This window comes from Nicotiana tabacum, chromosome 10 (assembly GCF_000715075.1).
Source record: "Nicotiana tabacum cultivar K326 chromosome 10, ASM71507v2, whole genome shotgun sequence".
Lineage (NCBI taxonomy): Eukaryota > Viridiplantae > Streptophyta > Magnoliopsida > Solanales > Solanaceae > Nicotiana > Nicotiana tabacum.
In genome coordinates, this window is record NC_134089.1 from 56,064,148 (window position 1) to 56,136,236 (window position 72,089).

Below are 72,089 nucleotides of genomic sequence, written 5' to 3' on the forward strand. Positions count from 1 at the left end.
CACACTTTCCTTATTAGTTCGTTCCACAAAAAAAAAGGACACATTTCTATATTTGAAAACAATTTAACTTTAAAGTTCTTGTTTTACTCACTTTATCCTTAATGAGAAGCTTTTATAGTCACACAAAAGTAACGGCTGCACAAAGCTTTTGCCTTTTAAACTTTTAGGACCACATATTATTTACCCGTAAAATGGTACAATTGAATTTATACGTGGTTTCCAGACAAATGAATTAATTCGATGCTGATATAGTAAAAGAATTGAACAAATACGCAATACTTAGCCTTGAGATGTAGATGAAATAGCAGAAACAGTAGTTCCGGGAGCAGGGCTTCCGGACACAACAACAATGAAATCAAAATACAAGAAGATAAAATTGTATAAAGCTTTGAATAGATTATAACGTAAGTTTGCTAGAAAATTCCTTCCCTTACAATTATAATAGAGCTAATTATTTATAGCTACACCTAGGGAATAAGGTCCTAGGATCAAGCTCCTCTTCAATGCCAATTATGATGGCCATTGAAGAATGTGTAACGGCGGGCATGAATGTCATATTCTTTTGTAACGGGCAATGTACTAAATGCCGTAGATTATTCTTCATTAAATGCTACCGGGTGGCACATGCATTTATTCCATCTTTATGAGCATCATTCTTTCCGATAACAAATAGAACAGTTGTTTTCGGTCTTAGCTATCATCTGCCTCTGGTTCCACGTGTCATCCTCTTATGCAATTACTTAACATAGCATATTTTACCCTATACATATATTTCAAAAGTCCTTTTTTTTCTTAAATTTTATGTCAAATCAAACTAAATCATCTAAATTGAAACGGAAAAAAAATATATTTAAATACATTTCCTATTCATCGAAAAAATCTTCTTATTTGTTAAACTCAATATTCAGTCAAAACACTGGTACGCAATTCGTTGTGGGATTAGCATGCTTTGTTGTTTTGGTAGGATGAAGAGGGTCACAACTCACAACTGCCTTGGAGTTATTAGTTTCAGGGGTCCCATGTGAATTTGAAAGAGAAGCAGAGGCTTTAAAAGCTTACTGACTTGAGACCCTATGAACCACTAGCTTATTCCCTATTTTGGGGATAATTTCCACCTTTTCCTCCATGTTTTTGGTAAAGCTGGATCTTTTCACAACTTTGGAAAGGCCAGCCTCGTGACACCTGACCTAATCCAGAGGCATAGACCATTATATTCACGGAGGCAGCAGATTAGTCCTAAGATTGGGTCGTGACACAAGATTTGTTCGTTGACTATACTACACTTCCTTTACCCGGGAACTCAATAGTTTTTGCTTAAATAATATATGTGTGTTAAAAAATTTATTAAATATATCAAAATACTAAAGTTAGAACCCATAAAGTTATCGTCGGTTTAATATTCAGAACCCATAAAGTTGAAATCTTAGCTCCGCCTCTTCCTTTACCAGATAAAAGAACGATTTATTATTGCATAGGTCCTTTGCAGGCTTACAATTTGATTACTGTATAAGTTTTGCTTCTATAAGTATAAAATAATGAATATGAATTTGTTGATATCTCATTTCATCAAGTATACTTCTTTTATGTTTTACAACCAATTAACTCTTAATAAGTCTTATTTATTGTATAAAGGGTCAAATACATAGACAACTCCACAAGCTTATTCATATTTTCCACTTAGACATTTTGTCAAAGAATTTTACCTATTGAGCACTTAAAGCTAGTTAAAAGTGTACCAATAATACATAAAACTGCTAAAGTGGCACTGTGCATGCTTAACACATCTTCTAGGAGCGATAATTGACTTGTATTACCAACGATTTGGCCCAATAAACGCGTGTCTACGTATCAATAAAAAGAAACAAAGACACTGTAATGGTGCGGTTCATGGAAGGTGTTTATTCATAAAATGGATAACAATTAAATTTGTACGTAATTTTAAGAATATAGGGTAAATTCAACATGAATAATAAAAAATGTTAGATAAATAAATTAAAGACACAATGAATAATCAAATCACTCGTAATGTTATGGAGCAGTTTGGACTTGGATTGGGCAATAGTTTCTGCCTTCGGTAGGGTCCTTGGTTCGAAGCCAATCCGGAACAAAGAACAAAAGTAAAATTAGGACTTTGCAATAACTAGAAAGCATAGAAATAAAATTGTATTGCCTTAGTGTGCGTGTTACAATGTGTCCTATTGAAATAAAAGCTTCCCCTTTATATAGTAGGAGAGTTTTATTTTTAGTACATTTCTAAAAAAGGTAAAAAAAAATCCTCCTTTTTCGTTAATTACTAATCCATTACCGACATCGGGCGAGATCCGCACCGTGATATCCGATTGGGTACGGATATTACGACCATCTGTTAGTCGTGTGCAATCGTTTGCCATGTTTTCCGAAGTCTTGGAGCTCATTCTGGATTCAGGGGGTGTTGCCGTATTAGGTCCGATGGCGAGCATTCCGTTCGGGCCTTGCTACAAAGAGTTCCCGGCTTCGATTTCGATCTCATATTCTCTTACTCCATTTGATACACAGGAAAATCGGGGTGTGCGTTAATCAATTTCACCCGTATACATAAAGTCCCCTCGTTTTTCAAAGAGTAGATTTTGCCGAAATGATGGAAAACAATAGATGAACCCCGAATCCTTCCTTCATACGTTTCGACCGAGATGACGGACAAGCCAAAATGGGCCATCAGTCGCACCGTTCTAACTTCGAACACGTGTTGATCATCGGTTGGTTGTCTTCGAATGCGACACATCGCGAAATGATTGCATTTTTCCCTATAAAAGCTTCAACCCTCTTCACTTTTTTTCACTTTCTAATCCTAGCTCTTACCTTCGAACTTTTTAAAGGCTTCCAAGTTTCTCAAATCTTCATACCTCACTTCTTGAACCTACACATCTTCATCTCTAACCTTCAAACCTTCACATTTTTCTTGGATTTTCACCTAGAACTTCATGTCTTCATTTCTAATCTTCATACGCCTTGTTCAAATCTTCATATATTTCCCAAATTCATGATGGCCAAAACATCCATGTCAGTACCATAGCAAACGGCCCTTTCATCTTCCCACCCGGCTGCAGATATCGAGGTAGATGCTCTCGAGGTGCTTCCTGATCCTTCTATGAAAAGCATCACACCCGGGGGTTGTTCTATCGGGGATGACTTCAAGGTCGAGAAGGCCTCTGTCAAACAAGGCTGAGGCAAAGGACCATGGAGATATATATGCTCCATTACTGAAGATACCCTTCCCATAGTCTGAGAGGATTGTAAATGGGAAGGCAAAGACGTGGTTGTCCTCGGACCTGAGGACAATATTACTACCTACAAGGAGGGATATTTATGTGTTTACACTTATCCTTTCACGCTGGGTCCGGTAGACCCGGTAATCCTGGTCTTTTGCAAGAGGTACAAAGTGAGGCTCGGGAAAATCCACCCATCCTTATGGAGGATCATGATCCTCTTATGTTATTTTGCGAACACCACCGAATCTCCTCGCTGAATCTCATCGGTTCACCTTCGACCACTTACTCTGTCTGTATAGTCCCCGAATTTTCTGAGGGAACTAATCAAGCTTATTTTCAAAGCTGGCAAGATCTCTTTTTCGATCATAGATGAGGATCGAGACCGAGGTTGGCAGGGTCATCTTGTTCGGGTAAAAACTAAAGACTTGATCCCTCCCGAGTTTCTCCCCCGAGAAGTGGAATGTATCTCATAACTGTAGTCTTTCCTTAAGTGTCAATTTCTCTTTTATTTCCTCTCTCATTGCTACTATTTATGGTCGTGCAGCTGTTGCCCGTGTTCCTAACGTGATCCCCTGGCTCAAGAAGTGGATTGAAGGAATCTAATATCAAATGTTGTACTATGAGCGGACATGGCGCAAACTTTCCAAATGAAAATGGGAGGCCCGTTCTTATGGTAAGGCTCTCCCCTAAATAGTATTTACTAAGCCCCAACCTTATATAATGCTGACTTTTTCCTTTCCCTCGTAGGTTTGCCTAAGACCACTGAACTTAGGCCGTGACGGGGATAAGGATACGCCCTTACCCATCAAACCCTCCATTTCAAAACAGCCAGGGGACTCCGCGGATGAGAAGAAGAGAAAAAAAATCGGGTTCCCCGGATCCTAGGGTGAAGATAAAAAAGAGGGCGGGTACCTAGGCTCCTAAGCCCAAGAAGAATACTAAGTCCAGGGTGCCCGAATCTGACTTGCTTCACCGGCTTAGGGATGAGCCCAAAGAGGACGATATCTTTGTCGCCCATAGATCGATCCCTACTGGGGAGCAGGTGACGACCGAGAAAAGGGGCCACGAGGCCGATCCCCTTTTGATTCAAGAGGCCGAAGTGGAGACGGGGGATGTGACCTCCCAAGAAGTCGTTCATATTCTGAAGGAGGCGACTAGTGTGATAGACATCATCGAGACGCCCTCCTATACCGAGTCAATGCTTGAAGAGGCCCAAGTGGGTAAGGAAAAGTTAAGTGAAGGATTTCAGGGTGTAGATGACCCTCTCCACTTCTTCTTCGATGGCATAGAAATATCCACGTTGGAAGTTTTCTGCGGGCTGGGTCACCTGGTGATCCCGAAGAAGGAAGTGCCTTCGGGGGCTGATGGGCCAAGTACGAGCCCAAGATTGGTGAAGCAATTCCCTATGCCGAGCACGGACGCCAAGTGTAAGAGGAAGGTTGTTCTCATAGTCCCGGAGGATACACGGATCCTGTATGCTACGGTAGGTGTAGCCAGCAACCTCTGATGTCTAGTGACCGAGGAGGACCAGACAAAGATGAAGGAGGTGGGCACGTCAAGTCTATTTAACGAAGCGTAGCAAGCGCTGAACTGGGTAAGGTTCTAACACTTTCATACTCCATTCATGAATGTCGCTTAAGTTTTCCCTTGATGTCTCTTACTAGTTCTACTATTTTACAAGCTTTAGTGCTTCATCACAAATTCTTCCTCCGTTATCACTTGGAAATCAGTCAGCTCGAGTTCGAGCTCAAAGAGAAGCTCCAAAAGAAGGACATGTATAGGCATTTTAGTGAGCAACAGGACGAGGCCCTTAAAGACCTCCAGGCCGAGTTGGACAAAGTACAAAAGGAGGCCTCAATCCAGAAACGGGAGCATACCGACCTAGTTGAAAAGGTAAAGGTCTTTGAAGCTAAAAACGAGGAGCTAGTCGTGGTGACTAACAACACAACTTCGTAGGTCTAATAGAAGATCGACTTGATCAACCAGCTCTAAACGGAGATTAATGAAGTCAAATCCATGACCGAAGTGTGGAAGGGCAGGATGGACCTGCTGACCTCGGAGAAGGAAACTGCGAAAGCAGAGCTGGTATAGGTTGAGAACCAACTTCAAGTGGCGAAGGACAAAGCTCATAAATGGTCTCAGCTGAATGATGATCTCCGAGCACAACTGAGATCGACCGTCGTAGAACAGGATGCCCTCGGAAGAGAATATGAGGTATTGAAGCCCAAATTGGGCACAACCTCCATTGATGCCGAAGAAATGGTGTCCCAGCACAAGGTCGATATGGAGGCAGCCAAGATCCGCCTAAAGACAAAGGCTGAATACATGAAGTGGTTGTCCTTAAGAGAGACCCTCGAAGAGATCCACGGCCAAGGCTTCGACATATCGTCTGATATCGGGGGAGCTAAGAAGATCAAGGCCGAGGTAAAGGAGCTTTACAATCCTGAGGGTACCGAAGGCTCAGAGGGATCTGAGAGCTCCGACAGTTCTAGCGACGAGTCGGGCCCCGGTGAAGACCAGGCATAGATGCATCAGTACCTTTTTTTGCTTTCTCTCTCTCTCTCTCTTAATATATATATATATATATATATGTTTGTCCATGTTGGGGCCAGTTTACTGGGCCATTGTAAATATATTTTGGAATATATATGAAATTTTCCCTTTTTGGCAATATCGTGTCTTCACTTTTCCAGCATCTTTTATTTGTGTATAGTTTTTGGTGTCTTAGCATAGAATCGGATGTAGTTCCTAGGTATTAATTTCCCACAAGTTCGATCGAAGCGCGACTTTGATGCAACTTTGTCTGCTCATGGCTTCGAAACCTCGGAGCGGAAACCTTAGAGCGACCAGAGGTTCCTAAGATGCTTAAGTATTTTTAGATGATGCTTTGTCGAGGGAGACCTTTTAGTAGGTTTTGAGTTTTTGGAAAGGCCTTACTTTCTGATTACGAACTTCGTGCATCTCCAAGTTGTTTCTAGTGTAGCCATAGCCTTTTATTTTTGGGCACCGCCTAATAGGTTTGGTGCCTCCGGGATTCATTACCTTAGGTCATCTAAATTTTCTTTATGTGGCAGTCCCCGAATAAGGGTGGCCTTTGGGCTCGATAGTCCCCGAGTAGAGGTAGCCCGTGGACTCTAGGATCCGGAATCGAAGAAGCAAAAAATGCATAATAGCGAGACGAAACTTTCTTTCATTTCTTAGTGTGTAAAGTACATGATTGAAAACACATAAAAACTTGTATCATGGCTAGAGTGGACTATGTGAGCACGGTTCGTACGACCATTTGGCCCTTACAATGAATCCTAACCACCAAGTCTTAGCTTCTAGCATACAATGTTTTCTTTTTTCCTTGCTAAAAACCTTAATCTGAGGGTATTGGCCCCCAGTGTTCGAGATCGAGCTTGAGAGGGCTTGGATATTATTGACATGAAGTGAAAGATCATTGACTCCGACATGAAACCAATCTTCGAATCTAAGTTAGCACGTTTTACTGTTGCCTCATTGAAAATCTTGCCGAAAAACCCATTTTGAGACAAAACTGGTTCAAGGGAAAGCAACGCGTGCTTTCAGACCTAATAGCCAAATCCATCTTTGGTCGTTTACCTGCAAATGTTAGTCTGATTTATAACATGATTAAAGAATAATTGAGTTCGTACCTTAGCAGTAATGCCGCTTTAAGTGCGTCACGTTCTAGTTGTTCGGCAGTTGCATACTGTTTCCTGCTTCGAGTTTGTACGAGCCTTTCTCGGTAATTCTGATAACTCGATATGGTCCATCCCAGTTCGGTCCCAGCTTCCCCTTGTTTGGGTTCCGGGTGTGTAATGTCACTTTCCTCAACACCAAGTCCTTGATCTTAAAGTGTCGGAGGTTGACTCTTCGATTATAGTATCTTTCTATTCGCTATTTCTGGGCGATCAACCGGACCAGGGCGGCCTCCCTCCTTTCATCCAATAATTCCAAACTTGTGATCATGGCCTTGTCGTTTGACTCTTCTATCACATATTGGAACCTGAGGCTCGGTTTTCCCACTTCAACTGGTATTAAGGTTTCGGCCCCGTAGATCAACAAAAATGGGTGCCCCAATACTAGAATTCGCGGTCGTACAGTATGCCCACAGGACTTCGGATAGGATTTCCTTCCCTTTCCCTATGGCATCGGTCAACCTCTTCTTCGAGCTTTGAAGTATGGTTTGTTTGTTTATGCTGTCTGCCCGTTTTCACTTGGGTGATAAGGCGCTGATAGTATCTTTTTGATCTTGTGGCATTCGAAAAATTTATTTACCTTGATGCCGAAGAATTATTTTCCATTATTGCAAACAACCTCTACCGGTATCCCGAATTGGCATATAGTGTGGTCCCAGATGAAGCCAATGACTTCCTTCTGACTTTTTCAAAAGCTTGAGCTTCGACCCATTTTGAATAATAATCGATCATGATCAGTATGAATTGAACCTTACCAGGTGCCCATGGTAGGGTACCGACGACGTCCATTCCCCACTTCATAAATGGCCATGGAGACAAAATCGAGTGGAGTATTTCCCCCGATTGATATATCATTGGGGCATGTCTTTGGTAGTTGTCACACTTTTGTACGAAAGTCCTTTGCATCTTTCTCCATTTTGGTTCAGTAATAGCCGATCCTGATTAATTTCTGAACCAAAGATTCTGCCCCGAATGCCACAAGTGACTTCATGAATTTCTCTCAAGGCATATTCGGTATCTCCTAGGCCCCAAGCATCTGCCTAGAGGGTTGTCGAATGTTCTTCTGAATAATGTCCCTTCGACCAAACTAACTCTAGCAGCCTTGGTATGCAGGGCCCTCTATTCTTTGGGATCCGAGGGCAATTTTCTTATTTTCAAGTAGTCTATGTATTTGTTCCTCCAATCCCAAGTTAAACTCGTCGAATCTACTTCGGCGTGGCCTTCTTCTATCAGTGACTTCATGAGTTCTACAACCATTCCTGAACAAAATTCATCGACATCGATCGATGACCCAAGTTATCCAGAGCATCACCCTCACTTTTCTGATCTCGAGGCACTTTGCTCCAGGGCCCATTCCCTGAATTGATGTAGTGTTACCTGTAATTTGTCAAAGTATTTGTGCATTCGTTCCTTTTTTACTTCGAATGTCCCATTGACTTGACTTACCACGAGGAGGAAGTCACACTTAGCTTCGATCACCTCAGCCCCAAGGCTTTTAGGCAATTTGAGACCTGCAATCATGACCCCATACTTGGCCTCATTGTTAGTCAATTTCACAATTCTAATAGACTGCCTAACTACATTTCCTGTAGGTGGTTTCAATACGATGCCGAGCCCGGACCTCTTTGCGTTCGAGGCACCGTCTATAAAAAGGGCCCGAATTCCCGAAGTAGCCCATGAGGTTAACAATAATTCCCTTTCGACTTCGGGTATTAGGTCCGGCATAAAGTCGGACACGAAGTCTGCCAAAATTTGAGATTTTATGGTGGTTTGGGGTCGATACTCGATATCGTACCCGCTGATTTCGACGGCCCATTTGTCTAACTAGCACGAGAGCTCAGTTTGTGCATGATGATCCTCAGTGGGTAAGAGGTTACGACACATATGGGATGGCATTGAAAGTACGATTTTAGTTTTCTAGAGGCGCTCAATAAAGCGAGCGCCAATTTTTCCAGGTAGGGATACCTTGTTTCGGCCTCGCCTAGAGTTCTATTGACATAGTAAATATGAAATTACGTACCTTCCTCTTCCTGAAATAAGACTCCACTTACCGCTACCTCAGAAACCGCGAAGTAAAGGTACAGTTGTTCGTCTGCCTTCGGACTGTACAGCAGGGGCAGACTCGATAGGCATCGTTTGAGTTTTTCCAAAGCTTGTTGGCATTCTAGGGTCCAGGAAAAGTTATTCTTCTTCTTTAATAGTGCAAAGAACCAATGGCTTTTGTCCGAAGACCTTGATATGAACCGACCTAGGGCGGCTATATGCCCGATTAGCCTTTGAACGGCCTTGATGTTGTCCACTACGGAAATATCTTCTATAGCTTTGATTTTATCGAAATGGATCTGGATCCCTCAATTGGACACCATGAACTCGAGAAATTTTCCCGATCTGACCCCAAATGCGCACTTCTCCGAGCTCAGCTTCATGTTGTATCTTTTCAATATGTCGAAGGTCTCTTGCAAATGTTTCAAATGGTCCTCTGCTCGTAGGGACTCGACTAACATGTCACCAATATAAACTTCCATTGATTTCCCTATCTATTCTTCAAACATCCGGTTTACTAGGCATTAATAGGTGGCACCGACATTTTTTAATCCGAAGGCATTACATTATAACAGTAGATACCGAATTTAGTGATAAAAGAAGTCTTTTCTTGATAGCTCGGGTCCATCCGAATTTGGTTGTACCCGGAATAGGCATAGAGAAAATTGAGTATTTTGTGTCCGGCTGTCGTATCGATCATGCAATCGATGTTAGGCAAAAGAAAGAATCCTTGGGGCATGCCTTGTTTAGATCTTTGTAATCTACACACATTCTTAGGTTATTTCCTTTTTAGGCACTACTACGTTAGCTAATCAATTCTGGTACTTAACCTCCACCATAGATCCTATTTTACGGAGTTTAAATACCTCATCCTTGATGAATGCATGTTTGTTCTCGGGCTATTGTCTCTTTTTTCTGCTTAATCAGATGGAACTTCGGGTCCATACTCAGCTTAGGAGTGGTTACTTCCCGCGGATCCCTGTCATGTCAAGATGGGACCAAGCAAACAATATATGTTAGATTTACGGAATTTGATGAGTTTTTCCTGAGCTCGGGGGTTAACCCCGTGCCCGGGTATATCTTTCGATCTGGTACATGTTTGACCAATGTGACCTGCTCCAACTCTTCGACTGTCGATTTGGTGGCGTCGGTATCATCAAGGGCTATGAACGATCTTGGAACTCCGTAATCATCCTCCTCGTCCACTCCCCGTTCCTCCGCTCTAGCCGGGGATGGCAATGGTGGTTGCTATTTAACTTCGGCTTTTCTGGTCGACTCTGTGATCTTTGAGACGGTGGGCACTGTGAGTACTTCGTCGACTGTGAACATCTCCTTTGCAGTTAGTTGTTCCCTATAGACCATCTTGATTCCTCCCGGTGTAGGAAATTTCTACGCCTAGTGTAAGGTAGAAGGTACTGCCCTCATGTTGTGAACTCATGGTCTTCCGAATAGAGTGCTATATCACATGTCTCCTTCGATCACATAGAACTTTATTTCTTGGATCATACCGGCGATGTTTATCGGTAGGGTTATCTCCCCTTTAGTGGTTTAGCATGCCATGTTAAATCCGTTCGACACCCGTACTGTTGGCACTATTTGATCCTGTAACCCCAAATGGCTCTATGGCCCTCGATCTGATGATATTGGTCGAGCTACCTGGATCAATCAAAACACATATTACTCGAGATTTATTGATAAGTACGGATATTACTAGTGCATCATTATGAGGTTGCACGATTCCCTCGGCATCCTCATTGCTGGATGAAATGGTTCCTTCTGGGACGTAGTCTCGGGTGTACTTTTCCCCCGTGATGAATGCTTTAGTGCATTTTATCATTGGCCCTTGAGGGGCATCAACCCCTCCAATGATTATGTTGATGATGTGCTAAGGTTCCTCTTGCACGGTCTTTTTGTTGGCGTCCCTATTTCTGAAGTGGTTTTTGGCTCGGTCACTCAGAAATTCTCGTAGGTGCCCATTACTAAACAACCGGGTAACTTCTTCTCTTAATTGCCGACAATCCTCGGTCCTGTAGGCATGATTTCCATGATACTTACACACCAAGTTAGGGTCCCTCGTGGTAGGGTCGGATTGCAATGGTCGAGGACACTTGTTGATGCGTCCGATGGCTTGCACGATGCTGGAAGCATCAACGTTGAAGTTATATTCTAAAAATCTTTGGTGCTTCCCTGATCCGGTGCAGCCTGTCAAAACCATTTTTTCACATCAGTCCTCATCTATTGGACCCTTGATCGCTTCCTTTTCATTCCTCGTGAGGTGACGCCCGGACCCATTTCCCTTTCTATCTCTGCTCTATGGTCAACATCGGTCTTGGATCGGTCTCGATTCATGATTGATGACACTCTTAGACCTGTCGTCGACTCTAATGGGATAAATGGACCCAGAAGGGGCTCCGAGTTAGTCATCCTCGACTCTGATTATTGACTGTTATCTATTATAGACGTCGGCCCAAGTTACCGCTGGGTACTCTACCAAATTTTGTTTTAGCTGTTGTGAAGCCAAGAGCTTGGGGGCTTAGGTCCTTGAGTGAACGCCTGATTGGACCAATTATCGAGAACTGGAGGCAGGTCCATCCGTTTCATTTGGAACCTCGACACGAACTCCTTAATCATCTCGTTATCTTTTTGTTTAACCTTGAAAAGGTCCGATTTTCTGGTTTTGACCTTGACGGCCCCGACATGGGCCTTCAAAAAAGCATCTGCAAGTATAGCAAACGAATCAATAAAATTTGGGGGTAAATTGTGATACCATATCATTGCTCCTTTAGATAGAGTTTACCCGAACTTCTTTAGCAACATTGACTCGATTTTGTCATATTCCAAGTCATTCCCCTTGATGACACATGTATAGGAGGTCACATGCTCCTTTAGGTCCGTGGTTCCGTTGTACTTTTGAATATCAGGCATATGAAACCTCTTCAGGATCAGCTTCGGTGCAGTGCTCGAAGGGAAAGACTTTTGGATAAACTTCTTGGAATCCGATCCTTTAAATATGGGGTGCTCCCAGGATTTGATCGACCCTGGAATTGTTTGTCTCTACCTTCTTGTCGTTGGCCTCAATTTTCTTCTCTCCTGATTCCACCTGTTTTTTCAATGCTTCAAGCATTTTCATTATCTAGGGGTTGACCCCAGTCTGAACTTCACCCGAGCTCTCGGTGGTTTGTTCGTCTCTTTGGGTGTTCTCCTGCGACTGGTCGTGCCAGGGGTGTAGCCTTGATTTTGTAGCTATATTATCGTTGTCTGTTGAGCTTGCAGCATTTTGAAGATTAGCCGCAGGCTTATTCCATCACCTTTGCCTTCGGGCGTTTCTCGAATTGTTGGTCGGGGGCCTCCGCGAATGCTATTTTCGAGGTCAGTTGGAAGGTTGACATCGATAGCAACCTGCGGATTGGCGTCGACTGGATCAGAAACTGGGACTCCGTTAAGGTCAGTAGGGGGCAATGGTCACGCCCAACTCTAGTCCTAAAAAGGATAAGCGGTCGCTGTAAATATAATTCGGTCTAAGAGTCCAGAGTCGAATCCCACAAAGAACTAAGGTTTAGCTACAATTGTTCATTATCACTAAGAAGACAAGCTCGAACAATTCCTAAGTTAGAAATATTAAGATTCTTAGTTTAACTAATTAACTAACAAATTAAAGTAATAAATTATTAATTAAAATTACTAAGGGTTGGAGACGAGATTAAGGATGTCTAGAGTTATGATTTCTCGAGTTATCGGAATCCTTCCCACGACGTATTCTATAATATTGCTTAATTATTCTCTACTGATCATGAGCACTCGACTTATCGTAATTCTCTCTCGAACAACTACAATAATGTACTAGTCGTATTATCTCGAATTACGCTAGCTCACACCTTTTCACTGCTTATTATGATCACGTAAAGCTTCGTTATCTCTAATCTCGCTTTTAAACCCACCGCATTGATATCTCATATACGTTAGGAGTGACGTTGTTCAACAACCACCTAAATATGTACTCTTTTTCCAAGCAATACATAATAAATAGGCACTGTTAATTGAGAGCTCTTCAATTAACTAAAATAACCACGTAGTTGAACAAATAGAAAAATTCAAAGACTCACTTATATCAAAACATATCAAGAATTCATCCTACAAAAGGTTTCATCAAAACCCTAGATAACAAATTAGTTATTCATATTAATATGCAAAACTACAATACTACAATTCATAACCAATAATGAAAATAGGAAGAAGAAAGTGAAAAACTCGTAGAAGAATTCTCCGCTTTGCTCCTTAGGCCGATTCCCCTCCTTAGGTCGAATCCTCCCTTCAAAAGTGAGTTTAAAGACTATTTATATGAGATAGAGGTAGCATGGGGCGAAATAATACAAGCCAACTTTGAAAAACACTTTTCAGGTTAGCGTTCACTTTCTCGTGCGCATGCGAGAGTGAACGAGCGAAGTACTTCTCTTTTTCTTTGCCTCCCAAGTCTCCTGTGCACTTCCATTACTTTTTAGCTTAGTTCGGTGCTTTTTTCAAGCTTTTCGTCAGCTAGCTCGTTCACTCTCTTGTGTGCACGCGAGAGTGAACGAACGAAGTACTTCTCTTGTCTTTTGGTCCCAAATCAACGTCTTTTGCTCATCTTTCATCCAACTTGCTCCTATACATAAGAGTGCACGTAATGAGTATAATTCACTACAAAAAATCATATAATCGCTCGTAATCACACAAGTTATGAGATGAAAGTACACAGAAAAATATGCATTTTTAGCCGTTTACCAGGCACTTCGTTGGTAGGCACCAGATTGTTGTTTTCGCCATGATGGCTAGACTCAACCCCAACGCTCAAGTGGGCAGACTGAGAGTTTGAAATTTTTTAGGTGACCTGAAATTGAGACTAAAGAACAAGCGCAAAATAGAGTGTGTTATGGAGATTGTATCAAACCACCACTATTATCTTTTGCCCCACGGTGGGCGCCAAACTGTTTACTCTTAAAACGAATAGTAATTAAATTTGTACGCGATTTTAAGGATATGCAGATAGATTCAACATGGATAATCAAGAATATTAAATAAATGAATTAAAGACACAATGAATCAAGTCAGTCGTAACATAATGGCCTAACTTGGACTTGGATTGGGCAATAGTTTCTGCCATCAGCAGGGCCCTTGGCTCAAATTCAATCAAAAACAAAGAACAAAAGTAAAATAAAGAATTTGCAATAGCTAAAAAGCAGAGAAATAAAATTGTAATGCATTGGTATGCGTGTTACAGTGTCTTATTGAAACTTTCTCTTTATATAATAAGAGAGTTTCATCTCTAGTATATTTCTAAAAAAGGTAAAAATCCTCCTTTCTCGTTAATTACTAATCCACTACCGACATCGGGCGAGATCCGCACCGTGATATCCGGTTGGGTACGGGTATCACGGCCATCTGTTAGTGGTGTGCAATCGTTTGCCATGTTTTCCAAAGTCGTGGAGCTCATTCTGGATTCAGGGGGTGTTGCATTATCAGGTCCGATGGCGAGCATTCCGTTTGGGCCTTGCTACAAAAAGTTCCTGGCTTCGATTTCGATCTCATATACTCTTACTCTGTTTGATACACCGGGAAATAGGGTGCGCCCTTAACTCCGATTTCACCCGTATACAGAAGGTATAGGTTTGTTGTATATTAAACAAATGTCATTTGAAAGTTGCCTAGCAAATTAAACTTAAATCATAAGAAGCTCATTGAAAAAAATTCTCAAAGATACTAAAAAGTTAAAGCTAATGTGGTGCATGGCCTATCATAGGTTTCTCAAATGGTTTTAAGGTTTTTTCTTTTGATCATATTCTTGCAAAAGTGCAATCACCACGGGCTTCTAGGGTAGTTTTTTCATCTTTTTTGGTAGTCGATGAGTATTTCTCAAATGAAAAGAACAGATTTGAGCATGTTTCGGACATGTTAAAATCAAAATTTAGGGACGCAAAATTGATTTTGAGAACTACTGTGAAACTTCTACTTAAAGTTCTAAAATTGTGAACTGGCAAGCCCACTTGTCATAATTCACATACCAAATCATGAAGAGCTTGCAACATATGTAGGCTATAGTTAATTTCTCAAAAATTTCAAGTGCACGTGAATCAATTCCTACTTTCAATTTTCACACTCATAACTATAATTCTTCTTAATGCAAAAATAGCAATAACCCTGTAGAAGGCAGACCCTTTCTCCAAAAGCACATATTAGATTTCTGTATTCTATTTCCAATGTTCCAAAAGAATTGTTAGCTCTTTATAATTCACCATGTGGTAAAGTTTGAAAACTTTGAAAAAAGTGGCTATAGTTTATATAAGATATGCAAAAGCGGATATCTAGTGAAAATTCCACACCTATTCATTGTCTTTAAGCTTTGGCATCAGACGTAAAATGGACAATATCAAAACACACTAGCTAAACGGCAAGTGTTTCAGAAGCCATATCGAAATCATAAAAAAAAAAAAAATGAGGATGTAATTGCGAGAGAGAGAGAGAAAGAAGATGCCTTCCCAAAAGGATGTCCTCTGATGTCATACTCTCGTCATTTTTAAAAGAATTTCTTTGTCATCAACTAGAAAATCGCTTTCTCAAAGCTAGTAGTAATTTTGTGAGATAAAATTACTTTCTCTCTCTAGCGGTTAAGTTTGCTTTGAAGGCGCAGGTTAAGCAGAGGTTTGCTAACGTGCTCTATCAACGATGCCGCGCCGGAAACGGCAGGCAGGCAAAGCTCCAACTGCTATGATGAAGGTAGATGGTGATATGAGGGTCATTACTCCACAGTCAGGGGTCCCTCAAGCTATGGAACCACTGCAACTGAGTAATTGGGTAACGACTGGAGAAGGATCAAGCTGCATGCAACAGGAAACGACGATGCCAGTGATGTTACAGAAGGAGGAATCAACTAATGCTACTGTTCGAAGACTGAATTTCCCTGAGGAACAAGCTGTACCAAGTCCGATCAAAGGAAACTCTGAAGCTAAAGGTCCTACTATGGCGGATGTGGTGAAAAACAATCGAGCTCAACATCTAGGTATGCAATTGAAGTTTTTCCCTCCAATCATAAAAAATGGAGTTAAAGTAGTGCAATTAAATGAGATCGAGATGGAGAAACAGAGTAGACAATGGAGAAATGCTTTGATTGGCTATGTATTAGGAGGTATGCCTAGTTTCAAAGAGATGCTACAATTTGTGTATGGAGTTTGGCAATTTGTGTCAACTCCCAGAGTATTCCTTCATGGATACTTCATATTCAAATTTGAATCGGAGGATGATAAGAACTTATTGCTTCAGAATGGACCATATACTTTCAATAGTAGGCCGATGATCTTAAAGGAATGGATACCAGATTTCAAAATGAACAAGGAGCCTATGCGACTTGTTCCACTATGGGTATCATTCGCTAAGCTACCTCTTCAATGCTGGACTGAGGATAATTTGGGCAGATTGGCTAGCTATCTAGGTCGGCCAATATGTACTAATAAATTGACAGCAACAGGAGATAGGATATCATATGCTAGAGTCCTCATTGATATGGACATAACTCAGCAACTTCCAGAGGTGATAACTATTGAAAAATCTGATGGAACCATATGGGAGCAAGATATAGACTAAGAAAAAGAAGCCTAGATTCTGTCAAAACTGTGCACATTTTGGGCATTTCACTGAAAGTTGTGGAAAAGAGGATCAGCAGGAACAAAATGTCCAGCAGAAAGATCAGAAAAAAGGGAAGCAGAAGCCAGCACAGGAGAAGAAGGAATGGAAGGTTAAGCAGATCAAACCAAATATCAAGCCACAAGATCCTATTGCAGTTGAGGAAGATCATAGTTCCCTACCAAAGTGCAAGTTCAAAGAAGTGGAAAGCAGATAGTAGTGTTTCAAGGACAAAGGCAGGGAAATCAGCATGAGGATCAGTGTCACCAGGAGGAAGATTTGGATAGTGATTCAGAGGAAACCCTAGGGCTAAACCAATACTCAGCCTTGAGATGTTATGAAGAAGCAGTTGAAAAGAGAGTAAGTCAGAGACTTGCTAAGAAACAACCTCCATGATTTTTTGTTCCTAGAATATTAGAGGGCTTAATAAAGCCCACAAGCAAAAAGAATTCAAGGACTTTTGCTTGGGAAAAAGATAGATCTGATTGGTTGCCTTGAGTCTAGAGTTAAACAACATAAAGCTGTAAAAGTTATCGGAAAGTTTGGAAATGATTGGGAGTTCTATACAGACTATACTCATGCCCCTAATGGAAGAATATGGGTTGGATGGAGGAGAGCTTCAGTTGCTGTGAATATTAGATATAGTACTGCACAGTTGATTCACTGTTTTATTGAGGATAGACAATCTCAATTCAATTGTGAATTGACATATGTGTATGGTTACAATACTATTGCTGGGAGAAAATCATTGTGGGATCAACTAAGGAACATTAAAGGTTCTATAAATGGACCTTGGATCCTATTGGGAGACTTTAATACTATACTGTTTAGTGATGATAGAGTTAATGGTGTACCAATTCATCCTGCTGAGACTGTGGACTTCCAGAATTGCATCGCAGATTTGGGAGTGGGACAGGTGACTAAAAAAGGGTGGCAGTTTTCCTGGTGCAACCAAAGAGATGAGAATGAAAGGATATATAGTCATATTGATTGGGTGTTTGGTAATGCTGAATGATTACAAACTTATAGTAGTATTGAAGCCAACTATCTGAATCCTGAGTGTTCAGATCACTCTCCCATTGTGATTAACACTGTGATAGCTAAAAAATACCTTAAGAAGCCATTCAGACTGCTAAATGTCCTATTACAACAGGATTCTTTCAAGGCAATTGTTCAGAATGTGTGGCAGCAGAATATTGAGGGGCATTGTATGTATGAAATGTGGCAGAAGTTGAAGCTGGTGGAAGCATAGACTAAACAGCTGAATAAAGAATACTCATCATTAGAAGGCAGGATAATGAATTTGAAGCACAAATTTGGGAAAATTCAAGACAATTTAGCAGAAGATTTGTTTAACAGTAGCCTGATCAATGAAGAGAAAGAGATACTAATAGAGATGGAGAAATGGGGCACTATTCATGAAAGAGTCCTTCGACAGAAATCCAGAGCTACATGGATTTCCTCAGGGGACTCAAACACCAGATTCTTTCATGCTCATATGAAAGCTAGACAGGCAAGGAACAAGATCTCTACTATACAGAATGAACAAGGAGTTCTAATCACGGATCCAAAACTAATTCAGCAAGAATTTCTTCAGTTCTTTAGGAAGCTATTGGGTACTGCTGCTGAGGAGTTGCCTTGTATTGATACAACTATTGCAAGGAATGGCCCATGCTTAACTATTGACCAACAGAAAGATTTGATTAAGCCTATTACTAGAGAGGAGGTAAGTCAAATTGTTCAAAACCTTCCCAATGATAAAGCTCCAGGAATTGATGGCTTCCCAGCTAAGTTCTTTAAAGCAAACTGGAATATTATTGGGGAAGACATAATAACAACAGTTATGCAATTCTTTGAGAATGGCTAGATTTTGAAAGAAATTAACTGTACTACTATAACCCTGGTTCCTAAAGTTCCAACTCCCACCTTGGTTAAAGATTTTAGACCAATAGCTTGTTGTTCAACTATATACAAGACTATTGCTAAAATATTAACTGAAAGGTTGAAGACAGTGGTGGATATGATAGTAGGTCCATCTCAGTCAGCTTTTATTGAAGGAAGGAGTATACTAGACAATGTCATAGTAGCTCATGAATTGGTGAAAGGATATTCTAGAAAAGGGGTGTCACCTAGATGTATGGTAAAGATTGACATTAGAAAAGCCTATGATTCAGTGGAGTGGAACTTTTTACAGATGGTGTTGCTTGAATTTGGTTTTCCTGTGAAGATGGTAAATTGGATAATGACTTGTGTTTCAATTGTCAGTTATGCCTTGTTGATCAATGGAGGACTGACTACCAGATTCCAAGCAAAAAAAGGGCTCAGACAAGGGGACCCAATGTCACCCTACTTGTTTGTATTGGCAATGGAGAACTTGAACAGAACCTTGAAGTAGTTGAATGCTAATCCTGACTTTAACTATCACCCCAGACGTTCAAAGCTCAACCTAATTCATATATGTTTTGCAGAAGATCTGTTATTATGTTGCAGGGCAGACAAAATTTCAATCCAGTTGATGCTGCATGCTTTTAATCATTTTTCTGAAGTGTCTGGGCTTAAAGCCAATATGGAGAAGAGTTCATTGTATATGGCACGGGTGCCTAATGAATTCAAACACCAGATTATACAAGAGATGGGATTTGCTACTGATGAAATTCCATTCAGGTACCTAGGTGTCCCTTTATCTTCAAGGAAGCTTACAGTTAATCAGTGTCTAGCCCTAGTAGAGAAGATGATTACAAGAGTTAGATGTTGGTCAACCAAACTATTATCATACAGTGGAAGGTTGCAACTAATAAAAAGTATCATGTTCGAGATGCAGACATAGTGGGCTCAGATCTTCTTGCTGCCTAAGAAGATCATCAATATGGTGACCAGTATAAGTAGAATATTTCTTTGGACAGGTACAAATGAGGTGTCTAGAAAAGCTCTAGTTGCTTGGGAGAAACTATGCATGCCTAGAGCAGTTGGAGGCCTGAACATACTTGATTTCTACAGATGGAATAAGTCAGCAATTCGCAAACTGTTGTGGGCTGTCAACCAGAAGAAAGACAGTCTATGGGTGAAATGGATTCACTGTTTTTACATAAAGCAGAAGACTATATCAGATTGTCCTATTCCTAAACAAGCAAGCTGGCTAGTTAGGAAAATATTGGAGGCAAGAAAATGGTTAGAGAATTATGGGAATCCTGCAACAATCCTAAGAAGCTGTGAATCACAAGGGAAGTTCAGCATCAAGAAAGCATACAAATTTTTTACTCCACAGTTTCAGAAAGTAGAATGGAAGAAAGCAGTACTAATACAAAGCATTATTCCCAGGCATCAATTTATCTTATGGCTAGCAATACAAAATAGATTGGCTACTGTGGACAGGCTAGAGAGATGGGGAACCCAAGTTGACAAAAGGTGTGTACTGTGCACAACTGGAAGAGATGAAACATTGGAGCATATGTTATTTAAATGTACTTACTCACAACATATGTGGAGTTCTTAATTGGGCTGACTAGGCATACAGAGAAGGATAGGGAACTGGCAGGAAGAAGTGCAATGGGTGGCAAGCAAAGTTAGCACCAGACCATGGACATACATATTGGGATTCCTCTTTGCAGCTACAGTCTATCATATATGGGGTGAAAGAAATGCTAGACGGTTTCAATTGAAGAAGCAAGAAGTCAGAGAGAGAACAAGAGATATAGCCATACAGTTACATATTAAAGGTCAAAATAATGGTAAATGGAAAAGTGTATTAGATAGGTTGAATTGGTACCCAGTCTAGGCAAGTATAGAAATGGTTGTAAATATTGAGAAACTAACTCAATAGTCCAAATGAGTTAGATGCATGTAAAGTCATTACTTGGTGAAATAAAAATTTTATTTTAACCAAAAAAAAAATGCTAGTAAAGTAACAGCAATAATCTACATCAGCTTGTATCTCTTCTCGTGGACTCCAGTAACTCCCATTTGTATCTCTATGATCGTGTGAAGTGGCATCTGGAATTTTAGTAGAGCATTAAAAGTCTGATGCAATACGAGACCAGGAAAGCAAATAGCTTAGCGATATATTAATAATGATGAGCCGTTGCTAGAAAACTCGGTTTCACCGAGCAAAATGGACCAGGGAAATGAATAACCACAAAATATAATCAAGAGACGATTCCAGTTCAAAAGCTTAGGATACTTTCCACATTGGTATCAATGATGAGAATGGTACAATTATCAGCTAGCCCTTAGGGGGCGTTGGATAGGATGTATTAAGGAAAATAATACATGTATTAGCTTTGATATTATTATTTCCTTCTTTGGTAGTGTTTTTCAAACCATGTATAATTAAAACAAGTATTCAATACTATTCTTATACGTATCAAACCGGATTTTTAATACATGGATAAGCATGTGAAACACCCTATGCAATGCATGGTATTTCTAATATACCAAACCGAACAATCAATAAACAATGATCCCAACATAATTAATCACAGAATTACTAGTCCCAACATTAGTAATACATCCTATTCAGTATTATTATTATACACCCTACCAAATGACTCCTTAGTATTAAACATTTCACGATCTTGGAAAGGGAAAAAAAAGCTAAGGGTAGATTTATGTTCAAGATTTCTGTTAAAATCCTATCAGTTCCTTAGCTACCATTCACTTAAAAACAGAGGCGTATCTAAGAGTTTGAGAAAATAGGTGCACCATTACGAAGAGGTGAGTCCATGATCTACATTTAATGGGTTTAATATTTAGGTTCTTACCATGAATTCATTAGTCATTACACTTTTGAAATTCTAGGTTTTTTTTTTAATTGTAATTTTAATAGTTCCTTCACATATGTATCCATCTCCGTATCAATAATATCGGGATCGGTTGAACCTATTCATGGTATGCTACATCCTCCACCATAGCAGCTAACTTTTTTATAGACCTTCGATTTATTTTTACAAAATATAACGGTGATGACAAAAGAAAAATACAGATTTCAATGTGTCAGAGAAAAGAGTAAACCAAACAAAGAAAGAAAAAGAAAAAAAGTACTTTAAAAACTCACGAGGGGATATAAGATATGTTCATCCCCACAGGTGGATCCAATTCTAAAAAAAGAAAGGAAAAACTAATAAGATAGACTTGAGAATTTGAACCTCCAAATTCAATTCTAGAAAAAGAAAGGAAAAAATATAAGATAGACGTGGAATTTGGAACCCCGACTTTCACTTGTAAAAGTGCACCCAATACTCATTGTACCATAGAACTCTTTAAGCTTGGGTGCACACATATATATTTAACTAATTTTGAAAAAATATAACATTGTTATACATGATTTAAGGAGAAGAGCATGGGATTCAGGTGAACCCATACCCCTCCCCTTGGGTACACCCCTGCTTAAAAAACACTAAGGTGTAGTTTTTCTATATGGGAAGGGTTAACTAACCATATTCAGCATCTTTCATTTATGTTTCTGAAAACAATTATATATGACATTAACACTACACTTTTAACTACCAAAAAGAGCAAGGATGTAAACAGATATACATCCATGTTCTTTTTGGTAACAAATTAACAATCATATTCATTAATTGCTTCACATGGAAATGCAACATAGAAGTAGTTACTGTATTATTAAAGGAATTACCTCTATATGTGGAATTTCGTTCAAAGGCCTATCAGCAAAATAAGCATACAAAGCCCTCAATACCGCCTACAAGAAAACTTAGAATGAAACATGTTACTGGTTCCAGCAAATGCGGTACCCGCACACTGCAGAGGAAAACATTTCATGTTATTGAAACTTTTGCCACCTGATGTGATATCACTACCACGGGTGCTCTCTGCCTTTCAAGCTCTATAATCACTGGCTCCAACCTGCAGCATGTTGAATCTCAATAGAATGCAATTGTGAGTTCTAAAGTTTGTTTAACTGAAAGCATTCTGACAATAAACCTCTGTATGACATCAAGGTAAGACTCGCCTCGGGGGTATCTATACCTCAGCTTGTCATTTTTACGTGACCTGTAAATTGTAATAAGTAAAAAGGAAGAAAATGACATAAATAGTATCACTACAAGAGAATGGACTCGACTCATCCCCCAACATTTCCACTCAAAATATAGAAACAGACAACTTCAACAGTGAATATGAAGAGGAAGAGCGGACCACAAAAATGAGTACCCTATAAGAGCAAAGGAAACTTGCTCTCACAAGACCAATCGACAGAGGATTAACTTTTAACTAAGAAAATGAGATTACACCACAGTCAGATCAATAATGGCGACCATCTTCTCCTGCTAGTACAAAACCTGCTTCATTATTTACTGTTTTCAGCAGAGAAGTGATAAAGATGCTCATAGGTAACACCCGGCCCTCATTCTCTCCACTGTTTTTGGTTCTTCTCTTTATGGAGTATTCTAAAGATGTGAGACAGACTCGGTAGCACAAAACTGACTCTATAGAGAGTTATTCTTGAACCAAAACTTGAACATAAGCCACAGTTGCAAAATAATGGCAACTATTTCCGTCTTGCTGGTACGAATCTGCGTCACAGTTTAATTGCCTTGCAGCAGAGAAGAGATACAGATGACTCATAGGTGATATTTCCCAGTATAATCTACCTTCTTCGTTCTGTTTCTTCCACTTTTCCACTTAAATTCCTTTAAACTGGTAGTTGAGGTTTTTAAGTATTATCCCATATTAACCATTGGCTTAAGTAGTGTTCACTCACTCTCACTAGACCACAAGTAACATGAGAAATCAGAAAAGTTTATATTTACTCGAGCAATGGCCTGTCAGAGGTGTGTAATTTTTGTCAATAAGTGAGTGACAAGATACTACAACCTCCCAAGCCAATCACAATATTAATATCTTTGATTTGCAAGTCAAACACGAAGGCCTTCAAATTAAACAGCTCCGCTAAAATGCTTGATCTTTGTACAAGATCTTAGGTGGTTAGAACTTCAGTGTCATCTTTGGAATAAACTGGTAGCAGTACTATTTCCTTCTCAGTATGTGTTTCGAGTTTGTTGACTGTCTCAACAAAATCATGAACATTCGAACTGCTGATTACCTTCGTTTTTCATAGAGAATGGGGAAGAATGCATCATACAAGGTTAAGAATAGTTGTGGCATACTCGTATTCTTCAGGCATATTTTTCTTTATTTCCTCATAAGTCATTCCATCACATACACCAGCATTGATTTCATCAAGGGCTCGCCATTGTATCTGCAAAGGAGTGCGGGGACATAATAAAACAGAATCATCTGAGGTTAATGTTGGGATGGAAAGACTCAAATGATAGCTAACCTTGGGGAATCCAGCAATTGGACTAGCTGTCAAAACTGTTCTTTGCAGTGTGCTGGTCCATATCTAGGCCAATGAAAAAATAAAGGAGAGCATATTATACAAATTCTCTAGCAATAGAATTAAATTTAAGCTATCTAGCAATTTTTTTGCAGAGTAGCACTACCAGGTACCCTCAGGAACGTGATATTTTGTGCTGAGAGAGAACCACCCACCATATATATATATATCAAGGTGAAATGAAACTGATCGTCACTCCTATGCTTTATCAATTGTTTTAATGTTTAGAATGACAAACATTCTCCCAGCCTCGCCTCTTATTGCAAGATGCCCCATAGTAAAAAAGTAGGGCAATCTCAACTTTATACATTTCGACAAATGCATAGATCAAAATCAAAAAGAAAAAGAAAAAATTTATGCAATTAACCATCAATTGGTACAACTTACAGAAGCAGCCTTTTCATTTTTCAGTCGTTTTTCAACAAATTTGGCAAGCTTCTTCGCATAGACCTCCCCAGCTTCACTGTTAGAGTAGTTTGTCAGTGATATAAGCAAACATATGATAAAAGAGTCTAAAGTTCATGACTTGACAAGAAAGAATCAAACTGAGATTCGGAAGAAGATCGAATGCATTAGTAAAAAACTTGCACCAAATTGCTAGAAACAGCAGCAAATGATCTCCAACAACTACCTAAACCTTCGAGGCCTGGAGGAAGTTGGGACTCTACACTTAATACACACGTAACTCCTTAGTACCAATATAAATGAAAATTGAAAACACCAATAAGAGTCTCCTATCCTATCTTAAACCTTAGTGTCAACAAATGACTGATATCTTCAGCCGATGAAATGCTTCGAAGTTTTACAATACCATGTATGAACTTAAAAGGTCACACAGGAAGATGGTAAATTGAATTTTCTATGTCCAAAGCCATGGAGTGCATTTTTTTATGCCTAGAATCCAAATTACTCATACCAGAGGAATTATCATGTGTCATATAGATGAATTCTCGTTTCAGATGACAAATCCAGCACAAAAGGAGGTATAAATGAGAAAGTCACGTTTCAAGACTCTGCCGGAGATTCTGAACCAGTAATGGTTTTTGAAACATTGTGGTTATATGGAAGGATTTAGTTTAGAGTACCCGACTTCTATTATTCTTCGTAATTCTGTTTTCTAAACCTTGAAGTTTATTATGCCACCAATGGTTTTTGCTTTTACTCTCCCTCTGCCGCCACCCCCACCCCCCTCAAGTAAACAGAGCAAATAAGATAATATACAAAAACATTTCGGGGTTTGGGGCAGGGGTGGGGTTTTGTGGGGATGGGGTGGGGGGGGAATATTCTCAAGTACATTAAGAAAGCAAAACAGAAGTTAATGGGTGAAGTCACAGTGGCAGCAGGTCATTTATCGAATGAAATACAACAACAAACCCAGTCTAATCCCACAAGTAGAGTCCGGGAAAGGTAGTATGTACGCAAACCTTACTCCTATCCCTCCAAGAAGGCAGAGAGACTGTTTTCAGAAGACTCTCGGCTTAGGATAGGTAAAATGAAGGGCAACAACAACAAGCATACCAATTAGAAAACCGAAGCAAAAATACAAAATTAAATACACTAGGTACTGCAATCAGAAAGCCGACACGAAAGCAATAACAACTAATCACAGAAGTCAAGGGATACGAGAATACACAAATAACACTAAATCACGTACTAAAGCTACTGTTACCGACAAGGACAACGCTCGACTACCTGTCCTAACCCTCTATCATAATTTCCAACCTCTACACCTTCCTATCCATGGTCATGTCCTTAGTAAGCTGAAGCAACGTCATATCTTGCCTATCACCTCTCCCAATACTTCTCCGGCCTGCCTTTACCTCTCCTTAGGCCCTTCAGGGCCAACCTCTCACACTTCCTCACCGGTGCATTCGTGCCTCTCCTCTTCACATGCTCGAACGAATCTTGTTCTCCAGAGGGCCACGCCCACCTTGTCCTGAATAACTTCATTTCTCATTCTATCTACTCTGGTATGCACGCACATGCATCTCAACAACCTCATTTCAGTCATCTTCATCTTTTGGACATGGAAGTTCTTGACTGGCCAACACTCTGCCTCATACAACATAGTCGGTCTGACCACTGCTCTGTAGAACTTACCTTTAAGTTTTGGTCGCACATTCTTATCACACAAAACACCGGGAGCGAGCCTCCATTTCATCCATGCAACCCCAATACAATGTGTAACATCCTCATCGATTTCTCCATTCCCTTGTATAACTGACCTAAGGTATTTAAAACTCTCTCCTTGGTATGACTTGTGAATCAAGCCTCACGTCTTTGTCCACTACCTGGGTTGCACCACTGAACTTACACTCCAAGTATTCTGTCTTGGTCCTACTCAAGTTGAAACCTTTAGACTCCAGAGTGTTCCTCCAAACCTCTAACCTCTCATTAACACCGCCTCGTGTCTCATCAATCAGAACAACGTCATCTGCAAATAACATGCACCACGGCACTTCCCCTTGTATGTGACACGTCAATGCGTCGATCGTCGAGGCAAAAAGAAATGGACTGAGGGCTGACTCCTGGTGTAACCCCATCATAACTGGGAAGTGTTCCGAGTCCCCTCCCACGGTCCTCACTCGATATTGAATGAAATAGGTAAGTCAAATTAAAGGTCAACAATTTGCTTTCGTACCATTGCAGATTGTAAAATGGTACATATTTACCATCTGATATCTCAAATAAAAAGTAAATAGGATTATGCAAGGTAAGGGAAAAAAACTAGCATCTTTGGTGTTTCTAGAGAGACCTTAATACAGTGTCACCACCAATTCTGCCTCTAACATTGTCTAGGCTCTCTCCATGCCTTGTAAGCAAAATTGGACGAGGCGTAAGATGTGTATTGACCTGCATATCAGATAAGTCTATAATGGGATTCAACAAAATTCTAAAACAAAGCGAATTATTTAGCGAAAAAAAGAATCTCTAGATCAGGCAAACCACCATACGCAAAATTGCAACTTTAATGCTGAACTTTAGAAAACTATCTTTTCTTCCTTGCCTTCTCAGGATAACAAGAGGCCGCATTACATACAGAAAAAATAAGTATACGTTCCTCACCTGATATAAAGATTTCATACCATGTAACTGGCAGTAATAAGGAAGCTAAGTTTCATTGACAAGTCTGTACTGAACATTAATCACTTACATCAAAAGTCGCAAGGATATTTGGAGTCATACTGAACGCTTTACTTTAAAAAGTGTCTCTTACAAAGATGTCAACTACAAGAACAGATCTTGAATATTTAAGACCTAAATGATAGATCCATTTGGTTTAATTATCTATTGATGCACATTTATCTGCAGCCTCTGCAAGTTCCTTTTTGTATTCTGTCCACCGAGGAGGTCCACAATGGAGATCCATAGCAATGTTAAATAGAAATATTTCATGGCCAACAAAACTTAATCAACAAAATCAAAAGATGCCTGAAGAGAGAACAGAAGGTTGGAAGAGAACAGAATACACTTTGTAGAAGAAGCAGCAACTTACCAAGAAGAAGACAATCCGCCCAGGTAGATAGCCACTGATATTATTCACCTGTGAAACGAGAAGAGATCCTTCAAAATCATGTCACTTTATAAAAAGTTCCTACAGAAGTTTCTACAGGCCACTTATCCTGAAAAAAGGGATTTCCTAGAGAATTCATTTATTCCCTCACAGTCGCTTAAGCTAAGCCTCACACACACAGATGCATTTACTGAAGTAATCAAGTCAACATGAAGAAATCAAATAGTTTGAATTGTGTGTAATCAAATTCGGAATTCCTTAGACATAGAATGCAGCATTTGGGACCACATTTCTTCAACCTTTTGAAGCGTTCTTTGCTTAACGATACAGATGAACCACAAAGTCTATGATTATGAGAAAAGGTCACTTACTTGTATTTGTCCCCCATGGCCACTAACCATATCAATCATTTTGATATAAGATCCTTCCTCTACAGGCTCATAAACCTTGAAAAACAAAGAAACAACGTAATATTATTCTAAAGTGAATATTGCAAATAGAACGAAAACAACCATACTAATTATGATCAAGAATATCACTTTTTCATAATTATCAAGGCGACTCTTGAAGTCTCTGTAACCAGCTTCAAAATCAGGCCTGTTGAAAAAATGCCACTAGTGTATGAGTATTTTTCACTAACATACGAAAAACAAAGTGATAAGAATTGTACACTTCGGCATAGTCCGGGCTCTGTTGAACTTTTAGACGTATATTTCTTTCTATTATATTAGGATCATTGCAAATTGTTTCCAAGAAAATAATCTGCAAGTAGAAAAACAACAGGCATCAGGAGAGGATATTACAATCAGATAGAAGTCTAAAACTTCCATATATAAAGATTCATTAAAACCAACAAACAAATATCAACATACAAAGCAAATCAACCAATAAATATCACCATACAAAGTAAAATTTTCCTGTGGCTTGTCTCCAGCCAGTAGTAGAATAAAGTTAACATATCGAAGAAAAGAGAAACACATAAGATAATTCACGGCAATGTTAAAAGAACAGCTTTTGCAGCGCAGCAACAACAGCAACATAACCAGTGTAATCCCACAAGAGGGGCCTGGGGAGGGTAGTGCATACGCAGACCTTACCCCTATCTTGTGATGGTATGATAATAATGTTAAAAGAAAAGCTTTTGCAGCGCATAAGCATTAAATTACTGAGATCATAAGAATTCTAGCAATTCCTTGGGATGGCTACAATGCAGAGCTTTATTGGCAAGGAATTAAAAAGACACCCATGAAGCTTGAGAGAGACTTCATATTTCTCTAGAAATCCTGCTGACTAAACAAAAGAAGGCAACTAACTCCTCTCAAATGAGCAGTAAGAACACATTGATTTCATAGCTATGAGGACTCGGATATTATCCCACCAACCCAACTTGCAACCCCATATATAAAATAGGACCTTGTATTTACTGAGGAAGATACTGCAAATAACAAAAGTTATGATTTATCCATCACGGGAACTTAACAATTTCTGCCTTCGCACTCAGTACTACTACATATTAAATACAGTATAATCTTCTACAAAGGTAACTTTGAGAAAGTTACTAAAATCTACCTTGCATTTTCCCTCAGCCATTTCCGTAAGCATATTCCTTCTTCCCCTTGTGCTATTTGTGGCATCAAATATTCCTACCTGCATGATGTACATACAAGCTCAAATTGTGATGCTAGAGAAGTACAAGTGGAGGTCATGTTTTCTACAACAATGGAGGCTTATTGACCTCACAAAGGTGCCAATGGATTTGGAGAATTGGACCACGGATTTAAAATGCATACACTAATTAGACTTAGTCCAATTGAGGCCCAAGAATCTCAAGAAATTGAAGAAGTCCAAGAATCCATTCAAGATTGGGATTTCTTTTCCTTAAAGATTAGGATTTCTTAATTCTTGTTTTAGTAGGATTATATTTATAGTTCTAGTCAAACTAGGATTGTTAGTTGGTATTCAATTCCTACTAGAATTCTTTTTCTTATTTTAGTTAGGATAGGTTTTTCTTAACCTTATTCTTATTCTAGTTTAATTAGGACTAGTTTTCCTTAGCCTTATCAATTTTACTCATTGTAAGACCTATTTAAAGGGCTCAATATGCTGAAAATAAATATTGGTGATTAGTAATTCTATAAAGTAAGGCCTATTTCCTTAGCCTTATCAATAAAGTAATTCTAAGCTCTTGCTTCAAAAACATGATTTCTCGTTTGTTTATTTCTTCTTCCTTTATTCAACGCTTCTTGCAATCTTGCGGGATTGAAAAACGAGTGGGTAAGGTTGTTTTCATCTTACATTCTTCTCACGTGAGCTTGAAGAACGCTGTCGCTAGTTTTGTGTAAAACTTTAGCGGCTTTTGTTTTCTCTCTTCTTTGTGCTTGAGAGATGCAAAACCTTGAACGTACATCAATTTGGTATTAGAGCACAGGTTACAGGTCCGAATTGTTGAATTGCTATCTTGTTCATCATGTCGCCAGACAAGAAAATAACAAGCTGGGGATCCTTTTCAATTGATGAACAACTTCAGATTGAAAGATTAAGAACTACCGCTCTCGAACGAAACAATGAAGAAATTAAAGTGCAGCTAGATAGCTTTAAAGTGCAACTAGATGACTTGAGGAAATCAATGCAGAATCTGACTGAATTGGTTGAAGGTTTGGTGATTCAATACCAGCCACCAAATCCGCCACAACGCCTACAACCTCCACCACCACCAAGACACAATATACCAGTGCTGCCGCCACGTCTTCCACTTCGAGATCCACCAATTCAATCGCGTAGAGGGGGACACATTGAGCAAGCGGAAGAAGCTATAGCTGACCACGGCATAAGAGTACAGAGGCACCATGTTCACAATGATAAAACTCATAATCGGAATACTCTGATAATCAAGGTAGTGAAGAGTATGACTCTGACGAAGTTCAGTATCAACATGATAGAAGGAGACATCAGAGAAGACCACACAATAATAATCGAGAGAGGAATCAATGTGATGATATGAAGCTTGACATTCTGGAGTATGATGGCAAATCTCAAGGTGATGAATTCATTGATTGGCTTATAACTATTGAGTGTGTTTTTGATTATAAAGAATATTCTGATGAGAAAAAGGTCAAGCTTGTTGCATCGCTATGGTAGGAAAACCTCAAAAGGGAGCGAGAGCTTGAAGGAAAACACGAATTTACACTTGGGAGCGAATGAAATGAGAATTGTGCAAATAGTTCTTGCAAGAGACATATGAAGAAGATTCTTACTTGAAGTTTCATTCTTTTAGACAAGGAACTTTATCCGTGGATGAATACACAAGAGAATTTGAAATCTTAGGCTCAAGAGTGACATTAAGGAAAAACCAGCTCGCCTAATTCTCGTTATTTGACTGGATTAAATAAGCCTATTGCGAATGTGATATGATTGCAGCCCCATTGGAATTTTAGAGATGTTGTCAAACTAGCCAAGGTCGTAGAGACACAACATAGGGAAGCCAAAGCCACATTTTCATCAATTACCATCAAAAGCCGAACACTTCCAACCATGGGAGTACTAGTTTGAGCTCTACAAAGCCACAATCATCTACAATAAAACCAAGTATCCAGAAATTGAAGGAAGCCCATGACTTCTGAAACTATTTTTAAAAAGAAATGCCATAAATGCGGAGGACTTGGGCATATACAAGTTGATTGTCCTCACGGTTAGTTAGTTAGTTAGTCGTAAAGTAAATAAGCATAGTCCTACATGAAATAGGAGTAGTGTAGGTATTGTTTATTGTTACACTTATTATAGTTAATACACATGAATAATATATTTTCTTATGCTTTCTCATATGGTATCAGAGCAACTAGTGAGATCCCCATTGTGGGGTAACCAGCGAGTCCGGGACAGTTACCGTGCCTTTTTTCCAATGAATTTCAGGCTGTTTTTGTTTTTTATGAAAAATAACACCACCAACAGGAACAGAATTCTCAGGCGAGCAAACCCCAGAAAATCACACCGGCAGAACAACAGCAACATGCTCTCACGCGCTTGTAGAACTTCTGAGCCGGCGGCGCGTCAGACCCACGCACCGGTGCGTGACCATTGTTCCGGCCACTTTTTGGAAAAGTTTCTTCATGACAGTCTCATCGTCTAGTAATTCCGACCAGGCCCATACTGTTTTCTTTTAATTCCGAGCAGTTTGAGATTTCTTCGGTGACTACATTGATTTTCCAGCAGCTACAGTAATTTTTCCGGCATATACAATGTCTCTTTCATCTGTTTCGAGTTTCAATTGATTTATGTTATTTGGTGATAATTTTATAGACCTCTCTTCAATCCAATGTTGTCTTTGGGAGTTGGTCTAAAAACACGGGCTCTAGCAGTTCTTGTGTTATGATTACCTCAAAACCTTTAATGGGAAGTTCAACCTACCTAGCTTGGGCTTCTTCTGTCGAGTTGAGTCGTAAAGGTCAAGGTGTTCAAGATCATTTAATCAAAAAGTCTAGCGAAATAGATGAAATGGCCAAAGCACTTTGGGAAAGATCGATGCTCAGTTATGTAGTATTCTGTATTGATTCCAAGTCGATGCCCTTGTTTCGTCCAATCCAGAAATGTTATTTGGTTTGGGAAAAAGCTCGCACTTTATACACTAATGACATATCTCGTTTCTATGATGTGATATCGCGGATGACAAACTTAGAGAAACAAGAATTAGGTATGTCTACTTACTTGGGACAAGTACAGGCAGTTATGGAGAAATTTGAGAAGCTGATACCAGTTTTTGCTAGTGTTGAAAAGCAACAAGAGCAGCGACAGAAGATGTTTCTAGTTCTTACCCTCGCTGGACTTCCTAATGATCTTGATTCAGTACATGACCAGATTTTGGCTAGTCCGACTGTCCACATAGTTGATGAATTATTCTCTCGATTACTTTGCCTCGTTACAGCACCAAGTCATCCAGTGATATCATCACAGACACTTGACTCTTCTGTTTTCGCATCCGAGATAGTGGACAATCGGGCATCTCAAACTATGAAGAATAGCCGAGGAGGAAGTCGTTTTGGAAGATCTAGACTCAAGTGTTCTTATTGTCACAAACTTGGACACACTCGTGAAGTATGCTATTCTTTACATGGTCGACCATCCCAAAATGCATGCTTATATTGCTCAAACCGAGACTACAGGTAACTAAGGATTTTCTTTATCTGAAGGAGAATATAATGAGTTCCTTCAATATCGAGCAAGTAAGCAGACATCTCCACGAGTAGCCTCAGTTGCTCAGACTGATACTTCTGTTACTGGTCATTCTTTTGCTTGTGTTTCCCAGTCTAGTACTCTTGCACCATAGATCACGGACACAAGCGCTTCTGATCATATCTCGGGTAATAAATCACTTTTGTCGAATAATGTATATTCATAGTCTCTTCCCACTGTTACTTTAGCCAATGGGTGTCAAACTAAGGCAAAAGAAGTTGGACAAGCTAATCCCCTATCTTCTGTCACTCTAGATTCCGTTATTTATCCTGGTTGTCCTTTTAGTCTTGCATCTATTAGTCATTTGACTCGTGCCCTCCATTGTGGTATATATTTTATTGATGATTCTTTTATTATGCAGGACTGCAATACGGGACAGACGATTGGCACAGGGCATGAATCAGAAGGCCTTTACTACCTTAACTCACTCAATCCCTCCACAGCATGTCTAGTTACAGATCCTCCAGATCTAATTCACAGACGTTTAGGACAATCGAGTTTATCCAAGCTTCAAAAGATGGTGTCTAGTTTGTCTACATTAGATTGTGAGTCGTGTCAGCTTGGAAAATATACCCGAGCCTCCTTTCCACGTAGTGTTGAGAGTCATGCAGAGTCTGTTTTCTCTTTAGTTCATTCTGATATATAGGGTCCTAGCAGAGTCAGTTCAACCTTGGGATTTCGTTATTTTGTTAGGTTTATTGATGATTATTCAAGATGTACTTGGCTTTTCTTAATGAAAGATCGTTCTGAGTTGTTTTCTATATTCCAGAATTTTTGTGCTAAAATCAAAAATCAATTTGGTGTTTCTATTCGCACTTTTCACAATGATAATGCCTTAGAATATTTATCTTCTAAGTTTCATCAGTTTATGACTTCTCAAGGTAACCAATCTGGGTCTTGGCCACCTACTTTGGAAGATGATCAAGTGCTCCTCCTTCTTCTGAAAATATGAGTTAGCTACAACCAAATCGAAGGCTTTAGTGAAATCCAATAGTGAGGTTCCTCCTTCATTTCTAACTCCCAAACTGAAACCGCCATGCACTTTGTCGTAACTCCTAGAAGGTGTTGTAAAAGATTGGTGATAATGCTTATCGCTTGGAGCTTCCCGATGACTTTGAGATATCACCTATCTTCAATGTAGTAGATCTTGCTCCCTACTATTCCTATAACTCGAAGGCGGCTCCTTTTCAACTAAGGGAGAATGATGAACATACAAGCTCAAATCGTGGTGCTAGAGAAGCACAAATAGAGGCCATGTTTTCTACAACAATGGAGACTTATTAGGCTCACGAAGATGCCAATTGATTTGGAAAATTGAGCCACGAATTTAAAATAGTTACACTAATTAGACCTAGTCCAATTAAGGCTCAAGAATCTTAAGAAATTGCAGAAGTCCAAGAATCCATTCAAGATTAGGATTTCTTTTCCTTCAAGTTTAGGATTTCGTTTCCTTAAAAATTAGGAGTTCTTAATTCTTGTTTTAGTAGGATTATATTTATAGTTCTAGTCAAACTAGGATTGTTCATTGGTATTCCATTCATACTAGAGTTCTTTTTCCTATTTAGTTAGGATAGGTTTTTCTTAGCCTTATTCTTATTCCTATTTAATTAGGATTAGTTTTCCTTAACCTTATCTGTTTTACTCATTGTAAAGCCTATTTAAAGGGCTCAATATGCTGAAAATAAACATTGGTGATTAGTTTTTCTAAGCTCTTGCATCAAAAATGTGTGCTCGTTTATTTATTTCTTCTTCCTTTATTCAACACTTCTTGCAATCTTACGGGATTGAAGAATGAGTGGGTAAGGTTCTTTTCATCTTACATTCTTCTCGCGTGAGTTTGAAGAACGCTTTCACTAGTTTTATGAAAAACTTTAGGGGGCACTTCCGTTTTCTCTCTTCTTTATGCTTGAGAGGTGTAAAACCTTGAAAGTACATCATTGCATTTCAACCGATATAAACATTGACAAATTAGAAGAAAATGGTGTTCCACAAAAATCATATAAGACTTACCTGACCTCCTTCTTGCATCCATACTATCATGTCTTCCATTGCAAGGGCTGCTACCTAGTAGCATGTGATTGATTAAAACTATTTGCAACAGAAAAAGTTAATTCAATGAATAAACTGAGTATAACGTAACCATAATAAATGTTGGTAATAAGCTAAAATATACTTTCCAAATATCAGCCTTGGAAGGTTGGTCGGATTACAAACTCTTAACATGGCTACAAGCACAAGAACAGAAATTGAAGGTACCGAGTGAAACCGATATTTCTCCAGGTATTAACAGAAGCTATAAATCTAAAGGCCTATGGCTATTCATATCAAATGTAACTCTAGAAAAATAACTCCGATGAGTTTAAATGAAATATATTCCTTTTTAAAAACCTTACAACATAAATATAACACCAACCCAAATATCCCAAAAGCAAGACAATTGGACAAATGGTACAAAATAATAGTAGGACTGCTTATCGTCGGTTTAGTTTTGAATGTTATCGGTTCGGTTTATGGGTTATCGGTTTATAAACATACTAAATCAATAACCAAACCAATAAGATATCGGTTGTCGGTAGTGGTCGTTAATGGTTCGGTTATTGGGTTAACCCAAATGGGCTGGAAGCTTATATTTTTTAAACGCCTGCAATAGAATATATTACACCCCTATTTGAAGTGCCGCATGTTATATTGGTATCATCAAGACCTGCACTGTAGGACAATATCTAAAAGTAACTTTTATACGGACCACGAAAAGAAACAAAGACAAATATTGTTAAGAATGTATCCGCGTTATCTACACCCCAAAAGGAGAAACGGCATTAAGAGAGCAACATGCCATGAGTTGGAAAGTTAGATCATAACGAAACAAGAACAGCAGCATCCAGTGACAGTGCAATACACACAGGGAACAACAGTACACGCTGAAGAACAATTAAGTAAAGCTAGTCAAAGGTCCAAAACACCATGTTCAGAAGATTCAAGATACTAATTCATTATCCTTCTAATACGGAGAAAAGCATACTTCCAACTAAATAATGAAAAGGATTACAAGTTCAACACAGCTCCATTTAGCAGTCACTAGTTTTGCCAAAGTCTACGAAATTCTACACAAAACATATCCATAATCTCACCTTTTCCGCCAAAGCTTTTGCAAAATGCCCTAAGTGGATAACCAGGGTAAAAGGGTAAATTTAACATACCTTATTGAGTTACCGGTTAAACCATTAAGGAAATTTAAAAAAAAAAACGTTAACTGAACTGATAAGCCAATAGCATAAAATACAAAACCATTTTCAAACCATTAAACCAATAACGCGATACCGATAAACCAGCAACACTTTTTCTATCCAATTAATGGAAGCTGATTAATGATGGAGAAGAAAAGGGCAATTCTTCTGCATACTATATGCCAGAAGATGATTCCATCAACTATTCCAGTTCACTGGCAAGCTAGAGTGGCAACCCTTTAAGATGATTTCAGGCTTCTAGTAGATGAAAATAAATACATAATTAAGCATGAATCTTTTTTGTGGGAGAAAACTAAAAAGATTGTATCTTAGAGACATTACCTCATTACGCGCCTCCATGCCTTCTGGATTGTCACCCCGGAAGAAATCAGCAGACTGCGTCAAAAGGATGTACAAAAAAAAACAAATGTTCACAAGGTTAGTTTTGATTAATACATATACAAACTTCCGAGGGGAAGAAGTTTCAATACGTGATCTCCACAACTTATGGACTCACTTCATGTTAGATAGTTACGTAAAAAAGTGCAGTCCCACAATGTTGCGCGGACTCTCACAAAATATTGCCACACCTGTGTCAGATCCTTTAAAAACACACTACTTTTAGAGGATCCGACAACGTAGGTCCCACATGGAATAAGAGTAGAGAGTAGCTATTGTGTATTGTTATAAATAGGGGTTCTTGTTTTTTTTTTTGATAGGTAATAATAGGGGTTCTTGTTATAGTTAATATAACATCAATAATATAATTTTCCGTGTACTACTTCTCTTAGAGCGTGAGTGAGACAATCCGAGAAAGTCAAACAGCTGGCGTGCGTCAAATTTTGGCGACTTTCTAGGTTTAATTGGCACATGACGTGAATCACAAGGCCTTTACTACATTGACTCACTCAATCCTTCCCCAGCATGTCCAGTTACAGATCCTCCAGACCAAATTCACAAACGTTTAGGACATCCGAGTTTATCGGAGCTTCAAAAGATGGTGCCTAGTTTATCTAGTTTGTCTATATTAAGTAGTTAGTCGTGTATAAGTGTCCCACATCGGGAAGTAGATAAATATTATTATGTACTCACTGTATATAAATAGGGTTGTACGACACTTTAATTAATTAATAAATAATATTATTTTCTCCCGTTCTTTCTCACATGGTATCAGAGCAATCGTGACAGATTTATCGCTGTGCATAAATTCCAACGACTCCGGGAAGAAAAATCAGTTAACCGGAGGTCTTTTTCCGGCAAACACAGGAAATATACCCGAGCCACCTTTTCGCGTATTGTTGAGAGTCGTGCAGAGTCTGTTTTTTCTTTAGTTTATTCTGCATATGGGGTCCTACCAAATGACGAACTGTAACTTTTAACACCATAAATTAGGAGAAAAAGTTCAATTCAGATAATAAAACTACCTGATTAGTTCCGTGCTTTAGTCTCCGATACTGTCACACAAAAGGAAGAGATTGTTACTTTTTTTACAAATTCGCGAGAGATTGCAGAATATCTTAAATCATGACTTACCTTCCCAACATTAAAGTGCTTGGTGTCATGACCTAACCATCGAAGATACCTAGTAAGTTTAGCAGCAGTAAAAGTTTTGCCACGAGCCGGCAAGCCTACCTGCATGAATACAAGTCTTAAGATACTGCTTACTCCTCTACTAGAGTTGCACAGGACAGCTATTATATACGGTATAGTTCCACAAAGAAAATGTAAAATAAAAGCACAAGCATTGGGAACCAAAGCTGACAAAATGGATACCAGGACGATTGCAAGATGTCTGTCTTCCTTTGGTCCAAGCATTTGATCGGATATAGCTGCAGCTGCAACAGCTCCTGCAGCTGCCGGCATCATATTCTAAGAATTAACAGTGAATAATAGATCAGATGTGTAAAAGTAACATATCTAGAATGACATTTTATGACACTATTCATTGCTGTTCTTTATTAGATAGCTACAGACCTTGGTATCTGAGTCAGGCTTCGTATCAAGAGTGAAGGTGCTTGTACTGGGTGATTTAACTAGTCTAGGAGACCCCACACCCCTATCTACAAGGAGTCCCCTGTGGCTATCTTGCTTTTGCAATGATGAAGAATTTACCATAGACTTGGATTCAACCACGCCAGAACTTGAAGGAACTCTAGCTGGATCTGGGATTATTACTTCCATATCCTGAATGATACCAAGACAGCAGAATTCAAAACTAACATGACTTCTCAAACAACAAGCTATAATGTTGAAGTCAAATGATAACATAGACGGAACAAAGAAGACCAAAAGGTAAGCAAACTAAGTTGCCTAGACATTGAGCACGCAGATGGATGTCAGGCAGCCAATGCAGTCCCTTTAATTCAAAACAATGGCAAAAAACTAAAATGTGCATGTATAATTGGTCATGAAATTGTACACGCATAAATGGTTTAACTTTTCTTCATACAAGAATTTTGGTGGGATAAGATGATTAGCTAGACTGCCATTGAATATCTTCTGGGAGACAATGATGATCACTATCCCATACAAACTAAATCCTAGACCAAACTCACAGTAATAGTAATGACTGCTAATTATAGAATGCCAGAAAGAGAATTCAGGACTATTAGTAAACCTCTTAATATCAATATGTAACTATGTTATGGAGTATATTCCGTGTAATAAGCATGGAGTGCAAAGAACAGAATCTCAAGTCTTACAATCAAATGAAATCACAAATAAGAAACAAAGGCAACAAGAAAACCTTTACTGCAGCAGGTCGATCATTTGGAGCATGACCATCTTTTGAGGGACTGGACATGCTGGTAGATCCATCAGTCCCTGAAAATACCTTGGTGCGATTTAGTGACCTAGGAGTTGCTGTCAAGTTAGCCGCATAAACCAAAGCAGAGGTTGCTGGAGCAGGGACAACATAGTGTTCTAGATCGAGCTCTAGACTCGCTGATGAGCCATTCTGCCCAGAAAGAATGTTTAAAATGTGATGGAATGTCATGAAGTTACGTGGAACTCATATCACCCTGTTAACGATTAACAGATAACAAGCCTCCTAAGCAATATTCATGATTTACCATTTTTGAAGCAAGAAAGGTGAACAACTCCATGACAGTCAAGAACAGAAAATGATAGCACTTATGAGCACTGATGGTTATAACAGTTTTAATCCCAAGACCAAACACTATATTTGACTAGTTATAGCTAAAATCATTCTATTTACATGCCTTCAAATATGTGCATAAAGCGTAGTCGAGTTGCTTTTTTTGTCGTGATAAGTAGCATAATTGACTTGGTTAGTCATCAACTACCTTTAGTTTTTGCAATACTGCAGTTTACCAACCTCAAATCAAAGCATGGTAGTATGATAAAGCAAAAAACACCTAAATTCCAACGAGACTATTTAAATATTCATTGATGGAGAGACTATCCAAAGGCTTCTAGCTTAAAAGGTTAAGAAAGAAGCATGGGTAATGCACCTCAACTTACCTCGGGGCCCGTATCGGCTGTAGAGTTCATACTAACATCTGGTATACCTCGAACAGTAGAAGGCTTACGGTATTCCTGAAAGGCTCTCCAGCTTGCTGCAAGATCAAATGGTGAAACTCTATCTGCTTTAATGAACACTCTATATTCAATAATCTCCTCGTCATCCAACCTAAAAATTGCTGAACGCACATCTCCTTGCAATGTTCCACCAGTTAGATGACGAGTGGGACCTTCCTCCACTGTACAGGGGGCGTTATTGTATTTTGGCTTCAAGAGGAAATTGAAGTCTAATGTCTCTACATAATTCTCAAACCAAAAAATATAAATTGATTTGATTCCACGAATTCAACAACTTAGAGGAAATGCGAAACAATAAAATGCAAAGAGGAGCGAACCGTGATTAGGAGGAACCACGAAACTCAATTCCCACATAGAAGTTGATTCCCGTTCCAAAGGAAGCTGATGATTAAATTTTGAATTGCATAATTAGCTATAAGAAAGAAGATAGAAACATAGAAATGAGGTAGGAGATGAATTACAGCTTTGGAAGAATCCCAAGAGCCAATGAGAGGGACAGAGCCATAGATGTGAGGGACGAGTTCGCCTTTGAGCTTGAAATTTTCCATTTTGAGAGAGACGTAGAGTTGTCCTCCGCCTTGGTCATCCTTGCTGCCATGGGAGCTGGTATCCGGGTTCTTGGATGAACCAGTCCCCATTTAATTTATCTGAAGAGATAGATGCAGTGATCTGTCGAGAATAGTTATAAGAGATACGGAAAAAGTGTCTTGGTTTTTCCTGTCTCGATAAGAATGAAGTTATGGAGAGGGAGATGAATAAAGAGGACTGCGTTTGCTTTTACCATATTGCGTACATGTCCATTCTAATGCGGGGTGCTACGACTTCACACATATGACCTATTAAATAATCTTTTTATTTCCACTATACATAGACACCTCAAATTTTCGTTTTAGCATTTCAACTAGGATCAGTATGACATTTCAGTTTCATTTCTTATGTGCCTATTAAACACAATAAAGTTATAAGGGCAAAAAAAGGTGCCTTTCACTACTGTTAAGTCATAAGTGTGTGAATGGGTCTAAAATCATAGTATTATTTTTTAATTAAAAACCCCACTTTTTTAAAGGACACTGCACCAGCATCGTGTCTCTATCGCCGCCGCTCATCCGCCACCAGAAAGTAGAAAATCAAGAATTTCTACACCCACCTACCAATCTTGTTCCTAAGCTACGTTTTCTTACTGGAGATATTGAAGTCTTCTATAAGAAAAATTAGTTAATAATAATACCCAGCAAGTTCAGTAGAAGTTGTACCCACATAGAAAATTCTCAAAATTATCTCCACTTGGTGAGATAGTCCATCACTGATACCAAAATCTAGGAACCAAGCCAACGTAACAGTGCAATCGAGCAAAATAAGAGGAGAAAGAAATAAGAAGAAGAGAAAGGCAGAATTGAGAGAGAGAAGAGGGAAAAGAGGACTCACATCCAATATAATATTGGAAATAGTCTACATTTTGAATGTTGCTATTTATAAGACTAAAGCATGCTAAAGAAAATACAAAAGGTAAATGATGAAATGTAGAGAGTGTGACTCAGGTGATAACTACTTTTCCCGCCAAGACATTTAACTAACTTTCAAAATTCTAATTGTCAATTTGTGTATCAATACCCTTGGTTGAAGAACACCCTTGTCCTCAAGGATGAAGGAAGGAAAGTGAGCCTTAAGTGCAGACGCAAGCTCCCAAGTGGTATAGGATGCATCCAAACCTGTCCATTTCACAAGGCACTGGCAATAGCCTTATTGCCTTTCTTGATCAACTCCCTCTCAAGGACTTGCTCAGGAGTGAGGCAAAAACAAACTGGCCAAATTAACCACAGGAGGATGCACTATCTCAGCAGATATTTCATGACAGAATTTGAGTTGGGAGATGTGAAAAGTAGGATAGATCAGAACTTCAGGAGGCAAGAACAACTTGTAGGCAACGACACTAATCTTTTCAACAATAGGATATGGTCCAAAGTAGCGAGATGTAAGTTTATTGTAAGGGAAGGTGGACAAGGAAGATTGTCGATAGGGTCGAAACTTCACATAGACCCAGTCACCTACTTGGAAATGTCTATCAGACCTATGAGCATTGGCCTGAGACTGTATTCTCTGTTGAGCTCGAGTGAGGTGAAACTTTGCCAGTTGAAGTTTGAATTCACGCAAAAAGGAGATGTCTTTAATAGAAGCAACATCTGAGTCACCTGGTAAATAAGACAAATGCAAAGGATGAGGATAACCATAGAGGAGTTGAAAAGGAGAAGTTTGTATAGCAGAATGTGGACTAGTATAATGAAGGCGTCGGCAAACTCACTCTACCTTGCCGGAGGGCTCCCATCCTCATGGGACTCCTCCCACAGCTCAAACCAAGAATATGCCACCTCCTTCAGGCGGTAGGAGGCCAACTCAACTGCCTGCGTCTTAGTAGCACGCATAACTCGAAAAGTCTTGTGCATCTCATCAATAAAGTCCTTGGGATCCTCCTCGGGATCAGTGCCCGCTAATACTGGAGGATCTAACTGTAGAAACCTATTCACCCTGGAGCTAATAGAATCTCCTAGCTGGTTGGAAGAAGTAGGTATCTGGACTTGAGAATCCACTATCTGAGCCAACATCTATATGGCTCCTCTAGGGTCCCCATCAGAAATGTTGGAACTGGTGGTGGAATCAGAGTATCTGTTGGAGGTGGAATAGATGCACCCTCGATGGAAGTAGGGATTGGTGTTGTCTAAGCAAGAATAGTAGAATCATGTGGTGTAGTAGTCGGGGGAATACCCTCACCCCTTGGATGCTCGCCCGCATCATCAGGTATGGAATCAACACCCACTCCTGGGGTGGTTTTGCCTTTTTGGCCAGTTCTTGCCTTCTTCCTAGGCGCCATGTACTAAAAATCAGAGCAATGCATGAGTTAAAAGAGGAACAATCTTACAATCAGTGCTATCGCATGATCTAGAACATCAAAGAAAGGTGGCATTCCTAAATTTCCAAGTAGCCTCCTAAATGTAGATGTGGTCGACAACACACCGGTAAGAAGGACTCTACTAGACACGGCTCCGAGACATCCTAGGATACTTTAAAACCTTAGGCTTTAGTACCAAGCTTATCACACCCCAACCTCGGGGAGCGCGACCGACGCTCAACCGAGATACCCCGGTCAAGCAAGCCTATTTTATGTTATCTACCTGATCTTACCCAAGAATAAAGTTAAGATATATTCCATTAATTAGACAATGAGAATATTATATGGACAACAACAATTTCATTACCATTAGAACTTCAATCAAGAGTTCCCAAAATATTACATTACATTAATAGTTTAGAAGAGGAAATGAGTGATGCAAATATAACACCTTTAGTTTAACTTTTCCAAAACCAAGAAACAAACCACACTACGTCTATGGAGCCTCTAATGGATACAAAAGAGTAGTATGATGTTGCCGGCAACAAAGCTCCGGCTATACCTCAAAACACTATACATAGAGGACAAAAGATACAATACATCAAAAAGAAGTGGGGCTCACCAAGTCATCTGAGAAGAGGGTGTACTGCTACCACTGATAGATACCGCCTGTTGTAGACCACTTGCACCATTAAAGATGAAGCGGCCCCGGCAAAAGGGATATTAGTATATAGGGAATAGTACTAGTATGTAAGACTAAATACCCTCTCAATAGAACGAGTAATAGTGCAATGAGAAAGAAATATGGAATTAATGAGAGCCTCAAACAATATTAAAGTGTCAAGTTAAGAGAAAGATAAATTTCAATATTTTAAAGTTGGGAGGTCTTTAGTACTAATATACTACCATGTTATTAGAACGGAGTCCGATCATAGCCCATTCGACTAAGCCGTCTCACTCAAGACATCAAATCACAATACCACCATGAGCGCAACATAGCATCCGAACTTAGCCGAATCGGCTAAGCCGTCTCACCACAATGTCGTGTGGGTCGACATCATATCACATTTCGCTAGCAATCATCTCATCCAAATTAAGAGAGAATAATCTCAACACATCAATCTCATCCCATTTAAGGGGAACAATCTCAACACATCAATGGGGGAATTTACCCTTTAATCACTCCTACACCGGCATGTGGAGTTTCGGGGTTATGTTATTTAAACCTACCCTTCCTCGGTGACTAAACGATACTACTAAAACATTTACTATAAAAAGGAGTTTCAACATATTTCATAATTTCCACACTTCTTTCCATTCCATTGGCACTATTGGCCACAAATGTAGTTTCCATTCTTGGCACGATGGTTGTATGTCATATCTCATATTTACTTCCTTCACTTTCAAGCATCATCATAGATTATTGACAACAAGAGCATCTGGAACCAAGACCTTAAATATGCTTATGAGCAATCATGAGTCTTAAGCACATTGAGTTTTCTTCCATAATTTAGCATAATAACTTTCGTTTGAAACACGAATTAAAGTCAAAACAGTTTAATACACAAACCATACTTGAACACATTTCTGAAGGAGAGCATAATGTGATATGAGCAATTGAAACACATTTTAAACATATATTTTCTGATACCATGCTTTTTTGAATAATCGAATTTATTAGGAATAACTCATGAGGCGAGGAATAAAAATCATGGGCCAATCACACTTGAGACTTGCGAGAACATCATGGGAGTCAATTCTAAAAGAGAAGTTTAGCCAACATACTTCGCTTGAGCTTTCCTTAATTTACTATTACATTTCAGAAATCCTAGCGACTTCAATCTATTAGAGACATGACAAAGTTGAACCATAATAAGGAAAAGATTCATGGGTTAAGCTCATTTAAGCATTCTATCAAGCACTAGGTGTGCAATATGATTTCAAGGTTCTTTTATGGTGGTTTTTCCTTCATCTCACATCCCAATGTTCACCCATTTGAGTTCAACAACCTCCCCACAACTCTTGTTGTTACATGCATGCAAAAGGGACAACTCATACACCTAAGAACCACTCTTTCTCATTACCTACTTTTAGTCCAATCCCAAAATTGAGGGCTAGGGAGTAGAATCTTACCTCCTAGAAGAAGGCCTTGTGAGCTTTCCTTGTTGGATTTTAAGGCTTGAGCAAGGATTTGATATATGGAGATGTTGGGTGCCCTTCCTCATCTCTCTTGCTCCCTTCCTTTCTCTCTAAACACTAGATTTTTGCCTTCTATACGAGCCTCAATGGCTTTCAATCAAAATGGGGTCGGGATGTAAAATCAAAAAATGGACCCTCCGAACTCAACTCTACGGTTGCAGAGTGCACCGCAGATCAGGTCTGTAGCTTGCAAAATGGACGTAAAAACGGTCCCAAAAACTGGGTTGGCCTGCCCAAGTCTGTGGCCGTTTTGCGACATGCAGAATAGTTATGCAGTCTCATAACGCACCACAGAAACTCCCATCGAAATTCCTCATGCTGGATCTGTGACAAATTGTGCGGCCCGCGAAATAATTATGCGGTCGCATAATTGACTGCAAAATGTCCTTCAATATTTGTCCCTTTTTCTGCACCACTACACGACAGATCTGCGGTCTGCGGAGTAATTCTGTGGTCACATACTAGATCGCAGAAACACAATGTTCTACAATAATTTTTCCTCCAACTCCCCTACGCATTGTACAACCCAAAAACTTTGTATTACAATCCTCAAAATCACATTAGCTTGCCTCGGCACCACGAAACCCCGGGTTCTAGGTAAAATTTTATGGGGCCTTACATCCTCTCCCGCTTAGGATCATTCATCCTCGAATGAGGATCAAAATCTGCCATTAGCATCTAATGTGACTTAACTATTACTTCACACACCAGTAGTTCCAAATTTTGACTAACTCCCTAAATTTCCAAAAATTTGCCAGAGTCTCCCCTATAATAGGCATATCTACCTGTTTGAGAATCCTAGGAACCAGTCCTAACAACATAACCACAACACAATGATGTAACTCAAAAAAGGAGTATCCTTAACATAGGCAGCACAAGGGAAACATAATTTGTAGAAAGTTAGCTCTTAACATTTTCATTGAACACAACTACATAATTATTCAAACAAATGAGGATACTTCTTCTTCATCTCTTCCTCAGCTTCCTAAGTGGCCTCTTCAACTTATTAGTTTCACCATAGAACTTTCATGGAGGCAATCTCTTTATTTCTCTACTTTCGGACCTGCCTATCAAGAATGGCAATCGGAATCTCCTCACAAGTAAATTGTTCGTTAACCTCAGTAGTCTCTACCGGGACAATGAGTGTCGGATCTCCAACTACCTTCTTCAACATAGACACATGTTGTAAGCACGTGATTTTTACCCTATATGAGAATTACTCCCAAAAAATTCAAAAATAAAATGATTTTCCTTGGTGTGCAATTTTGTGATATTTTTGAATAATTATTTGTATTTGTCTGTGCATGTTTATTTGTTAAATTAATAAAAATATAAAAATATGTCGCATTTTTGCATGTAGGATTTAATTCTACAATTGTTAGTAATTAAGTTTGTTTTACAAAAAATAAAAATTACAAAAATAGGCATCTTTTGCATTTTTAGCATTTAATGTCCAAATATACAATTTTATGCTTAATTATTACTTAATTGTGCGTTAATTATTATTTGGAGTTAATTTGCGCTTTTAGTTCTTAATAATAATTTAAGGATTTTTAGAATTTAGTTTTAGAAAAATAAAAGAAGAAAAGAGAGCAAAAATACAAAGAAAAATCGGATTGGGCCACTTCTTCAAATTTCAACCCCAGGCCCAAACAATTGTCCAACCTTCCCCACGACCCGGTCCATTTCAAACCGGGTCGACCCAATCCATAACCCAACACCCCCTATCTTGCATTTCAAAAACAAAACAAAACAAAAAAAAACCCTAAAAAACCCTAAACTCACCCCCCCTTCTCTTTCTCTCTTCTCCTTCACCATCTTCAAGCTCCACCATCACCTCCCATGGCAGCTGCCCTTCCCCCTCATCCTCACAACCACCCCCTCACCACGTCAATATACACACACACACAGTGGAAATGGACACACACAACAGTCATTCATGGCTGTTGCTTCTTCATCTTCGTCCCAAACGACATCTGCGTTTTCTTCTTCGTTCAAGCATCCATGGCCGCTTCTTCATCTCCTCGTCGTCAACCTCCCATTCCCGTCGACTACAGTCGACAACCAGTAACGACCCAAGCAGCCTCCAGCTGAACCCACCACCATCTCCGTCCACCCGCTGCTCCCCACGGTTGCCCTTCACGTCCTTTGCTGCTGCTGCGTCCACTGCTGCTTCTGCTTTTTGCTGTTGTCGCTGCTCAACCAGCTGCTTCTTGCTGCCTCTGTCATCGTCTTCTACAACCTCGACTCCAAGCTATGTTACGTCCAAACGTACCTCGCTTCTACTGCGTTGTCACTGCTCGACAAGCAGCTAGCTTGTTTCAGTTGTGCCGCTGCCACCATTTCGTTTATTCGAAGTTTTGTCGAGGTCGTCGATCGTCGTTTTAAGTTCGCCAAGGTTAAAAGGAAGGTGAGTTCGTCGTTGAATTCAAGATCCGTTAGGTCGTTGGCAGTCTTGGCGCGATAATCGTGTCCGGACAGATTTGTTCTCATTCAAGTTTATCGTCGTTCCGTTCCGGTTAGTTGTTTAACCAATTCGTATTTATCGTTTTCTTATTTTTCTTCAGTTTGTTTCATGTTTGTTTTATTGTTCTTGTTTATTTTTTTAGGGTAGAAATTGTTAGTTTAATGTTTGTTAGATTCAAATTGAAATTTAATTAATTATTTCTTCAATTTATTTCATGTGTTTTATGTATTTTTCAGAAATTGTTAATGTTGTTAGATTCAAGTTTAAATTCATAATTGTTTCTTCTTCGATCTTGTTATTTGTCTAAAAGAATTTAGTTGTAATAGGGAAATAAATTGGTTTAATCATGTGAATCCGTCATATTTTGTTGTTTAAAATGGATTTAATTCATGTTCATCTTGGTTTGAAGTTCATTTTAATCCAGTGATTTAATATGAGTTTATGTTTTGGTTTTTGATTCGTTGATGAATCATGTATTGTGTTGTTAATATTGTTGTTTTATTGCTCATCCATTTTTGGTCTAAGTTAACCAGGATTGGTTCCCAATATGGTTGATTTATTCACATTAATTTGATGTTGTTCATCTGTGTTCATATGAGTTATTGTTGAATTTGTTTAGAAATTAGTCATATTGGCTATATTTTGGTTAAGTTTGATTAATAAGTGGTTATAGCTGATGTGGTAGTTTGGTAAATCGCAGTACGTTCAGGGGTAAAATGGTAATTGCAATAAGGTCGGAGGGGTAGTTTGGTAATTGAACATTTTGTAATTCTTTATGTTAAGCATGGGGGACAAAATGTAATGGGGTGTGGGTGATATAATTGTTTAATATAAATGGGGGACAAGACATAATGTAGTGAAGGGGAATATGGTAATTGTTTATGTTAGGCATGAGGGACAAGATGTAATGGGGTGGAGTTGATATATTTGTTTAATGTAGTGGGGGATGAGTGGGAAGATAGTGGGTTTGGTAGGAGAAAGTGGTTGTTATTAATTGATTAAAGAGTTTGGGATGGGATATAAATAAGAGGTTTTGAATCAGATTTTAAGGAGAGACTAGGAGGATAGACAGAAAAAATAGAGGAGGGACAGAATACATAAGAGAATACAGACTTTTACAAGAGAGACTTTTTTATACTTGAGAGCTGAACTGAAAAAAAAACGGGGAGTTTAAAAAAGAAAGAGAGTTTTAGGACTTGAACTGAGAAAAGACTTTTACACTTGAAAAGACTAAGACTTAGAGGAGAGAGACTCGAACTTGAAAGAATCTTGAGAAATCAGAATTTGAGAGTAAAAGAGAGAGACAATTTGAACTTTCACTCGAATAATTTCCGTTTGTCTTTCCTCGAGTGTTATTCAAAGTCAGTAAACTACTGCATCTTGTATCCGTCTCTCTTCTGCTTTGACTGCGATTGCACTTTGGTATTGCTGAGTTTTCAATCTGTTACCGGGTTATTCTACTGGTTTTGCGGTGTTGCTGAATCTGCTGTTGCTGTGTTATTACTGTTGCTGACTCCTCCTTCTTTTGTTCTTGTACTACCATTTCCAGGTACACTTTGTACACTCTCGGTTTGAAGCGAAATGAAATATTAATCAGGCTTTGTTCCTGTTGAATTCCTCCTGTTTAGATTTGTGTTTGAATATAATTTTCCTTCCTTTCTATAAAAATGTAGTTGACTGATTAATGAGTAATGAGGTTGCACAACTTCTTCATCTAATAATGTTAGTTTAAATTAATCAAAGAACAGGTAATCTGTTTTGATATTATTGTGCGTAAATCTCATGTTCCAGTGTTATTAAATAATAGAATATAGAACGGAAGCAATCTCTCTTTGTACAAACTCGATTGCAATTTTCCATTTGCATTAGCCGTAAACTAATAACTAATAAGTTCGACTTTTTCAGCATGTAATTAATTGAGGGATTTCCTTTTATTTTTAGAGACGAACTTAATAGAAGAAATGTAGTCACTATAGGTTTATCCTTTTAAATAAAATGAGACGAGCCTCGCCAAATAAAACACACAGATTGCGGGGCCCTCACAAAAATATATGTGTTAATTACTTAGAATTCGGGAGGGCCGTTTAGCGAATTTCACGGCCTTCCCAAAATAATAACGCGATAGTCTATTTAGGCGCGTGTTTAATAGTTTACTTTCTTAAGCTTGGGTGTGCATTTCATGCGACCCAATTCCAAATCCCAAAACATCAAATAAAAAGTGTTCCGGATTGTGGGTGCATTTCATGTGACGCAGTCCAAAGACGTGTTTTAAGCGATATTCACATCCTTTTAAAAATAATAATAATAAAGTGGTAAAAAGTTAAAATTGGCACATCGGTTCATAATTGTATTAAAATCAGATAAATAAGCCGAATATGACAGTTGAGCGGCCGTGCTAGAACCACGGAACTCGGGAATGCCTAACACCTTCTCCCGGGTTAACAGAATTCCTTATCCGGATTTCTGGTACGCAGACTGTAATATGGAGTCATTCTTTTCCTCGATTCGGGATTAAAATTGGTGATTTGGGACACCCTAAATCTCCCAAGTGGCGACTCTGAAATAAACAAACAAATCCCGTTTCGATTGTCCTTTAATTGGAAAAAACTCCTTCACCCCTCACGGGGGCGGAAAAAGGAGGTGTGACAGCTCTGGCGACTCTGCTGGGGAAGGTATAAGCCCAGAACCACTGGTTCAGGGTTAGAATTCGAGCTTAGAATAATTGTTATAATTGGCTTTATTTATTATCTGATTTTGTTGCATGTTTGAGCCTAATGTGCTAAATGCTGCTTTTACCGCTTTGATATTATCTGAACTGTATATAAATTGTGTCGAAACCTTTCTCTTCTTACCTCCGGGGAGAAGCTCGCTGGTCGAGACTCCCTATTCTGTTAGTGTCAATACATGAAATAAGAAAGAGGCCGGACAAGTTACAAAGCCGGACGATCCCGCGGGTCCCCGGTACGTAGCCCCCTCCTCGACTTGAGTTGTCCGCTCGGGTACACAGTCTAGAACAAATACCCAGGTTATGAACCTAGAATAACTCAGCTTCATGCCGGATCCCTAGTAGGAACGTTTGTTTGCATCACGTGTATTTGACTTTGGAGGCTCAACACAGGGGTTGGGTCTGTCTAGGACAGGTGTACCAAAAAATGAAAATGACTATCCTGATGCATCTTACTTGCTGCTATTTGTGCATTTATTTGATTCGGACTTGTGTGTTGACCGGCTTTCGAATATCAGGAATATTGTGAAATTTTTAAAAAAAAATGAAATAGCGGCTAGGGAATTAATTATTTATTTTTGAAAAAAAAAACAATGCCCAAATACTGTCAAAACTCTGCCGAAATTTTGAGAAAATGAAAAAAAAATGTCTTTTTAGTTTGTTTTATTAAAAGCAAAAGAAAAATAGAAAAAGGAAAATAGTTTATCTTGCCATGAAAATAAAAATGAAAAAGAGTCTTGTTTTTAAAATGGTTTTTTTATTTTATTTATTTGTTTATGAAAATGCCAAATTTAAAAATAAAAAGAGTCGTTCATTGAACGTGGTTTTATTATTTGTTGCAAAATATAAAAATCCAAAAAGTTTTTCTTTATTTCCAAAATATATATATATATATATATATATATATATATATATATATATATATATATATATATATATATATATATATATCTTTATTTGTTGCAAAAAGTATTTGTCTTGCCAAAAAGTCTAGAAAAGTTTTTAGACCCCAATTTTCAAAAAAAAAATCCAAAAATATTTTTCCATTATTGATTTCTTTAGAAAGTCTTTTTTATTTGTTTTAAAAAAAAAGATAAAATAAGATAAAATAAAAATAAAAATATTTTCTTTTAATTTCTTCCAAAAAATCGGAAAATATTTTTATTCTTCTTTCAAAATTGAAAAGAAAAGAGAAAATTCCAAAAAATATTTTCTTTCTTCTTTGGAATAAGAGAAAACAAATGATTCAAACAAAAAATATCTTCCTTTTACTTTTGAAATTCTCAAAGTTCTAATCAAAAGAAAAAGAATTCTTAGAAGTCTTTCTTTAAAAAAAAAAAATCAATCAAAAATCCAAAAAAAAATACTTCCTTTCTTCTTTTAAAGCAGTTCTTTCACAAATTCCAAAAAATAATAATTTAAAATTAGTTTATTTACTCCATTCTCGTTCGCCCGAACTACGCAGGTTTGATTCTCACTGGATGTGAGATACGTAGGCAACCCTCATCGGGTCCAACCCCACCTTTTGCTAAAATAGCCAAAAACAAATAAATAAAAAAAACATGTCAAAATTTTAATTCTGTCATAAAGAAGTCGGGTGACGCTGTTTTGTCAAAACATAGTCGAATGTTCCCGAAAGGGACGCCGGAAGGCTGACTTTGCATAAACAGCCACCTTTTGGGTCATGTTTAGGATTTTTGGTCCAGTTGACCCACACAGCCTTAAAAATCTTCGCCCCCGAGGCGCTGAAGGGCTGTGTTTGCAAAAGTAGGTCTTTTATTTTAATTTTTTTTTAAAAAAAAAAACAACAAAGAGTCAGCGGTCAGGTGAATACCGTTTGGTTTTTCAGTCAAAATAAGCCGAGCCAGCTTCGGCAGTGTCTTAAACCGTTCTTGCCGAAATAACCTTAGAGTATCTTTCAGTTGTCGAAGCTATTTTCGTAAGAGAACGGACAAGTTTGTAAAGTGTCATAAAATAATCCTCCCCGGCCTCAAAATTCGTGTGAAATTTGGAAGGGGCCACATTTGCAAAAATAACCGTTTGGTTGCATTTGTCAAATAGAGAAAGGGAGCTGACCGTTTGTTTTTGAGTTTGTAAAACTTTTGATTAGAATATGTGGGTCGTTTGATTTTCAAGTTTGTAGGTCATCTTCAAACCTTTGAAACCCAGTTTGTTTTAATATATGAAAATTGAAAAAAATAATATTTAGTATTGTTTATCTTTTATTGGTCCGAACTACGCAAGGTCTGATTCATGCGGGGTCATGATACGTAGGCAATCTCCATAAGATTCGACCACAACAAAAAAATGAAAAAAATGAAAAACAAAAACAAAAAAAAAAGAATGAAAAAATCGAAAAAAAGAAGAAAATGAAAAAAAAAAGAAAAAAAGGAAATTATGTTGTTAATAATGAGGACCGACTGAGTCCATTCTAACCTGTTTTGTTGAATCATAAAGAAAGAAGGTGGTTGGTTTGTGGTAATCCAAGACAATGACACCTAGAACATCGCACAGAATCCCTTACCTGCACATAATGATGCACACTTTGCGGGGGTCGGGCCTGATAGCAGAAACACTCAAATCCTATTGGGGACTTGTTGACTAAGGTCGATGATATTGAAGTTGGCAATGGTCTGGGCGATACTGATGCGAAGCTCAGTGGCTAAGATGCCAGTTTTGATGAAGCGGGAGGACGCTCCGTTCCTTGGTTAGTAAGAGAGAAGCTTGTGGTGGCTTATTTTGTTGTCATTTCTGTTGTCCGGATTATTAGAGTTGTAATTCGGATATTGTCTTGTGTCAAACTGTCTTATCTTTCCGTTTTGTCATAGCGGTTTATTTAAGTTTGTCCAGGTTGTTTTAGGATTTTATTCTGGTTTGTTTTTATTTGTTTTGTTATTCAAACCATTTCACCGGTAGTCTAATGCAAGATCCGGTCTTTTATTATTTCCAGTCATTTTTGTTTAGTCCTTTTATCATTTTTGTTCAGCGCCGATTCTAGTGACATGACATGCGCACACAGTTTGGGCTTAATCTTAAAAGTTAAATCATAAAATCCCGGAAAGGTGATCAGACCATTTAAAGGAAATAAGGACGGTTGAGATTATTCGGAGCTCGAGTCATATGGAACTAGGGCAAGTAAAACACAAAGAAAACCGTTTAAAAGCAAGATTCGCCAAATTGGCATGAAGGTCGTTCATGATAATGAGAGTGAGAGTGTCGCCCAACGGTGCTTTAGAAATGACAAATGAAAAGCAAATGTTGAATATAATTGTCAAGTCCAGCACCATCAGAAGAGACTATAAATCTATGTTCAATTATGTTGTTTGCACTTGGCATGTTTTGAAGACTGGAATGACAAAGGCATTTTGTTCTGCTACCTAAACACTTTATCCCTAGTTAACCCCTTTCGAGCCTTATTGTTTTTCTTTCGTACCCCTCATTCGGAATCAGTAGAAACGACTAGAAAACGCAAGCATGGCAGGTAAAGAAAAAAAAGAGAGAAAAAGAGAAGAAAATAACAAAATGAAAAAAAAAGAAAAAGAGAAAAGAAAAGAAAAATGATAACAAAAAAAAAACAAAGGACTCAAATGAAAAAAAAGAGGAATTGGGAACTACGTTTGACCTGATTCCTCAAAGAGGATACGTAGGCGCTTCACGGCTCGGTCATAGGGTGCATAACGGCCATAATGGTCATAGTATGCATAATGTAATAAAAATTATAACAAAAATGAAAAAAAATCCCCAAGCAAGAAACTGGGGCAAGGGTTGCGCTTGTGGTGAGCAAATATGGTTCCGAAGGTTGTAATTTTGAACCCCAAGTTTATTTTGTTTTTGAGCCTTTAATACCCTTTCTTTCTAGACTATCCAAAACCCACATTACGGTCCGAAGAAAGACCTTCTGGTCGGTCTTCAAAGGATGCCAAGTCAGACAAATGAGAGTCTTACCGGTGAACATAACACTCTGTTCCACAATAGAAAGGACTCTAATCTCCAGCAGAGAGAGTCATACCGGCAACACTCCAAATCCCCAGCTGGAAAGTGATACAAATGAGAGAGTCTTATCGGTGAAAATCTTCACGGACACCATAAGACGATGAAAGCTGAGAGAAAAACCAAAATGAGAGAGGCTTGATAGTGAAAACCCTTCGGGCACTACAAGTCGAATAAGATTGAGAATCAGATGGGGAATTGCCAATTGAGGGTCTTGAAAGACGATTAACGGCAGAGGATAAGCCACATGTGCATGTCACGACCATTAGAGTCGATGTCGGCGTTTGATAGTTTTTTTTATTTATAGTTTCTTTTGTTAAAGAGTCGTTTTTTTCCTTTGTCTTTTATTCGGTTCCCCTTTTGTTTATCTTTTCCTTTTATTGAAAAATTCCCCAGTAGAGTCTATTTGGTCAGAACCAGTGGGAAATGATTTCAAAATAGGCCATCAGCTTTCCAATCATGCAAGATGAGATCTGACTAGTACATCCAAATGGTATAGTCAGCAAGGAACAAGCGCGAGGCCAGTGTCAAAAAAAGATATCCCCAGCAAAAGGGAATTGACAAAAGGATTGACGAGTGTCAAGAGGGATACCCTTGTCGAAATCAAAGGTTATAAACCTCAAGGCCAAGGCCCGTGGACAAATCAAGGAGAGCAATGAGCATGATTTGGGAAATTCATGCGAGACTAAAAGGTCGGGGAAATGCCAGTTTCCGAGCTATGCCACAAAAGAAGAGGGATATCCCCAGCAGAAAGGGATTATCCCCAGCAAATAATATCATCCCCAACAAGTTGTGGAACGCAGAGCAAGGAAGGAGAAAGGGAAAACCATCCCAGTAGGAGTATCACAACCAACCACCACGTTTTAAACTAACAAATTTTTTTTGATTTGAAACAGGTAAAGGAAATGGCATTGATGACGGAAATGCATGCCATAAGGGAGATTATCAAACTGGGGCAGAAAATTTTCCTTTCATTTAGAAAATTTTCTGGAAGTCAGGTACCCATTTAGGGAAGAATAAAGATAACACCAGTCTCAAGGGAAGTGGTCTTTGAACCAGTGTTGCCCCCAACATAATAAGTTTCAATGGAGGAAGTTGTTCCCCAGCGGACAGAACAAAGGGATGACACTTGTGCTCAGAAAAGCAAAAGGCCAGTATCATTCCCAACAGCCTTCCGAAGAGTGAAGCACTAGTTCTGAAGGAGTCAGAATCCCCCAGCAGTGTTATCCTCGACAGTGTTATCCCCAGTTGATAATATTCTATCCCCAACAGGTAAGTAAATAATTCCCCAACAGGGTTATCCCCAGCAGTTTCGAGGAGTCCAACACAAGTTTGGTGAAAATCGGTATCCTCAGCTTTTCCTTTCGGGGAAAGGCAAAACGAGTCTTAAGGGAGGTAGTCTTCGAAGGAAGAAGCTATGAAAAAAATAAAAAAAAAATAAAGGGGGGAAGTAGTTTGCAGAGGAATGAAACATCCTACTTAAAATGAAGTAGTTTTGGAAGGAATATGATAATATATTTACTCAGCAGAGTTATCCTCAGCAGTGTTATCCCCAGCAGGGTTACTCAGCAGTTCGCAGTGTTATCCCCAGCGGACCATCGAGATGTAGAAGCATCCTCGACAGAGTTTCGATCAAGTTTCAAGAGGGTCGGACAACCCAGAGTGGGTAAGGAAGAAAAGGAAAATTCATCCCCAGCAAAATAATCCCCAACAGTTTCGAGGGAAGACAACACAGGTAAGTAAATAATTCAGGAAGAAGGAAATGGTTCACCCATAGGAGATGTATTTCCTCCTAAGTAAGTTTTTTTTTTACCCATAGGAGATGCATTTCCTCCTAAGTTTATTTTTATCCATAGGAGACGCATTTCCTCCTAAGTTTATTTTTACCCATAAGAGAGGCATTTCCTCCTAAGTTTAGTTTTACCCATAGGAGAGGCATTTCCTCCTAAGTTTAGTTTCACCCATAGGAGAGGCATTTCCTCCTAAGTTTATTTTTACCCATAGGAGAGGCATTTCCTCCTAAGTTTAGTTTTACCCACAGGAGAGGCATTTCCTCCTAAGTTTGAAATCAGGAGCCCGCCTGAAGAGAGGAATGACATTTATTTTTAAAGTTGTTGTTGAAATCAGGAGCCCGCCTGAAGAGAGGAAAGACATTTTATTTTTAAAAGTTGTTGAAATTTCGCCAGCCTAAAGAAAGGAATGACATTTTTATTTTAAAAATTGTTTTTGAAATCAGGAGCCCGCCTGAAGAGAGGAAAGACGTTTTATTTTTAAAGTTGTTTGTTGAAGTCAAGAGCCCGCCTGAAGAGAGGAATGTCGTTTATTTTAAAAGTTGTTTGTTTGAAGTCAGGAGCCCGCCTGAAGAGAGGAATGTCGTTTATTTTAAAAGTTGTTTGTTTGAAGTCAGGAGCCCGCCTGAAGAGAGGAATGGCGTTTATTTTCAAAGTTGTTGTTGAAATCAGGAGCCCGCCTGAAGAGAGGAAAGGCGTTTTATTTTTAAAAGTTGTCGAAATTTCGCCAGCCTAAAGAAAGGAATGACATTTTTATTTTAAAGTTGTTTTTGAAATCAGGAGCCCGCCTGAAGAGAGGAATGGCGTTTATTTTTAAAGTTGTTGTTGAAGTCAAGAGCCCGCCTGAAGAGAGGAATGGCGTTTTATTTTTAAAAGTTGTTGAAATTTCGCCAGCCTAAAGAAAGGAATGGCATTTTTATTTTGAAATTGTTTTTGAAATCAGGAGCCCGCCTGAAGAGAGGAAAGACGTTTTATTTTCAAAGTTGTTTGTTGAAGTTAGGAGCCCGCCTGAAGAGAGGAATGACGTTTATTTTAAAAGTTGTTTGTTTGAAGTCAGGAGCCCGCCTGAAGAGAGGAATGGCGTTTATTTTAAAAGTTGTTTGTTTGGAGTCAGGAGCCCGCCTGAAGAGAGGAAAGACGTTTTATTTTCAAAGTTGTTTGTTGAAGTCAGGAGCCCGCCTGAAGAGAGGAATGGAGTTTATTTTTAAAGTTGTTGTTGAAATCAGGAGCCCGCCTGAAGAGAGGAAAGGCGTTTTATTTTTAAAGTTGTTGAAATCTCGCCAACCTAAAGAAAGGAATGACATTTTATTTTAAAGTTGTTTTTGAAATCAGGAGCCCGCCTGAAGAGAGGAATGGCGTTTTATTTTAAAAGTTTGTTAAAGCCAGGAGCCCGCCTGAAGAGAGGAATGACGTTTATTTTTAAAAGTTATTTTTGAAATCAGGAGCCCGCCTGAAGAGAGGAATGACGTTTTATTTTCAAAGTTGTTTGTTGAAGTCAGGCGCCCACCTGTATAACAAGAGGAATACTTTTTAGTCTTATACTGCAGATTTTGAAATCAGTAACCCCATCGGAAAGCAGAAGGTTACAACAGGATTCCCCAGCAGGAAACAATAAAAATCCCAGCACCGGAAAGCAGAAGGTTGCAACAAGAGGTCCCAGCACAAATTCAAGCGCCTGAGTCAAAAGGAAGAAAAGACGCGTCTTGAAAGAAGCGGCTTGTGAACATTAAATTATGCCCAGCATAACAAATCTAATGAAGAGAGCCGTATCCCCAGAGGAACCGCCGAAAAGCTTAATGAAGAAAGCCATGTCCCCAGCGAACCGAACAAAATGATGAAAAATTGGCATTCAGAAAAGCAAAAGGCCAGTGTCATCCCCAAATTCACGGAAGAAAAGCACCGGAGGAAACACAAGCCGACAAGAAAGCAAGGCAACAAGAACAAGTTGCAGTCTAGCCTAGCTTCATGTTTTCTTTTTAGCACGGTGTAACAAGGAGATTGGTAAGCAGTGGTAATAACATGCAACAGCAGTAACCTCGCAGTCCCACGGTAGTCCCAGCTACCAAAACTTCCCGAACTACATTGACCTGATTCCTGTTTAGCCCAGGATATGTAGGAAACCTTTGAAGCAAAGGTTCAGTTAAATCTTTTTCAAAAAATGCTTTACACGGAGTACTCGGATGGGCAAAAATCGCTCGCTTTATCTTTGCACGAAAACCCTTCGTGTCTTCGGGCAAATAAACACATGTTGTAAGCACGTGATTTTTGCCCTATATGAGAATTACTCCCAAAAAATTCAAAAATAAAATAATTTTCCTTGGTGTGCAATTTTGTGATATTTTTGAATAATTATTTGTATTTGTCTGTGCATGTTTATTTGTTAAATTAATAAAAATACAAAAATATGTCGCGTTTTTGCATGTAGGATTTAATTCTACAATTGTTAGTAATTAAGTTTTTTTTACAAAAAATGAAAATTACAAAAATAGGCATCTTTTGCATTTTTAGCATTTAATGTCCAAATATACAATTTTATGCTTAATTATTACTTAATTGTGCGTTAATTGTTATTGGGAGTTAATTTGCGCTTTTAGTTCTTAATAATAATTTAAGGATTTTTAGAATTTAGTTTTAGAAAAATAAAAGAAGAAAAGAGAGCAAAAATACAAAGAACAATCGGATTGGGCCACTTCTTCAAATTTCAACCCCAGACCCAAACAATTGTCCAACCTTCCCCAAGACCCGGTCCATTTCAAACCGGGTCGACCCAATCCATAACCCAACACCCCCTATCTTGCATTTCAAAAATAAAACAAAACAAAACAAAAAAAAAGAAAACCCTAAAAAACCCTAAACTCATCCCCCCCCCCCCCTTCTCTTTCTCTCTTCTCCTTCACCATCTTCAAGCTCCACCATCACCTCCCATGGCAGCTGCCCTTCCCCCTCATCCTCACAACCACCCCCTCACCACATCAATATACACACACACACACAGTGGAAATGGACACACGCAACAGTCATTCATGGCTGCTGCTTCTTCATCTTCGTCCCAAACGACCTCTGCGTTTCTTTTTCGTTCAAGTATCCATGGTCGCTGATTCATCTCCTCGTCGTCAACCTCCCATTCCCGTCGACTACAGTCGACAACCAGTAACGACCCAAGCAGCCTCCAGCTGAACCCACCACCATCTCCATCCACCCGCTGCTCCCCACTGTTGCCCTTCACGTCTGCTGCTGCTGCGTCCACTGCTGCTTCTGCTTTTTGCTGTTGTCGCTGCTCAACCAGCTGCTTCTTGCTGCCTCTGTCATCGTCTTCTACAACCTCGACTCCATGCTCTGTTACGTCCAAACGCACCTCGCTTCTGCTGCGTTGTCACTGCTCGACAAGCAGCTAGCTTGTTTCAGCTGTGCCGCTGCCACCATTTCGTTTATTCGAAGTTTTGTCGAGGTCGTCGATCGTCGTTTTAAGTTCGTCAAGGTTAAAAGGAAGGTGAGTTCGTCGTTGAATTCAAGATCCGTTAGGTCGTTGGCAGTCTTGGCGCGATAATCGTGTCCGGACAGATTTGTTCTCATTCAAGTTTATCGTTGTTCCGTTCCGGTTAGTTGTTTAACCAATTCGTATTTATCGTTTTCTTATTTTTATTCAGTTTGTTTCATGTTTGTTTTATTGTTTTTGTTTATTTTTTTAGGGTAGAAATTGTTAGTTTAATGTTTGTTAGATTCAAACTGAAATTTAATTAATTATTTCTTGAATTTATTTCATGTGTTTTATGTATTTTTCAGAAATTGTTAATGTTGTTAGATTCAAGTTTAAATTCATAATTGTTTCTTCTTCGATCTTGTTATTTGTCTAAAAGAATTTAGTTGTAATAGGGAAATATGTTGGTTTAATCATGTGAATCCGTCATATTTTGTTGTTTAAAATGGATTTAATTCATGTTCATCTTGGTTTGAAGTTCATTTTAATCCAGTGATTTAATGTGAGTTTATGTTTTGGTTTTTGATTCGTTGATGAATCATGTATTATGTTGTTAATATTGTTGTTTCATTGCTCATCCATTTTTGGTCTAAGTTAACCAAGATTGGTTCCCAAAATGGTTGATTTATTCACATTAATTTGATGTTGTTCATCTATGTTCATATGAGTTGTTGTTGAATTTGTTTAGAAATTAGTCATATTGGCTATATTTTGGTTAAGTTTGATTAATTGATTGGTTATAGCTGATGGGGTAGTTTGGTAAATCGCAGTACGTTCAGGGGTAAAATGGTAATTGCAATAAGGTCGTAGGGGTAGTTTGGTAATTGAATATTTTGTAATTCTTTATGTTAAGCATGGGGGACAAAATGTAATGGGGTGTGGGTGATATAATTGTTTAATATAAATGGGGGACAAGACATAATGTAGTGGAGATTAATATGGTAATTGTTTATGTTAGGCATGAGGGACAAGATGTAATGGGGTGGAGTTGATATATTTGTTTAATGTAGTGAGGGATGAGTGGGAAGATAGTGGGTTTGGTAGGAGAAAGTGGTTGTTATTAATTGATTAACGGGTTTGGGATGTGATTTAAATAAGAGGTTTTGAATCAGATTTTAAGGAGAGACTAGGAGGATAGACAGAAAAAATAGAGGAGGGACAGAATACAGAAGAGAATACAGACTTTTACAAGAGAGACTTTTTTATACTTGAGAGCTGAACTGAAAAAAACGGGGAGTTTAAAAAAGAAAGAGAGTTTTAGGACTTGAACTGAGAAAAGACTTTTACACTTGAAAAGACTAAGACTTAGAGGAGAGAGACTCGAACTTGAAAGAATCTTGAGAAATCAGAATTTGAGAGTAAAAGAGAGAGACAATTTGAACTTTCACTCGAATAATTTCCGTTTGCCTTTCCTCGAGTGTTATTCAAAGTCAGTAAACTACTGCATCTTGTATCCGTCTCTCTTCTGCTTTGACTGCGATTGCACTTTGGTATTGCTGAGTTTTCAATCTGTTACTGGGTTATTCTACTGGTTGTTACTGGTTTTGCGGTGTTGCTGAATCTGCTGTTGCTGTGTTATTACTGCTGCTGACTCCTCCTTCTTTTGTTCCTGTACTGCCATTTCCAGGTACACATTTGTACACTCTCGGCTTGAAGCGAAATGAAATATTAATCAGGCTTTGTTCCTGTTGAATTCCTCCTGTTTAGATTTGTGTTTGAATATAATTTTCCTTCCTTTCTATAAAAATGTAGTTGACTGATTAATGAGTAATGAGGTTGCACAACTTCTTCATCTAATAATGTTAGTTTAAATTAATCAAAGAACATGTAATCTATTTTGATATTATTGTGCGTAAATCTCATGTTCCAGTGTTATTAAATAATAGAATATAGAATGGAAGCAATCTCTCTTTGTACAAACTCGATTGCAATTTTCCATTTGCATTAGCCGTAAACTAATAACTAATAAGTTCGACTTTTTCAGCATGTAATTAATTGAGGGATTTCCTTTTATTTTTAGAGACGAACTTAATAGAAGAAATGCAGTCACTATAGGTTTATCCTTTTAAATAAAATGAGACGATCCTCGCCAAATAAAACACACAGATTGCGGGGCCCTCACAAAAATATATGTGTTAATTAATTAGAATTCGGGAGGGCCGTTTAGCGAATTTCACGGCCTTCCCAAAATAATAACGCGATAGTCTCTTTAGGCGCGTGTTTAATAGTTTACTTTCTTAAGCTTGGGTGTGCATTTCATGCGACCCAAATCCAAATCCCAAAACATCAAATAAAATGTGTTCCGGATTGTAGGTGCATTTCATGTGACGCAGTCCAAAGACGTGTTTTAAGCGATGTTCACATCCTTTTAAAAATAATAATAATAAAGTGGTAAAAAGTTAAAATTGGCACATCGGTTCATAATTGTATTAAAATCAGATAAATAAGCCGAATATGACAGTTGAGCGACCGTGCTAGAACCACGGAACTCGGGAATGCCTAACACCTTCTCCCAGGTTAACAGAATTCCTTATCCGGATTTCTGGTACGCAGACTGTAATATGGAGTCATTCTTTTCCTCGATTCGGGATTAAAATTGGTGACTTGGGACACCCTAAATCTCCCAAGTGGCGACTCTGAAATAAACAAACAAATCCCGTTTCGATTGTCCTTTAATTGGAAAAAACTCTTTCACCCCTCGCGGGGGCGGAAAAAGGAGGTGTGACACATGTAACACCGGGTGCACCAACGACATCTCTGGTTGTAGCTCAAGCTTGTAAGCCACCTGACCAATCCTTTGAATGATTCTGTATGGTCCAACACACCTCATACTCAATTTTCATTTCTTCCCAAACTGCATTATATCCTTCAAGGGATAAACCTTCAGAATACCCAATCATCCCCTTTGAACTCCAAATCCCTATTATGCACATTCGAATAGTATTTTTGGCGACTTTGAGCACTTTTCAACCGTTTTTTGAATTTCTACAATCCTCAAACAATTAGCCTACCTCAGCATCATGAAACCCCGGGTTCTAGGTAAATATTTTGTGGGACCTTACAGAGAGTAACCTGGAGTTGGGTAGCAGGCCTCAATAATAATAAAACCAGAGTAAGAGTTATAGTATAGTATGACCTACCTAGATGCAGTAAAGCCATAAAGAGAGATAACCGAGTCTATGAAACAAAATATGGCAATAGTCGTAAGTTCGACAAAGTATCGAGCGAACAACTTTAGCACACTTACAAATGCCCAGAGGGACAACTTGTCATATTACTACATATGTTCATAAGTGAGGCCTAGAAATTGGCTAAAAGATAGAGGAAAAAAGGAGAGAAGATAACGTTGGCATAGATACAAGGACAGAGTCGTACATGCTGTATGACATAAGGTAGCAACAGTTACGAGATTGGAAGAATTCCGACCATAGGTCGTGGTGTGAGAAAGAGGCCTAATGGGGGGAATGCCCTGGCTTTTGGATTTATTCATAGAACAGTTGCCTAGATGGTAATGACGGTACCAAAGTAGATGGCAATGATGATTATGAGACCAATAAACGCATCAGTAAATATTCGAGGACGAATGTTCCAAAGGCGGGAATAATGTTACACCTCATACTTTCATACGTAAAAGTACATCGTAAGTTAATTGATGTACGCTCAGAAATGAGATCATCTTTGAAAGTACATAAAGTAAGTTAATAATGTTACTTTGGGAGAAATGAGATCATCTTTGAAAGTACAAACAGTAAGTTAATGATGTTACTTTGGAGGTTACAAATATTAAAGATCATGGATAACAAGTATCAAGAGGGTTGGAAGGCTTAGAAGCTAAACGAATTGAAGAAAATAAGTTTCGTTGAAAGTCGACAAGTTGGAAATGTTATAACGTGTACTTTTGGGGTGAGACTAAGTTTCTTAACATGATAAGGAGGATATGTTATGAGTTAGTTTACTCGTATGATAGTCATATGTTATTTTTTGAAGTCAAGCGAGTTGTGGAACAAGAGTTGGCAAAGGTCATCACAAGTTACATTTATAAATGTGCTGAAAATTAGGTCACAAGTTCACTAGACTGAGCAAGCATGTCCCTTGGGACCCACAAAGTCGGTGTAAAACTTCAACTTGTATATAAGTCAATTCTAAGTTGTTTTAACTAATTTTCTTGATCAAAACAGTTCCTAAATGCTCCTAGATGCTCTCCAAGGGTTCCCCCATGATCCTAGAGTGAATCCAAAGATAAACCACGCAAGTTTGACGTAAAGAATATCATGGTTACCATTGACTCCCTTTACTTCTCGTTTTGACGACTGAGGAAGTTACTTCATGTTGAAGTGAGTTAAATAATAGGGGGTTCTTGGTATATTTGAGGTAAGTTTCATCTTCCATAACCTAATCTTAGTTTGTACAAGTGTTGATTTGAATTTTGTTGGAGGATTCTTGAAGAAACTAGTAACGTGGGCTACCTAAAGAGCTTACTTAATTGGCCTAGGAGGATGGCCTCTACCAAAAGAACCCCTGCCTCTAGATGAGGCACCACTAAAGCCACCGAAATGACAAGGCCTCTTCTCATATGTCGACCCTCTATCCTGACCATGAACTATCTTGATTCGTCTATCAATCTCTACGACCCCCTAGAAAGAAATATCATCCCCTGTCTCTTTGTCCATTTGAAGTCTGATGCCGAAGGTAAGGCCATCAATAAGCCTCCTCACCCCCTCTTTATCTATTTGTAGGAATCAAGATAGTTGCATGACGGGCCAGGTCCACAAATCTGGTCTCGTACTGGATGACGGTCATGCCACCTTGCTGAAGGCGCTCAAACTGCCTACGTTACTTCTCTCCCAGAGTGAAAGGAATAAACTTCTCCAAAAATAGGTGTGAAAACTGATCCCAGGTAAGTGAAGGTGAATCAGCTGGTCTACTCCACTCAAAATCATACCACCACCCTTGGCAGAACTGTTCATCTGGAACACTACAAAGTCAACCCCATTGGTCTCAACAATACCCATGTTGTGCAACACCTCGTGGCAACAGTCTAAATAATCTTGTGGGTCCTTAAGAGGGTTCTCTTACTGCTCGTGATCTAGGCTGAGCTTTGCCTCGGCCCCTACCTCTGGTAGTGGCTGCAATAGGTGGCGCTGGTTTCTGCCCGGCTATAGATGTTGTGCGAGTTCTCACTATCTGCGAGAGAACAAGAGTATAATGGTTCAAACTTCAATAATGGAAATAAATCGAATGATAGAGAAAGAAAGAAGTGAAATTTTCCTAAAGCCTTATAGCCTTTGAAAGAAAGTACAGACGTTTCCGTCCCGATCCTCCAGACTCTACCATGCTCATGACTCATGAGACCCAGGCAACCTAGTTCTCTGATACTAACTTTTCACCACCCAAAATTCCCACTCGCGGGACCATAATGAGGCCTAACATTTCACTTGCTAGGAAAGCCAACGTTAGCTATAATTATTAACCATTTTTAACAATTCAAACCAAATGACAACAATAAAATTGAATAGTCTGAAATAGAATGATAAACTAATAAACGGAATAATCCAAGTACAATCCATAACTAGTGTCACGAATACATGAGCGTTTAGAGTACTAAAGATAATAGTTTGAATAAAACATAACTGTCTAAATCAATATCATAATCCGTCCTTATTCCTCCATTTCAATTCATTACCTTTAAATTTCCGTTGCGGCATACAATCCGCTTTCCAAATAATTTCAATCTACATAGCAACTCTACAACCAAAATTTATAAGAATTTCTACATTACGAGAGTAAATATATGAAGCAATGAAGAATCACATCTGCGGTTCTTCACTTAAGTGGCCCAATCCGTATCTGCGGTCACACTACCATATCTGCGGTTCCTAACGATCACTCTAAAAGCTGCTTCTGTGGCTCCTCTTCCGCACGTGCGGCATCGCACCTGCAGTCCCCAATCCGCAGGTGCGGAAATACCAGAAGCAGCTAAGATTCTGCAACTTCACAAGTCTCAAACCTTTCCGTTAACCATCTGAAATCACCCCGAGGCCCCCAGAACCTCAACCAAAAGCACAATAACCTAATACCTTATTCAAACTTGTACTAATCATCAAAACACCTCAAGGAACATCAAATCACCCCAATACACATCGGATCCAAGCCAAACTTTCTAAAATCTTCCGAATTTCGCACTTTCACTGCAAATCCTTTGATCTCAACTTTCGAACCTGGTGACCCAAAATAGCTACTGGCGCCACATCATAGGTCAAATCATCATCCAACTGAACCGTGCTGAAATCCAGAACATGAGACGAATCCCCAATATACTTCCGGAGCATAGAAACATGAAATACCGGATGCACACTCGACAAGCTGGGTGGCAAAGCGAGCTCATAAGCCACCTCCCTAATCCTCCGAAGCACCTCAAAAGAACTAATGAACCGAGGACTCAATTTCCCTTTCTTTCCAAATCTCATAACACCCTTCATGGGTAAAACCTTCAACAGAACCTTCTCGCCAACAATGTAGGATACATCCCGAACCTTCCTATCAGCATAGCTCTTTTGCCTTGACTGCGCTGTACGAAGCCTCTCCTGAATCACCTTCACCTTCTCTAAGGCATCCTACACCAAGTTTGTCCCCAATAGCCTAGCCTCACCTGGCTCGAACCAACCAACTAGAGATCTACACCGCCTCTCATACAAAGCCTTATATGGAGCCATCTGAATACTTGACTGGTAGCTGTTGTTATAAGCAATCTTTGCAAGCAGTAGAAACTGATCCCATGACCCTCCGAAATCAATGACAAAAGTATGCAACATGTCCTTCAAGATCTGAATAGTGCGCTCAGACTGCCCCTCCGTCTGAGGATTAAAAGCTGTGCTCAACTCAACCTGAGTACCCAACTCTCGCTGCACAGACCTCCAAAATTGTGAAGTAAATTAAGTGCCCCTATCTGAAATGATGGAAACAGGGACACCATGCAAACGAACAATCTCCCGGATATAGATCTCTGCCAACCACTCTGAAGAATAGGTAGTACACACAGTAATGAAGTGCGTGGACTTGGTCATCCGATCCACAATCACCCAAATAGCATCGAACTTCCTCAAAGTCCGTGGAAGTCCAACTATAAAGTCCATAGTGTTCCTCTCCCACTTCCACTCGGGAATATCCATCTGCTGAAGCAAGCCACCACGTTTCTGATGCTCATATTTCACCTGCTGACAATTGAGACACCGAGCTACAAATCCTACAATGTCTTTCTTCATTCTCCTCCACCAATAGTGCTGCCTCAAATCCTGATACATCTTCGCGGCACCCAGATGAATGGAATACCGCGAGCTATGGGCCTCCTCCAGAATCAACTCCCGAAGCCCATCCATATTGGGCACACAAAACCGGCCCTGCATCCTTAACAACCCCATAATCAGTAGTGGTCACACCTCTAGCATCATCATACTTAACTCTGTCCTTAAGGACAAGCAAATGCGGATTATCATACTGGCGCTCTCTGATGCGATCATATAAAAAAGACCAAGAAACCATACAAGCCAATACCCGACTAGGCTCCGAAATGTCTAACCTCATGAACCAATTGGGCAAGGCTTGAACATCAACTACAAGAGGTCTCTCCCCTCCCTATACTCACCGCCTTTCAGCTCAAGGCATCGGCCACCATATTGGCCTTTGCTGGATGGTACAATATAGTGATATTATAATCCTTAAGCAACTCCAACCACCTCCGCTGCCTCAAATTAAGATCCTTCTGCTTGAACAAGTGTTGGAGACTACGATGATCAGTAAACACCTCATAAGACACACCATACAAGTAATGCCTTCAAATCTTCAACGTGTGAACTATGGCAGCCAACTCCAAATTATGAACGGGGTAGTTCTTCTCATGGGGTTTCAACTGACGAGAAGCATAAGCAATAACTCTACCCTCCTGCATCAAAATACAACAAATACCAACTCTCGAAGCATCACAATACACGATATATGAACCTGAAGCTGATGACAAAACTAACATTAGAGCTGTGGTCAAAGCTGTCTTGAGCTTTTGAAAACTCTCCTCACACTCGTCCGACCATACAAATGAAGCACCCTCTTGAGTTAACTTGGTCAAGGGCGATGCGATAGATGATAATCCCTGAACAAACCGACGATAATAGCCTGCCAAACCAAGAAAGCTGCGAATCTTTGTGGCTGAGGACGGTCTGAGCCAACTCTGAACCACCTCTATCTTCTTCGGATCAACCTGAATACCTTCGCTGGACACCACGTGCCCCAAGAAAGCCACTTAATTGAGCCAAAACTCACACTTGGAGAATTTTGCATAAAGCTTCTCCTCCCTCAATCTCTGCAACACAACTCTCAAATGCTCCGAGTGCTCCTCCTAACTACGCAAATACACCAGAATATCATTAATGAAAACTATGACAAATGAGTCGAGATAAGGCCGGAACACGCTGTTCATCAAATGCATGAACACTGCTGGGGCATTGGTCAACCCATAAGACATCACCAAGAACTCATAATGACTATATCGGGTCCTGAAAGCTGTCTTAAGAATATCCGAGTCCCTAATCTTCACTTGGTGATAACCTGAACGAAGATCAATCTTGGAGAACACTCTCGCTCCCTGAAGCTGGTCGAATAAATCATCAATACGAGGCAAAGGATACTTGTTCTTAATTGTTACCTTGTTCAATTGACTATAATCAATGCACATCTTCATAGTGCCATCTTTCTTTTTCACAAATAGAACCGGTGCACCCCAAGGTGACACACTAGGCCGAATGAACCTTTATCAAGGAGTTCCTGAAGCTGCTCCTTTAATTCCTTCAACTCCGCTAGTGCCATATGATACGACAAAATAGAAATGGGCTGAGTGTCCCGCACCAGGTTAATACCAAAATCAATATCCCTGTCCGGTGGCATGCCCGATAGGTCTGCAGGAAACACATTTCCCTCACAACTGGAACATAATCAATACTGGGAGTCTCAACACCGACATTCCTCACGAAAGCTAGATACGAAAGACAACCCTTCGCAATTATATGCCAGGCTTTCAAGAATGAGATCACTCTACTGGGAACATAATTAGTCACGCCTCACCACTCAATCCGTGGCACACCCGGTATAGCCAATGTCACTGTCTTAGCATGATAGTCCAGAATAGCATGACACGGAGATAGCCAATCCATGCCCAAAATGACATCGAAATCCACCATACACAATAATAAAAGATCACACGGGTCTCCAGACCCCTAATAGTCACCACACACGACTAGTATACACGGTCTACAACAACAGTATCGCCCACCGGAGTAGATACATGAACAGGTGAAGCAAGAAACTCATGGGGCGTACTCAAATAACGAGCAAAGTATGGTGACACATATGAAAAGGTGGAACTGGGATCAAATAATACAGAGGCATCTCTGTGGCAGACTGAAACAATACCTGTAATAACAGCTTCTAAAGCAATAGCATCAGGTCTGCTTGGAAATGCATAGAAACGGGCCTGACTGCCACTTGATCGACCTCCCCCTCTGGGGAGACCCCTAGCTGACTTACCTCCACCCTTCGCTGATTGGGCGGGTGGTGGTGAAGTAACTGGCACTGAAGCTGATGACTGATTCACCCGCATGCCTCAAACTGGAACCAACATAGCACATAACCGTGCAATCGACTAATTAATAGTGGACTCCCTCACTTGGCTCGAAGCCATAGACCAAAACATACACAATAACTCATAATGCATATACTTTATTGTTTCCATAATACCATAGTGAGATTAAACTCAATCCTTCATAAGCTCCTGGAACACAGACCATCTGGTACTTTATATCTTCTGCAAATCTCGCATTCACTCTCATAGTAGTCAAGCCTACTCTCTTGAGCAACCCAAATTCAAATTGTAAAACATATATTTTCCTGGTAAAAGAGATCTTCCAATAAATGACATAAGGGATTACACAAACTTCAGAACAATCCGCATGAGGTAACCCACCTGCTTTGCCTCAAACTAACATTTCTGTATACCTTCCACCATCATAAACATTATGCAGTCACTTAAACTTCCTGAGTCTGAACTCAGACCACAACATGACATTTACTTCACTCCCAACAAGGAAACTGAAAAGATTCTTCACACACCCATAACTCGGGGCTATCCTCAAATCAAGATGGAAATCAAGTACCTAACAATTCTTCCATTCTCTAGAAGATCCTTCTCGTCGTTTCCAAATCATATGAATACACCTTGTAGTCATAACATACTCATCACGTAGCTATCCAGTCATTACTTTCCTTAATAGGGACACAATGGCACATATAGATCCAAAACACGCGCTCAAAAAATCAATAGCTCAAGGCTCAAGCTATAGGCAAAAATCTGGCCTCGAGTCCTCTAGACTAGCCCAACATCAACGCACAAAGATCACATCTCGTCCCTCGATCAAGGAATCACAAGCCATCGATGCAAATCCGATGCCGAGCGCTCATGCGCGCATGCGAACGCGTGGAAGAAATTCAAAGAGTTACATTTCAAACTGAATCAAGAACGCACGATAAGAATGTGAAGTTTTTCCTAAAGGTTCTGTAGCCTCCCGAGGATAAGTACAAACATCTCCGTACCGATCCGTGAGACTCTACTAAACCAGCTCATGACTCGTGAGACCTATGTAACCTAGGCTCTGATACCAACATGTCACGACCCAAATCCGGACCCGGTCGTGATGGTGCCCCTCGTGAAGACAAGGCCAGCCGACACTTCCCCTTTTTCCAATTATTAATAGTTAAGCATTAAGAAACAGTCAAAACATGATAAGATTATCAAAAGTAGCAGATAATGTCATAGATACGCGGAAGAACAACCCAACACAGCCCGATACCGGGGTGTCACTAGTCATAAGCATCTATAAAACCTAATACAAGTCTAAAAAATCCACAAACTATTACAATTGTCTGATAAGAGATAGAAATGATGAAGAGGGAGAAACACGGGACTGCGGACGTCAAGCAGCTACCTCATGGACTCCGATATCTGTTGGGAGCTCTCAACTCATACTGGTAGGATCCGCAACGCCTGAATCTGCACACAGGGGTGCAGGGAGTAAAGTGAGTATTCCAACTCAGTGAGTAACAAATATAAATAAAGACTGAAAGCAAGAAATTACGTAAGGCACAAAGCATTCTATAATGAAGCAGTAAAACCATTTAAACACAGTAAATCAGAAAGAGATAGGTAAATTCTTTAACTCAAATGTAGTATCATGAAAAGCCTTTTTCAATGATTAAGCAAGTAATTGACAGTAAATTCTGAAAAATAAACGCATAAAGGCTCGCCCATCGGGCACAATATCAACAATTCCGCCCCTCGGGCAACATCTCAGAACAGTACCAGCCCCTGGGGCAATCACATAGAACAATACCAGCCCCTCGTGCTCAATCTCACATCACAATGGGTAGCCGTGCTCACTAGGGATGTACAGACTCCTGAAGGGGCCCCTTACGGCCTAAGCGCAATATTAAGCCACCTCTTGGCATCATCACTAGGCCCTCGGCCTCATATCAATCAAGCCACCTCGTGGCGTACATATCTCAGGCCCTCGACCTCATAATCAATATCAAATGTTTCCTCATAATATAGGCCCTCGGGCTTACTCAGTCAAAAATCCTCACAAGCCACTCGGACAATCGTAAAACAGTGTTTCTCAGCCCAACCATTATTTAAAAATATCATTTAAGTATTAAAACTGAGTAAACATGGTGAGTACGAAAACAGTGGAAAATAGCATGACTGAGTTCAAGTATAAAGTCAAAACAGTGAGAAAATATCAATTAAAATCCCCGAAGGGTTTAAATAGTTGGCAAAAAGCCCAAATATGGCATTTAGCCCAAATCATGATGATAGCAAATAGATTTTAGTCAAATACGCGATAAAATAGTCATTCGGGACAGACCAAGTCACAATCCCCAACAGTGCACGACCCCATGCTCATCATCAAACGTGTGCCTCACCTCAATATAGCACTATGATGTGCAATCCGGGGTTTCAAACCCTCAGAATATCATTTCAATCATTACTCACCTCGAATCGGTCAAATCTCTAGCTTGCGATGCCTTTGCCTCTCGAATCATCCTCCACTCACGTCGAATCTATCCAAAATCAGAACGAGAACATCAAAATATGCTAAGGGGACGAAGCCCAAGAGAAAACAATCAATATATGACACAAATCCCGAAATTACCAAAACCCGACCCCCGGGACCACGTCTCGGAATTCAATAATTTTTACATTAATAGATTCTTTATTTCCCCACAAGTTCGTACATATCAAATGTTCCCAAATCTGACCTCAAATGGTCCTTCAAATCCTCAATCAAAGGCCTAAGTTCCCAAGCCCTAGTTTTCCCAATTTTCACCCTAAATTTCCATAATTTCTAGCTCTAATCCATGAAATAATAGCATAGGAACAAGTTTTAGGTTCAAATTCCTTACCTCAATGAATTTCCCTTGAATCCCTCTTTCAAATCGTCCAAAAAGCTCCAAAGCCGAGATAAAAATGGTGAAATTAGCTAAAATTCGCGAAGGCCACAATTTATACTTTCTGCCGAGGTCTTTTCGTACCTGTGACACAATACCCGCTTCTGCAGTACCGAATATGCGGCCAAATTACCGCTTCTGTGGTTCTTCACTTAAATGGCCCAATCTGCATCTGCGGTCAACTCTCCGCACCCGTGCCTTCGCAGGTGTGGTCACACTACCGCATCTGCAGTTCCTGATGATCACTCCAAAATCCGCTTCTGCGGCTCCTCTTCCGCATGTGCGGCGCTTCACCTGCGGTCCTTAATCCACAGGTGCGGAAATACCAGAAGCAGCTGAGATTCTGCAACTTCACAAGTCTCAAACCTTTCCGTTAATCATCCGAAATCACCCCGAGGCCCCCGGGACTCAACCAAAACCACAAACATAACTTAATACCTTATTCAAACTTGTATTGATCATCAAATCACCCAATACACATCG

The 72,089-nt window shown here is 39.4% G+C and overlaps 1 protein-coding gene across 8 annotated transcripts; it reads right to left on the reverse strand.

The window, feature by feature from the left end:
• Positions 1 to 13,504: 13,504 nt before the first annotated feature.
• LOC107763053 (6-phosphofructo-2-kinase/fructose-2,6-bisphosphatase) lies at positions 13,505 to 40,365 on the reverse strand. Of its 8 annotated transcripts, XR_012695504.1 has the most exons (24): positions 39,989 to 40,365; positions 39,845 to 39,908; positions 39,450 to 39,745; positions 38,713 to 38,922; positions 37,941 to 38,150; positions 37,740 to 37,835; positions 37,500 to 37,598; positions 37,391 to 37,420; positions 36,309 to 36,362; positions 34,750 to 34,803; positions 29,083 to 29,160; positions 28,184 to 28,275; positions 28,053 to 28,110; positions 27,885 to 27,959; positions 27,496 to 27,543; positions 26,755 to 26,852; positions 24,387 to 24,462; positions 23,943 to 24,005; positions 23,770 to 23,861; positions 22,586 to 22,654; positions 22,444 to 22,507; positions 22,278 to 22,343; positions 13,754 to 13,871; positions 13,505 to 13,634 (listed from the first exon to the last, which is right to left on the reverse strand). XR_012695504.1 is itself a non-coding variant. In XM_016581471.2 (23 exons), the coding sequence occupies exons 1-23, from the start codon at positions 40,163 to 40,165 to the stop codon at positions 14,659 to 14,661; spliced, it is 2,184 nt and encodes a 727-aa protein (XP_016436957.1). In that variant the 5' UTR covers positions 40,166 to 40,365; the 3' UTR covers positions 14,527 to 14,658. The 8 variants fall into 8 exon arrangements, 4 of the variants coding, with proteins under 4 accessions (XP_016436957.1, XP_016436956.1, XP_075078972.1 ...); XM_016581471.2 differs by lacking the exons at positions 13,505 to 13,634; positions 13,754 to 13,871 and adding an exon at positions 14,527 to 14,673; XR_001642943.2 differs by lacking the exons at positions 13,505 to 13,634; positions 13,754 to 13,871 and adding an exon at positions 20,369 to 20,635 and having other exon boundaries at positions 22,614 to 22,654.
• Positions 40,366 to 72,089: the final 31,724 nt, after the last annotated feature.

What these genes read in the sequence shown, in the direction of transcription:
- LOC107763053 (XM_016581470.2), bottom strand. Translation starts at nt 40,165, where the DNA reads ATGGGGACTGGTTCATCCAAGAACCCGGATACCAGCTCCCATGGCAGC. An exon ending in GGTGGTGACACTGTATTAAG is followed by an intron (nt 24,463 to 26,754) that starts GTCTCTCTAGAA and finishes CTACTCTAACAG; the next exon opens with TGAAGCTGGGGAGGTCTATG. An exon ending in ACGAAATTCCACATATAGAG is followed by an intron (nt 20,636 to 22,277) that starts GTAATTCCTTTA and finishes CTAAAATTCCAG; the next exon opens with ATGCCACTTCACACGATCAT.